The sequence below is a fragment of the Magnolia sinica genome, chromosome 19, assembly GCF_029962835.1.
Source record: "Magnolia sinica isolate HGM2019 chromosome 19, MsV1, whole genome shotgun sequence".
NCBI classification, from domain to species: Eukaryota; Viridiplantae; Streptophyta; class Magnoliopsida; order Magnoliales; family Magnoliaceae; genus Magnolia; species Magnolia sinica.
The window spans coordinates 31,759,016-31,831,104 of NC_080591.1; the positions used below are offsets into that span (position 1 = coordinate 31,759,016).

The following is a 72,089-nucleotide window of genomic DNA, read 5'->3' on the forward strand; positions in this document are numbered from 1 at the left end:
TTTTCAATCCCTATATTAATTTCATTATAGTATATATAGATGATGTTTTAGTATTTTCAGAATCTTTAGAACAACATTGGAAACATTTAAGAGTATTTTTAAACATCATCAAAACAAACGGAATGGTTGTTTCTGCAATAAAAATCAAATTGTTTCAAACCAAAATCAGATTTTTAGGACATCATATATCTCAGGGTACAATTATACCTATAGAAAGAAACCTAGAATTTGCAGATAAATTTCTCAAAGAAATTAAAAACAAGACACAATTACAAAGATTCTTAGAATGTCTAAACTATATAGGAGACTTTTATCAAGATCTACATAAAATATGTAAATCATTATATGATAGATTAAAAAAGAATCCTCCTCCATGGACCCAACATCACACAGATATAGTAAAATCAGTAAAACTTAAAATTAAACAATTATCATTACTACATATGGGTGACCCACTAGCCCCTAAAATCATAGAAACAGATGCATTAGATTTAGGTTACAGGGGAATTCTAAAACAAAAGAAGAATGATTTAGAATAATTAATAAGATTCACTTCTGGCTCATGGAATGAAACTCAAAAGAATTATAGTACTACCAAAAAAGAAATTTTATCTATTGTATTATGCATTTCAAAATTTCAAAGTAATCTTTTATACCAGTGTTTTCTTCTTCGAATAGATTGTAAAAGCGCAAAATATATCTTAGAAAATGATGTTAAAATTTTATCTCATAAACAGCTTTTTGCTAGATGGCAAGCTATTTTATCAAGTTTTGATTTTCAAATTGAATTTATGAAAGGAGACTCCAATTCTTTACTAGATTTCTAATCCAGAGAATATTTACAAGGCAACAATGGCTGAAAGACCGAAGCCTATTAGCAAACAAGATTATGTTATGCCCTCACCAATAAATTCAAGACCAGCTTCTCCTTCTCTAGTAACACCCTCTCCAGCAAGAACAAGCTTAGGAAGTCCTTTTAAAGGACAATTAGGATCTACAATAGGAACAAGATTAAGACCTAGTATTCTCTTCTCCCTAAATCCTTTTAATCCATTAACTTCTTTAACCACTTCTTCCTCCTCTACTCCTCAAAGCTTTGCAAGTAGATTACTTGATACTAATCCAGGATTACAAGATAGTCTCTCTTTCCAACTTATTCCTCACTCTCCTTCATCTCCCACAAACATCTTTACTTTAGAACCACAGTATTACTATCATAACAAAGTCTATCCAATCATCCCTATCAAAGCAGAATTCAAAAATAAGCCTATTCCTCTCATCATCCAGCACTGTTTTCCTCCAAATTGGCATTGGCCAACAACAATAGGAAGTAAAATACAAAAGTATTATGAATTTATTTTAGCAGATACCTACTCCTGTATTTTCACCCATATAAAAGATAGACAAGATATTACAAAAGTAGCTTATTCAAAATGTTAATTTTTAAAAGTAATTACCCTTTTTGAATGGGGGCCTAATCCAAACTCAGCATGACAATTTTCTTAAGAATTCAGCCCACCTAGTTTTACATATTATGATTATTAAAAAGCATGGTTATATGCAATTTTCTACCCAAATCAAAATCTTTCACATTCATGGTTTTTCCATTTTCATCAAAAAACAAACTTAAATTTTCCTTTATGGTTTCACCAATTCTGGAATTACTTTGGACCCAATTCAAAAATTTTACCTCCACCAATACAAGAAGAATTTTTTTCTTTTTTTTTTATATATAAAACTACAAATTTTTAGACCAACAAAAACAGTCTCCAAAACTGTTAAACTTTTTTTCACTCTTTTCTGTAGCATGGATTAGTACTTGGGAATACCATATTCAAGGCATTGCTTTATCTCAAGCACCGTATTTAGTAAGATGTTTTAAAAATAAGTAGTGGAAACAATTTAAATTAGATAGACTTTTAAAATCCAATCTTCAAAAAAAAAAAAATTCAAAATAATCCCCATCTGTCAAAATCTCAAACAATCTCTACGTAAGATCAACAATTCTTAGTTTTGAAGACCTCAATCCAAGCAAGATTAGCAGCAGCAAAGACAAAAGCTGAATATATGATAATATTAAATGAAGCAGCATCAGCTTTAGGACCAAAAGATGACTTTGAAGTTTCAAGTACCCATTATTTGCAAAAAAATGAAGATGATTGCTATAGAATAGATGGTATACCCAAATTATAACAAGTAACAGCACATTAGTAGTAAAATACAACAGTAATAGCATAACGGATCTTCCAAGAAGATTCTCGAGATGCCAGCTCCACAAGAAGATAAAACCGACAAGATTACTGTACTAGTCACTGTAGCATGCTGTAGTTGCCACTATTACAACATGGACTTACTGTAGCACCAGTAAAAGGACAAGCATAGCTCCTTCCACGAAGCTTCCGGACTTCACTCGCGTTCAAATCCACAACACTCAGCTTCCGGACTTCATTCATGTTTAAGTTTGAGGTAACTTCTGAGAAACTTCTGGATTTCATACAAGTTAGAATTCGTCGCCTATATAAGACTTGTTCCTGCATAAAAGAAGGCACGACCGAGTACCTAGAATCAGATAGTTCCTACTCATAAGCCTCTCTTACCCAATCCTTGTAAAATCAGTGTAACCTTGTAGCATGTATCTTCATCAGCTTGTAATTACCTTTTAAAGTGTGTAAGTACTTTGCAATTATTGTACTTCGCTTTGTAATTTTTAGTAAAAGAAGTTTTTAGTCAAACTTCATAAATGGCTCTTTATGTTCCTTTAAGTATTTTTCTTGTTATTTTCATGTGTTTAAGATATGGAATTTATTATTGTTATATACATTGTAAAAAATGATATTACAAAGTAAATTCAGTTAAGCCTTTCAAGCACTAACTGTGACATAAGGTTGCCCTGCTCGGGATTTTATCACCCAAGTGTTATAGTTGTCCTACAGTTGCTGTTTGATCACAAAGATTATCTACTGAATCTATTTTCTAAAAATAGTATAATTTAATGATATTTGGCTTAATAATCATTTTAATATTATTATTTACTATAATTTTACTAGTAGGAGTAATTGTTTTATTTACACTACTAGATATTTTACATGTAATTATATTTAATCTACTTAATCAATAACAGAAATGATCATTAGGGCCAAAATAGTATTAGAGCTTCCATCCATGTAATTATATAGACTTCCATCTATTAATTGATATCCAACCTTTCAAACTTCATCATCCACCCTTAAAGAGTTAGCTTAGGAGCCAAGGAGTATAAGGAACTAAAGAAGAAGACTATTGGTGGGTGATATTGGGATTTTCACCCTTGATTTCTATTTGAGGGCCCACTTGTGGTGGGACCCATTTGATGTATGTGTTGCAACACTTGGAGAGGAGCTCATAGTGGCGGAGCTCCTCCCTCACACACACGTCTCTCTCTCTCTCTCTCTCTCTCTCTCTCTCTCTCTTCCTATTGATGGCCCACCTTGATGATGAATGTATTCTATCCATGCCGTTCACCGAGTGGGCCCACCTGGCAATCCATTTGGACAGGTCTGATTGAAGGAAATCAGAAATATCAACTGATCTAAAGTTTTGGTGTGCCACCACGTGGGACGCATCATGATGCATGCATTGAATATCCAGGGATGTCTGATCGTTGGATGTCCAGCAGCCCTGGATGAAGTGAAAACACCAATATCAGCTTCATTCAATACTGTTGGGTGCCACACGTGTGGACCCACCTTGATGTCTGTTTATCCACACCATCCAATTGGACGGTGGAAGAGGATTGGCTGACGTACCTCACACCAGCCACACAGTTGCTGTAGTGACATTAGCAATACTATGGGTCTAATCATGAGGTATGTATTATATCCAACACCATCCGTCCATTGTGCACCCCCCCCCCCACACGTGTTGCACATGTGGAGGTGGGGCCCATTAAATGTCTGTGTTCTATATCACACTGTCCATTGGTGGACGGTGATAGATGGGAGCCCACCATGATGTATATCCAAGTCATTCGTCCATTTGGTGGGACGTGGGACCCACCCCACACGTGTTACACGTGCGGGGGGTGGGTCCCACCCTGATGCATGTATTCTATACCCACAGCCTCCATCTTTGGACGGTGTTGTGGGGCCAGCCGTGATGTATGTGAATATCTAGCCATTCATCCATCAGGGTGCTGCTAGACTGACGTCCAACAGCTGTGGGACCCACATGACATATGTCTTAATCCACACCATTCATCAAAGAGTGCTGCTGGACTGACCTCCAACAGCTGCGGGACGCAACAGTGATGTATGTATTATATCTACACCATCCATTTGTGGGGACCACAGTGATATATGTGTTTTATCTACATCGTCCATCTGATGGTGTGACCCACCTTTAATGCATGTATTGTTTATCAGCACCATCCATCTAAACGGTGCCATGTGGGGCCTACCTTGATGTATGGATCTTATCCTACACCATCTAGTAGCTGCTGGATGGTGGGACCCACCTCTGATGTATCTATTTTATCCAAACTGTCCATTCACTTTGTGAGCTCGTCTTATGGCTTAAGACGGAAAATAAGATAGATCTGCCTATTAGGTGGACCACACTACAAAAATTAGTGGAGGATCGAACGTCCACCATAGAACTGTTTGGGTTCACAGAGGTTCTGGATCAATATGAAATTTGTTTTTCCTCTTAATTTAGGCCTTTGTGACTTATGAACAGATAGGATGGAAAATAAATGTTATGGTGGCCCGGTGAATTGTTAACAGTGAAAATCATTATCTCCACTACTATTTATGGTATGGTCCAGATGATCTTTCGATATGATTCATTTTTTTCCTGGATAATGCTCTATAATAATCTCTAAAAACAAATAGATGTATGGTGTAGATATAATAGAATGAAAATATAGTGTGTAGGTCCCACCTTAATGTGATGTATATTGGGCCCGTATGAGAGGCCCATTGTGATATGTTTGAGGCCCATGGGTTGTAGCCCATTGTGATGTATTCGAGGCCCATGGGACATGGCCCATTATGATGTATTAGAGGCCTAGATATGAGGCTCATTGTGATGTGTTGGAGGCCCATGGGTTGTGGCCCAATGTGATGTATACGAGGCCTAATGTGACGCATGTGAGGCCCATGAGTGAGGCCCAATGGAATGTATGTGAGGCCTAAGTGATGTATATGAGGACCGATGTGATGCGTGATTCCACCATGATGTATGAAAGGATGTTTATGATGAGCCATGCCTTGAGAGCAATGATGGTTAAATGTCCACATTGTAACTCTCCTTAGGGCTCATTGTTAGGCCCATTCTCACCTCCCCTTAATGGGCTATCCCAAACAGTTTGGCACCCATGAGCGTTAGGCCCATTCTTGATATGAGTAGGCCGTCTAGGCCCACCCTTGATATGAGGAGAGTATCTCATCATCATATAACATGCTTAGTATAGCTTCACGATCCATGCCCATAAGCATCATATGTATGCTTGATATGAGTAATTGATCATAACACATGTCATTGGGTGGATTATTATGGGACTCCCTGATAGGAGGAGTTTCCCACATGAGCGCGCATATGCACAAGATTGCTGCATGACTAGACAGTACGATTCATGCATCTCGCATTTGTGTGATATGATTTCTTTACACCCTAGCGACATCAGGGCCATAGCCTCCACATGCATATCGTGAATGGTAAGATTGGACACCAGAAATACTGTTACTAGTATCAGGGTGCTATAGATATCCCTGGGTGAAAATTTCTAAACCCGATGGTACTAGAAGATGACTCCAACATCGAGATCGAGTGGATACATGAGCGCACAAAGGCCGTATACTAGTAGGCCACGTCTCTCACTATATCGTGGTCCATTGAAAAGGGGTGTGACCTTACCCGCCTAAGTGAGAGGGTAATATCTAGGTTGAGTTTGACCAACTTAAGGAATGGGTCCGCTATCAACGAACCGGGCCCGATATTGGCAAGCATATAATGAGGTTTCTTCCACTTACCCAGTTGTGCGCTTGGATATGGGTGGTAAGTTGGTGCAGAGTGTATTAGACCCCAGTGATTATCCAGAGTGAGATTTGTATTGATATTTAATACTCTAGTGATGAGCTGCATTGATATGTGGATTCAGATGAGGATTGGTGTGCTTGAGTTGCATCTCGCATCGCTCCGTGAGACCCCCAAGGTCCCCCTAAATGTATCCTTTTCGTCTCTATGTTGAGTGTGGTGCATATACTGTAGTCCAGGGGCTATTTTCTGCCTAAATGGGGAGTTTGTAAGCTGAGTACACTAGTCCAGGTGGTTTAGATTTGATATAGACACTTCCCTGATTCGTCTTAGCTGGGATCAGACTGATCTAGCATCAATTGGGTCTGTTAGATCCACAGACTGGACTATAGAAGTCCCTTGAGCTACTAAAGCGACTTATACTTACATTGTTTAACCTTAGTCAGCTTAGACCATCTAATTTCTAGTTAGAAGTGAATTAGATCACTTTGTACAACTTAAGTAGTCCTACTTATTTTCCTAGGCTAGTCTACAGGAGTCGACTCGCCGATTAGACAAAGTTTTGGGATCTTAGTACTGTCTTTAAATTTAGTCGCTCCCTCCTAAGTCAGAGTGTATCATGTTAAACTTATTATCCTAGGCCCAGTTTAATCTAAATCATGCTCTGATACCAAGTTATAGCGCCTCAAAATTTAAGGACTGAGTAGTTACTTGGCTCCCGAATTCCCAAGTGCCACGTGTGCAATGATGAGTCACAAATGCATACAGTTAATCAGGTATTAGCAAGTAATGACTGAGTATGCTTAATTTCTAATCAGATAATTAAGTTCTAAGTGCTACTAACCAAATAAAGTTCTATCATAAATTCATATCTAACATAGCAATTTAATAAAGTCGAATAACGGTCATCTAGGGATCCAATCCCTTACGCTTATCACACCCTAAAATGATCTGGGCTTTGGCCCAGTCCCGCCAACATCCACCATGCTAATATGCCCTGCCAAACTCCTGATAGTACAACTGCTCCTCATCGTCGTTGACACCAACATTGTCTAATGTGTTCTGCTCAATGGTACCTGTGTTTAAATCGGGTTCTGGTTGGTGCTAAACACATCCCAGAGTGGGAGTGAGTGATCAACTCAGTGGTACCATTAGCAATAGGCATATGAATTATAATGCATAGGATACATTTAATGAACAACAAGCAGCATGAAATCATAAACACTATTGTTAATGCAAATGCATGGTTATGATATGATGCATGCTCCTCACAAAGAAATCAACACTCCCTCAAACGACGATATTTGACGTTCGTGATGAAGCAATACTCCCTCAAAAGTGACCTTGACTGCATAATTGTCACAAATATAATGTAATGTTGTGAAATATGTTAGCCTGGTTGATTAGTTAAGTTCATTTGTCCAACAGGTTGGGAAAACCGGAATACCCTTAGTAGAGTTATTGCTCTAATCCGATCGCGCGGCTCAAGGGTCGTGGCCATGTGATTCTCTTGACCCTTAGTCCTATAATGGGTTCGTCAATCTCGAAAAGTAGTATAAACATAGATGAAATAGATTGGGACTTAAATGTCCTACTCGAGGTCACTGTAGGGAGGTCATCACCCCGCCACAGGCCGATAGCATGGGTACAGTGCCCCATACCACCGTTCCCAGCTCATGAGTTTATGTGCTCAATGGACACTACGGGGAGGCTCATCACCTCAGCGTAGGCTGACTGTCACGCCCCAAACCCGGGGACAGACAGCTTCCGTGATGCCCCGAATTCGGCACTCGACTTCCATAAACCAAGTCCCGAGTTCGGCGCACCACAAGGAAGATTTTTGACTGATTTTTTTTTATATACATAGTAATACCTGAGCACAAAGATCCATGATCAAACTACCAAGCAACACTCTCCATCATAAGTTCCGATGGTTATAAGTATAATGCTTTACAAAAGATACGTAACGTCAACATTGCCAAATCGAAGAATAGATGCAATGCATCGAGAAAGCTAAGTCTTCCAAGCTACTCCAACCCTTGATGAATTAGATGGATGGTTGAGATGTATGGAAGGGATGGAATTAATGGTTGAGATGGATGAAAGGTATGGGATTGATGGAGTTGATAGCCCACCAAGATCACTCCTCTCTCTCTCTCTCATGGAAAAAATGGTGAAATGCTAAGGGATGGAGGGGTATTTATAAAAAAAAATGGATAAAATTTTGGTTAAGTTAAGCTAATGTGATTAATATTATCTTAGGCTAGGATTATGGTACTTAATTCATGCTTTGCAATTAATGGTGGATTAAAGGAGCATGGGATGGCATGGTGTGGTGATGTCATGCATAGTGTATGGCATGGAGAAAGGTTGACTTTTATGCACATGAGAGAGAAGAGGTATGGGTATGTGACATCACACACATGGGTAGAGATTCTCTCACCCATGTGTGGCATGTACATGTGTGCTTGACATGTGTTGTGCACATGTGTGGAATAAAATACATGGTGCCATGCGCATATGATACACTTATTATTCTTCATAGCGTATCTCACTAACGGAGTATCATACCGACGCACGGGTGGTACCTCCACGATCGCGGCGATGGAGCGATCGATATGAGATAGGTTTTAAGGTCTTAGGGTTCCGGTCAGTTGGGTGTGTACCATGAATGATCAATCCATGTCTAGCTAAGGGCTTCAATCATCATAAGCATAGAAAATAGTACCGAATGGACCAGGTGTTACAATCTACCCCCCTAATAAAAATTTCATCCTCAAAATTTCTAGTTCTAAGCACACTATCAAACTCATAACATGAAATCCAAACATACATATCACAATATATATCAAACAATCATCCATCAAACTCTAAAGGGTATTGCTCACCGCTATCTCCCTTATGCCAAGGTACTAAGTATATTCTCTAGGGTTTCAAATAGAGGATCCTGTTTTGACTAGGTTCTCAAACCGGGAATCCTAGATTCATGTCTCTAGATTCATACAAATCAGGGGTACTAATAGCATCTAGGTCCTCGATCAACGACGCTGGGAGACATAGTTTAAGTTCCTTTATGTTTTCCACTTGCGGACTTTGCTCGTAATTGATCCCAAATCTTATGCTCTGATACCATCTTCTGTCACGCCCCAAACCCGGGGACGGACAGCTTCCGTGATGCCCCGAATTCGGCACTCGACTTCCATAAACCAAGTCCCGAGTTCGGCGCACCACAAGGAAGATTTTTGACTGAATTTTTTTTTACATACATAGTAATACCTGAGCACAAAGATCCATGATCAAACTACCAAGCAACACTCTCCATCATAAGTTTCGATGGTTATAAGTATAATGCTTTACAAAAGATACGTAACGTCAACATTGCCAAATCGAAGAATAGATGCAATGCATCGAGAAAGCTAAGTCTTCCAAGCTACTCCAACCCTTGATGAATTAGATGGATGGTTGAGATGTATGGAAGGGATGGAATTGATGGTTGAGATGGATGAAAGGTATGGGATTGATGGAGTTGATGGCCCACCAAGATCACTCCTCTCTCTCTCTCTCTTATGGAAAAAAATAGTGAAATGCTAAGGGATGGAGGGGTATTTATAAAAAAAAATGGATAAAATTTTGGTTAAGTTAAGCTAATGTGATTAATATTATCTTAGGCTAGGATTATGGTACTTAATTCATGCTTTGCAATTAATGGTGGATTAAAGGAGCATGGGATGGCATGGTGTGGTGATGTCATGCATAGTGTATGGCATGGAGAAAGGTTGACTTTTATGCACATGAGAGAGAAGAGGTATGGGTATGTGACATCACACACATGGATAGAGATTCTCTCACCCATGTGTGGCATGTACATGTGTGCTTGACATGTGTTGTGCACATGTGTGGAATAAAATACATGGTGCCATGCGCACATGATACACTTATTATTCTTCACAGCGTATCTCACTAACGGAGTATCATACCGACGCACGGGTGGTACCTCCACGATCGCGGCGATGGGGCGATCGATATGAGATAGGTTTTAAGGTCTTAGGGTTCCGGTCAGTTGGGTGTGTACCATGAATGATCAATCCATGTCTAGCTAAGGGCTTCAATCATCATAAGCATGGAAAATAGTACCGAATGGACCAGGTGTTACAATCTACCCCCCTAATAAAAATTTCATCCTCGAAATTTCTAGTTCTAAGCACATTATCAAACTCATAACATGAAATCCAAACATACATATCACCATATATATCAAACAATCATCCATCAAACTCTAAAGGGTATTGCTCACCGCTATCTCCCTTATGCCAAGGTACTAAGTATATTCTCTAGGGTCTCAAATAGAGGATCCTGTTTTGACTAGGTTCTCAAACCGGGAATCCTAGATTCATGTCTCTAGATTCATACAAATCAGGGGTACTAATAGCATCTAGGTTCTCGATCAACGAAGCTGGGAGACATAGTTTAAGTTCCTTTATGTTTTCCACTTGCGGACTTTGCTCGTAATTGATCCCAAATCTTATGCTCTGATACCATCTTCTGTCACGCCCCAAACCCGGGGATGGACAGCTTCCGTGATGCCCCGAATTCGGCACTCGACTTCCATAAACCAAGTCCCAAGTTCGGCGCACCACAAGGAAGATTTTTTATTAAATTTTTTTTTTATATATACATAGTAATACCTGAGCACAAAGATTCATGATCAAACTAGCAAGCAACACTCTCCATCATAAGTTCCGATGGTTATAAGTATAATGCTTTACAAAAGATACGTAACGTCAACATTGCCAAATCGAAGAATAGATGCAATGCATCGAGAAAGCTAAGTCTTCCAAGCTACTCCAACCCTTGATGAATTAGATGGATGGTTGAGATGTATGGAAGGGATGGAATTGATGGTTGAGATGGATGAAAGGTATGGGATTGATGGAGTTGATGGCCCACCAAGATCACTCCTCTCTCTCTCTCTCTTATGGAAAAAAATAGTGAAATGCTAAGGGATGGAGGGGTATTTATAAAAAAAAATGGATAAAATTTTGGTTAAGTTAAGCTAATGTGATTAATATTATCTTAGGCTAGAATTATGGTACTTAATTCATGCTTTGCAATTAATGGTGGATTAAAGGAGCATGGGATGGCATGGTGTGGTGATGTCATGCATAGTGTATGGCATGGAGAAAGGTTGACTTTTATGCACATGAGAGAGAAGAGGTATGGGTATGTGACATCACACACATGGGTAGAGATTCTCTCACCCATGTGTGGCATGTACATGTGTGCTTGACATGTGTTGTGCACATGTGTGGAATAAAATACATGGTGCCATGCGCACATGATACACTTATTATTCTTCACAGCGTATCTCACTAACGGAGTATCATACCGACGCATGGGTGCTACCTCCACGATCGCGGTAATGGGGCGATCGATATGAGATAGGTTTTAAGGTCTTAGGGTTCCGGTCAGTTGGGTGTGTACCATGAATGATCAATCCATGTCTAGCTAAGGGCTTCAATCATCATAAGCATGGAAAATAGTACCGAATGGACCAGGTGTTACACTGACAGCACAAGCATAGTGTCTCATACCACCATCCCCGGCTCATGAGACTTTGTGGGTCATACATAATGATTAGAAGTGGGTGCAATGGTCTTATAGTACTTCAGGTTCATACAAGCGTGATTAAACAATGTTAACGTGTAAGGATGGTCGACTATTAGTCAATGTGCCCCAACGGGCTGAACCATAACTAATTGGCCTGAGAACGTAGTCCCACGTAGTCCAACTATGGCTAATAAACTATAGTTCAACTATTCGGACCAGATTACTCGCGGGCAGGTCCAACGAAAAGGGGTCGCCCAAGTAATTCTAGGTAATTGGCCCATCCATAAGGGTTTATGCAATAATACACAGCATGTATTGTCAAATTCAGAGATAGTTCACTTATGATAGGCATAAATCAGCAATTTAAGTATATGGACAACAATATATCAAGTTTCGCCAACCCATACGGGTCATGTTCACCATATTCCAACATATATAACCATAAGGGAAGCCATGCACCAATATACAACAACTAGTCTTCTATGAGTTAATTTAAATCACATAATTCACCTATAAATCGAGGAAATCAAGCAAGTAGTTCAACAAATCAGCAATGTGACAACATTCCACGCCTTTACTCCTAGCACAATTGACATGTAGCAATAATTCAACCGACAATCAGTAATTTACAGTAATTCATGTCATTGTTTAAGCATAGTTAGCACCAAATCAGGAAATCAACAATCAACTAGCATAAATTTGGGAAAAGTTAGATATTTGCACCCTACATGAGCATACAAATGCATAAGTCACAGATTTGGGGTATTAGGGTCTAATCCCTTTCCATAATTTCAGCAATTTCTAGTCCATTATTCTAATTATGCAGCCCAAATGAAAATTTAGCAACATGCACTAACAATGCACTACACACATTCACTAAACCTATACTAGGCGCGATAATTGACTACCTAAAGGTAATGGTCCGTGGTGGCGGATGCCCTCAGCCGTCAGCCACGAGGCCTGGTGGCACATATGATAATTCAGGAGTGGAGGATGCTCGAGGATATAGCAGAGTATGACTTTGATTTTGGTCTGCAGTCTTCTATCGTTCAGCTTTCGAGCCTGTCGATTCAACCCTCTCTTGTCGCAAGGGTGATCGAGGCTCAGCAGACAGATGAGTCGTTACAGGATTATCGAGCAAAGGCCGCATCTGAGAGTCAAACAGATTGACATATTGATGCTGATGGTGGACTTCGCTTCAGAGGCCGATTATGTGTCCCAGATATTCCCGAGTTGCGCAGAGATCTTATGACTGAGCACATCGATCGCGGTTTTCTATCCACTCTGGCTCGATGAAGATGTACCGTGATATGAGGTGACAGTATTTTTGGAGAGAGATGAAGCGCTAGATTGCCAGTTTTGTAGCCAAGTGTGACACATGCCAGCGTATCAAGGCTGATCATCAGAGACCTCCTAGTCTATTGCAGCCGTTGAGCATCCCGACGTGGAAGTGGGAGCACGTATCTACCGATTTTATCATGGGTTAGCCGAGGACTTAGCGCAGTCATGACGCCATCTGGGTTGTCGTGGACCATCTAACGAAGTCGACACATTTTCTTGCTATTCGTGTGACTTGGCCTTTGGACCGACTTGCAAGGTTATTCATCGAGGAGATTGTGAGGCTACACGGTGTTCTAGTCTCGATCATTTCTGACCGAGACCCGAGGTTCACATCTCAGTTCTGGAGGAGCTTTCAGAGAACTATAGGCATTGATTTACAGCTCAGCACCGCGTATCATCCGCAGACCGATGGCCAAACCAAGAGGGTCAACCAGATCCTTGAGGATATGCTTCGGGCCTGCGTGATTGACTTTGGTGGTAGCTGGGATGAGCATTTGCGATTGGCTAAGTTCGCATACAACAACAGCTATCAGGCGACCATTGGCATGACTCCTTTTGAGGCACTGTATGACAAACCGTGTAGATCTCCGAGTTGTTGGACTGAGGTCGGAGAGCAGTGTCTCCTAGGTCCCGAACTTGTGCAGGAGACATCAGAGGTTATTAATATCATCAGGCAGAGGATGCGCACAGCTCAGAGCCGACAGAAGAGTTTTACTGATCGCAGGTGTCGTCCCTTGGAGTTTGATGTAGGGGACCGTGTATCTCAAGGTCTCGCCCATGAAGGGTGTAGTTCGATTTGGAGCGAAGGGAAAGCTTACCCTGAGATTCATTGAACCTTTCGAGATCACTGAGCACATTAGCGCCGTGGCCTATCGGCTTGCCTTACCATCTCAGTTGTCTAGCGTCTACGATGTTTTTCACGTCTCTATGTTAAGGAAGTGTGGGTCAGACATAGTTCCTGTTATTGATTAGCAGCCGTTAGAGGTTCGTGAGGACGCTTCTTACATTGAGCAGCCAGTTCGTATCCTTGATCGGAAGGAGCAGGTCCTCCGAACCAAGGTCATCCCCTTGGTGAAGGTTCAGTGGGGTCACCATTCTGTTGACGAGGCGTCTTGAGAGCGCGAGGTTGAGATTCGAGAGCGCTATCCCCACCTCTTTGATGATTGATTGCATGTTATATTATGTATGTTGTCTCCGATTTTATTGAGGATGCCTTGTTCCTCTTCTATCATGAGTTAAGTCTGGTTGCAATGATTATGTAAATTTCGAGGATGAAATTTTTATTTGGAGGGGAGAGTTGTAAGACCCGTATCCTAGTCCGTACCATTCTATAACCTACCGCGGTCCTACCGGTCGAATTTCGGCAATCCTCAACCCGTAACCGACGTTTGCTCGCAATCCTAAGCCGAGACCTGTATGCCAAAGTCAGCTCGAACCGAGACCTATATCTTGACAACCACGTCGTCGCCGCGGTTCCAATGCCTTGACTCACGTACCGACCCGATACCCAGGTTAGAAGATGTTGGTCTACGTTTATTTCGAAGAAACGCCGCGCATTATGAACTCGAGGGAATCTCTACAAAAAGTCTCATCAATCAACCATAAATGCATCCCTTATCCAAGTACAACCACCCCACTCCTCCTTTTCCCATAAGTCAAACCTCTCTCTCCCTCACCATTCCTTCTTTAAAAATTTCAAACTAAACCATCCCTCTTTTACCCATTTTTCAAACCACCCCATACCATCCATTCTTTTTCTTATTTTATTCCTTTATTCCATTTTCTTAAGCTCTCTCCCAAGCAACCAAAGACACTCCATACGTCCAAGCTTCCCTCTCTCTCCCACGTGTGGTCCACCTTCTCATCTTCCATCTACACCTTCTTATCTTCCATCTACACCTTCTAATCTTCCATCTCAACCATCCAAACCCTATCATCCACCGTCCAAGACGAAGGCAAGGAGTATTTGAGGCCAAGGGAGCAAGGAGGAGGCTTAGAGGTGGGCGATCCACCGTTAAATCTTTTTTTATGGTCCACATGTTGGTGGGACCCGTTGTGATGTATGTGATGTATCAATGAGGGCCCATAGTGGTGGGGTCCCTCTGTTACACCGTGGATTTCTCTCTCTTTCTCTTTTTCTCATCCTAGTATGTAGTGGGCCCACCAAATTACCTATTTCATCCATTAGATGGGGTGGCCCACCACATTTAGGAGATCCCATATTCCACACACACACACACACACACACACACACACACATATATCTGTGTGTGTGTACCAACATGGTGGGCCACGTCCACGTGGGACCCACCATGATGTCTGTGAGCATCCACGCCGTCCAGCGTCTCTGGACACTACACGCTGCAAGTAGTTAATGTGAAGTGTGAACTGATATGGATGTACTAGCAAGCTACCCATAATGGGTTTGGGGATGGGAGTTCAAGTAGGCCCCACCTTGATGTTTATGCATGATCTAAACCGTCCATCCCGACCCTTGCATCATCTTAGGCGTTGAGCCGAAAAATGAGACCGATCCAATCATTTGGCGAGCCGTGGCATTAAGAATGTTAGTATTTTCTGTTAAAACTTGGGAAAATGATTGCTGGGGTCCACAAGAAGCTTAGACCCACCTGAAAACTTGGTTTGGACCTCTAATTTTGTGGGACACATATAATGGACGGAGTAGATCTGGTTAATGTGGGTCCCACCTAGGATAAATAAATAAATAATAAATATATATATAGCATGCATTTGCCACCTTGACGTCCAGAGGAGTCTGGATGTCCAACGTTAAATAGGGAGCCCCCCCTGGCCCCATTTGTGGACCTTACCATGATGTATGTTCTACATCCATGCCGTTTATTTAATAGGTCCCCTTTAATGATGCGTTGGTTCCAAAAATCAGCCATAAACAGTTCTCAGATGGCTCACACCATCACCATTCATGCGGTGGTATGCCAAACCACATGGAATCAAATGTTGGGGTCCACATGCAGCTTGGATCCACCTGAAACTCGGTTTGGACCCTTAAATTGGTGGGACATACACAATGAATTGGGGTCCTTTTTTCACAATTTTGGCGTAGTGATTTGTGAACTACATCACGGTGGACCCTAGGACCATGTAACCGTACCAAAAGTTTGGCTGACAAATAAACGTTGCAGTGGCTCTGTCCACGTGACCTTTCAACAGGGTGGATGGAAAATAAATGTTACAGTGGGCCCTTGCTCATGTGACCCTATCAACAAGTTGGGTGGCAGATAAACATTACGGTGGGCCCCAGGTTGGATAGAAAATAAACATTTTAGTGGGCCCTAGGTCCTTGTGACCTCATTAACAGGTTGGGTGGAAAATAAACATTATGGTGGGCCCCACTTATGTATTATGTCCACACCTTTCATCAATGTGGACCTCCACCATGAAGTATATGAATTATCTATGCCGCCCATCCCTATGGGACCTATCGTGATGCATGAGATTCATCCAAACTGTCCAACCATTTTGGAGATTATTTTAAGGCCATGTGTTGAGGCCCATCTTAGTGTATTTGTGGGCCGTTCATTAAGGCCCACTTTGAGATATATAGGTCCATGGTTTGAGGCCCATTTGATGTATTGAAGGCCCATGGGTCGAGGCCCAATGGGTTGTACATGAGGTCCATTACAATGTGATTCTACCATGGTTCATGTGTTGACTATTGTAGTGGGCTACGCCTTGGGAGCAATGATGGTTTGACGTCCACATTGAATGGATAATGTTGGTTAAATGTCCGCATTATAACTCTCCCTAAGGCCCACTGATAGGCTCATACTTGTAGTAAGTAAGCCATGTAGGCCCATCTCCGTTATACACAGACCCCATCTCTTTATACATGTTTAATATAGATCCATGATTCATTATCATACGCATCATATGTATGCCTGATATGAGGAGTGACCGATCATAGCATATGCCTTTGGGCGGACTGTTTATAGGCTCTCTGATAGGCGGAGTTATCCCATATAAGTGCATGGTACATGCAGGACTGTTGCATGACTGGTAGTGTGACTCATGCACTTGCATTTGTGTGATTGTAGTTACTATATGCCCTAGCGACATCAGGGCCATAGCCTCCACAGACACATCGTAGATGGCAGGATTGGATACCGAAAATATTTGGTTCTAGCATACGGGCGCCATAGATGTCCCTGGGTGAAAATCCTTAAATCCGATGGTACTAGAGGATGACTCCAACGTCGAGATCGAGTGGATACATGAGCGCGCGAGGGCCGTATACCAATAGGCCGCGTCTCCCACTATGTCGTGGTAGGTTGGAAAGGGGTGTGACCTTACCCGCCTGAGTGAAGGGGCAATTTTTAGGTTAAGTTTAACCAGCTTGAGGAATCGGTTCGCTATCGACGAGCCAGGCCTGATATTGGCTAGCGGATAGTGAGGTCTCTTCCACCCTCCTAATTGTGCGTCCAGATAGGGGCGGCAAGCTGGCGTAGAGTGTACTTAACCCTGGTGATTATCCAGACTGACGCACTGATTTGATGCTCTAGTGAGGAGCTGCATTGATATATGGATGAGGATTGACATGCTTGACTTGCATTCTGCATCGCATGGCCTTAATGTGGCCGATCGCATTCATGTTTTGCACCGTATGGCCTTGGTACAGCTGATCGCATACATGTGTTTATCAGCATGATTCCACATTTCTCTGACCTTGCATCCTAAGCACGCTCATATTGTGCACACACTTACACCACCCTCTAAGCTTTCTATAAGCTTATGCACGATTGATGCGTGCAGGTGACGCCAGGACGCAGCCGTAGCTTTGCCGCCGTTGGAGTGTGCAGTCGAGCTTCTAGAGTTTTTGTTACTTTCAGTATATTGTATTTCCCTTACATACGCCTTGTATTCAAAGTTTTGATCATAGTGAATTTTGTGATGGTGTTCTTGTGGTTATTGTTCATGGTTTATGCTTTTTTATGCTCATTACGAATCAAATGATATTAGAAATCCTCCTTGTGGGATCCCATGATCGGAACCTGGTAAATGGGTATCGGGAACCGAGAATGGGGTTCTACGGAGGCTGTCGGCGCCGGATTCGGCGATCAAAAATTTTGTGAACCCAGTTTTCTAGTTCGAGGCGTGACAGCAATTAACTCATTCATTCATTCATTCATTATCCACTCAGGCAAGTGGTGCGCAATTAAGTCATCGTGTGTACCTTCGTAGTGGCCAGAATTTCAGTTGGGGCGCGTGACGAACTTGAGATCAGGAGTTTACCACATTGAGTCTGGCTATCCAAATTTAAGTATGAGACTGGTTTAGATAGAAGTCCTTTGTGATGAACCCCATAGCCTGTGATACTACGTGCTATCATCCTGACTTTACACTCTAGCTTGATCATTTCATTCGCACTGCATATTGCATTACAACCACGGCATATGGCATTTTGGGTTGCTATGTTTCTGCATTTATATGGCCTAGATACGGCTGACGTTATTCATAGATTCGTCAGGATTTGCATATTGTATTGCATTCTTAGTATATGATATTTGTGTTACTATGTCTCCGCGTTGCATAACTGATCTACATTGCTTCCTCAGTTTATGATATTGGCTTAATATGTATTTATATTACATAGCTTGGATAAGGCTGATGATATTTATGGACTTACCGGTATGTTTCCACATTGCTCTGATATTGCATACTTGTCACACTTGAAGCGTGCAACTGTCTAATGGAGCTTTGATTTTCGATATATGTATTTCCCTTTGAATACTACATTCAACTGTTTATATTAGTGGATATGTGATAATGATGTTATCTTTGTGATTTGGGTAAACTTTTGGTTATGATTTTTACGAGATAAATGTATGTTGGAAAATCCTTTTTATAAGATCTCAGGATCAGAATCTGACGTATGGGCAATAGGAGCCGAAAATGGGGTACTACAGAGGCTATCAGCACAAAATTCGGTGATTGAAAATTTTGTGAGCCCGGTTTCTAAGTTTGGGGCGTGATAGAGAATACTATCGATGTTGAAACTATCATCTCAATCCTTTAAGAGAAATAGTTGAGAAGGAAAGACAATTACGAGGGTAACTTTATAGATGCATTAATTACAAGGGGAACGAATTCTAAACAGGAGAAAGGAAATTCTTAATGTAGATCCAATTCGAAAGGGAATGGTAAAAGGGAGTATTGGAATTGTGGCATGATAGGACATATAAATAAGGATTGTCGGAATTTTAAGGCTCAAAAGAGAGAAAAATATGATAATATGTTGAAGGAAGCTAACACAATGGAATCCAACGAGGAAGTAAATGGTGTTGATGTTCTCACTGTATCCAGATTTAGATATCTCAATAATGAGTGAGTTTTAAATACATGGGCCTCATATCGCGTGACTTTTTAACGAGATTAGTTCACCAACTACACTGAGTGTGATGGTGGACATGTGTTTATGGGTAATAACATTGCCTATAAAGTTGTTGGAATCGATTCGATACATATCAGAATGTTCAATGGGGTGGAGTATATTTTGACGGATATGAGACACATTCTTGACCTCAGGAGGAATCTAATATCTCTTAGGGCATTAGAGGCACTTGGGTGCAAATTTACCAGTTTTAATTGAGTTCTTAAAGTTTTTAAAAGGGCACTCGTAGTGATGAAAGCACATCGGAATAACAATCTTTATAAGTTGATCAGGAATATCGTATTAGGTGGAGCTACAAGTCTGTAGCGAACTCCCTATAGACACATTCGTGGCTTACGCGTCTAGGCCATATGAGAGAGTTAGTATGAAAGTACTTTCTAATCGTAGTTTGATTCTTGGTTTTAAAAGCGTTGATTTTCATATATGTGAGTATTGTATATATGGTAAGCAATTATTGCTAACTTTTAAGACTAGAAAGCATGAATGTAAAGGAGTGCTTGAGTATGTGCATTTAAATGTTGAGCATGAATATAAACTAGTTTCTAAAAACATATTAAGAAAGTTTTTAAAAACAAATTAGGAAAGTTTTTATCTAGAATTAGAAAGTAAATTAGTTTTTTAAAAACAGAAAAGGAAAGTTTCTAAACCTGAAAATAGAAAGTTAAGTTAATTTTTAAAATAATTCAAAAAAAACCATAACCTAAAAATAGAAAGTAGAAAAACCATAATCTTAAACTAATTCCAAAACTAGTTAATCTCAAAAAAATACAACCGTTAGTCCTCGGTAATGGCGCCAAAAACTTGTTCACAACCCCAAGTGTAGGGTCGCGATGCAGTAATAATCTCGATGAGACCGAGGTCGAATCCACAGAGACTAATCTCGTATGTATTCCTAAAGTAACTAGAAGTAGAACTAGAAAAAGATATGAATCTAAATCTGGAATTAAAGGGAGTAATCGTGAAGTGTGTAATTAGAAACTTAAGAATTCAAGGTGGGAACTAGGGTTTCCAAGGATCCACCTGTATCAACTAGGGTGATTCCTTACTTGATTCAAGTAACACAATTTGAATTGGAGTCTTATCCTATCCAATTGGAAGATATAACAATTAAGATCAAATCTGAACTTCCTTTAACCTAATTTTTAAAAGCGGAGAATTATGATAATTGGCAGGGATTCCATCACCAAATCATGCCCATAAGATGATGGCAAACAATAGGATTTACTAATCCTATAATCTCAAAACAGGAAAATAAGATACTTAAAGCTATTATAGATCTACCATAATTTAAGTTAAAATAAATCATTAAAAACTAAAAGTATTCCTTAAATATCAAACTGGAATCAAAGTAAATTCAACATAAACATGAATCAAAGCAATAAAAATATCTCATCACGCTACAAGCTTCACCTCTTAGCCATAACTAAGAAGTTTAACTAACCATAGACATGATTGGACTAAAGTCTCTTAAGAAAAACATGAAAACAACTAAGGAAGAAGAAGAAAAACTCTTGGCGATGACTTCTTCACCCTTTTGCTCCACTCCTTAAACCCTCGAAGATGCCTAGGAACATCCTAAGGAGTCCTATTTATAGTTGTGGAACTCCAACTTTCGCACCTAGTTGGAAAACTCTAGAAACCGCCTCAAATTTATGCAGTTTATTAAAATAGACTTCACTCTTCGCAGTTTTTCAAAATAGACTTCACTTAGCGTAATTTTACGAAATGATTCAGAGTTTCAGAATATGCTTTTTCAGGATGATTTCAGGATTCATTTTCTTTACTTCAAATCTTTGATTCTCTTCATTCCTCACTTGATTTTCTTAGATCTTTGACATGTGAATTCTTTAATCTTGGTCCCCTAAGATCCATCCCTTGCCTTGGTGATTCTTGAGCATCAAATCCATACTTTTAGTACCCTTTTTAATTCAAGCTCTTAAATTTATCTTGCAACACAAACATGAGTATAATAGAACATTACGCATTATCATGTTCATAAAACCAAGATATAAATGGGGGATAATGTGCAATATTTGACCTTCAATAGGGCATGTCGGCTGTTGTTTCCACTGGGGTTCATCATTTTTTATTTTATTCATAAATGACTATTCTAGGAAAGTCCGATATATTCGACACATTCAAGGTGTAAAAGGCAATGGTTGAGAAGTAGGTATGGCAGAAACTAGAGGTAGGCAAACAATGAAAGTGAATTCACTTCAAAGGAATTCAATAAGTTTTTTAAAGATGAGGGGATTATAAGGCATAATATAGTAAGGAACACACCTGAATAGAATGGTGTAACGGAACGGATGAATCAAACTCTCTTTGTAGAGAGCCCGAAGCATGTTGAGTAATGTTGGATTGTGCAATAAACTATGGATTGAGGACGTGAATATGACTTGTTATTAGGTGAATAGGTCCCCGTTTATGCTGATAAACTGTAAAATTCTTAAAGAAGTGTGGAGTGGTCATGATGTTTACTACTCAAGGTTGCATGCATTTGATTGCAACACTTACTCTCACGTACCGTCAACTAAGAGAGATAAGCTAGACCAAATAGCGAAGAAACTTACCTTTTGTGGGCTATGGTGATGGCATGAAAGGGTATATGTTGTACGATCTAGTCACTCGGAAAAACACTTTGAGCCACGATGTCAGATTTGATGAAGATTCTTTATTCCGCAAGGAACTGAAAAAATCAGCAGCGATTGACGTTGAAATAGAAGGGGTGAGATATAATTTGAAGTTGGGTTAAAGATAGAGGTATATGAACAGGTGGAGCAACCACCTTTGAGAAGAATTGTCACACCCCAAACTCGGAAACCGGGCTTACAAAATTTTCGATTGCCAAATCCGGTGGTGACAGCCTCCGTAGTACCCTATTCTCGGCTCCCGGCATCTATACACCAGGTTCCGATCCTGGGATCCTATAAGGAGGATTTCAAGCATGATTTTGATTCAATATAAGCATAACCATAAGCATAACCCACAAACAGTAACCACAAGAACACCATTACAAAATTCACTATGATTAAAAACTTTTGAGTACAATGCGTATAAAAGGAAAATACAAGGTGATGATAATAATAGGAACTCCAAAAGCTCGACTGCACACTCCAACTCTGACAAGGCTACGGCTGCTTCCTAGCATCACCTGCATGCATCGATTGTGCATAAGCTTATAGAAAGCTTAGAGGGTAGTGTAAGTGTGTGAGCAATATAAGCGTGCTCAGAATGCAAGGTCAGAGTAATGCGGAATCATGCTGATGAGTACATGAATGCAATCAGCCGTACCAAGGCTATGTGGTGCAAGATATGAATGCTATCGGCCATAACACGGCCATGCGATGCAAGATGCAACTCAAACATGCCAATCCTCATCATAAATCAGTACAATTCTCATTCTGGATAATCACCGGGGTTTAGTACACTCCAAATGGCACTGCCGCTCTCCAAGCCGCACAGTCCAAGTGAGCGTAAAAAACATCACTATCCGCCTGACCAATAGTCTGTCAATACTTATCCGGCACGTCGATAGCGAACCCATTCACGAGCTGGTCAAACTCAGCTAGTATTGCGCCCTAGTCTCGGGCGAGGAAGGCCACACCACTTTCCAACCGACCACGACACAGTAGGAGACGCGGCCTCCTGGTATTCGGCCCTTGTGCGCTCATATATCCACTCAGTCTCAACGTTGGAGTCATCCTCTAGTACCATCGGGTTTAGGAATTTTCACCCAGGGACATCTATGACGCTCTGATGCTTAGTAACAATATTTTCAGTATCCAATCCAGCCACCCACAATGTGTCTGTGGAGGCTATGGCCTTGATGTTGCTAGGGCATACAATATCACAATCACACAAATGCAAGTGCATGAATCATACTATCAGAGATGCAACATTCCTGCGCGTACCGAGCGCTCATGTGGGGCAACTTCGCATATCAGGGGGCCCATAAACAATCTGCCTGGAGGCATATGCTATAATCAGTCACTCCTCACATCAGGCATACATATGATGCGTATGATCATGAATCATGGATCTATACTAAATATGTTATATGATGATGGGCTCTGATTATAACGAAGATGGACCTAGACTGCCTATACACTACAAGTATGGGCTTATCAATGGGCCTTAGGGAGAGTGACAATGCGGACATTTAACCAACAATATTCATACAATGTAGACGTCAAACCATCATTGCTCCCAAGGCGTAGCCTGCTATAAAGGTCAACCCATAAACCCTGGGGAATCACACTACAATGGGCCTTATATACATCCTATTGGGCCTTGACCCATGGGCCTTATATATATTAAAGTGGGCCTCGACAACGGGCCACAATTACATCAAGATGGGCCTAGTCACATGGGCCTCATATATATAATGAATCATATCAAAAGATTAACTGGACCACGCTCCAAATAACAGTGGTGATAATGATTTCCACCATAAAAATTCTTAAGGCCCACATAGCATTTATTTTCTATCCAATCTGGTCATGGGGCCACACAAACTTGGACTAAGGGAAAAACAATTTCCTAACAATCCAAACTTTTGTGACTACAAAAGTATTTCAATGGTAAAAGCTCAATCCCCACTACCTTTGTACTGGGTGGTCCACTTGATCCTATATCTGTCTCATTTTTAGTCTCAAGCCATGAAACGGGCTTTCAAATGGTTGGATGGTTGGGATGCAACACATGCATCATGGTAGGGCCCATAAAGGCCCACCATCATATATATATATATATGTGTGTGTGTGTGTGTGTGTGTGTGTGTGTGTGTGTGTGTGTGTATATAAAATATAATATATACAATAATATATATATATATATATATATATATATATATATATATATATATATATATATATATATATAATATATATATATATATACACACACACATGCACAAACACGAGGTGCAGCCCCCACACGTGGGGTGGGTCCCATATGGATGGACGGCATGGATGAAACATATACCTCATGGTGGGGTTCCCCTGCCATCCAACAGCCACCTAAGATGGTTGGACAGCATAGATAAAACACATACATCTAGGTGGGCTCCACCGTCTGTGGACGGTGTGAATAAAACACGCACATCACTGTTGGCTCCATGTGGGGCCCACCATAATGTTTACAAGCCATCCAATCCGTTCATAAGGTCACACAGACCTGGATGAAGAGTAAAAACAAATTTCATATTGATTCAAAACCTCTGCTAACCCAAAAAGGGTTCAAATGGCAGACGTTAAATCTCCACTGTTTCCTATGATGTGGGCCACCTGAGCGTCAGATCGGCCTGATCTTTGGAGGGATCACAGCCCTAAGGGGCCCCATCAAAATGTACGGTGTGGATGTGTGGTACGCATCATGGTGGGGCCCACAGCTGGGACCCAATGGTCCCTGCTGTCCGTCCGCCCAGACGCCGCAGGCGCTGCCTGCGCGTCTCTGGTGTGTCAACGGTAGCAGCGTTGCCTGTTGTTTTTTTAAAAAAATTTTAAAATTCTATGGTTTTTCCCATGTGGGGCCCGCATCAGATGAATCCACTCCAGCCATTGGATTCCGCGATCCAAGACCTACCAAATGAGTCCAATATGCGGCCTATTTTTAGTGAGTAAAAAAATCCAGGTGGTTTTCAATGGTAAACACCACTATTTTCTATGGTATGGCCCGCCAAAAAAATGGGATCAGCTTCATTTTTTTGGCTCAACACCTAAAATGAACTGGGCAACGGAATGGACAACTTGGATTATATACATACATCGAGGTGGGGCCTGCATGAGTGGCCCACCATTTCTTTCCCTTCCTTTTTTTTTTTTGGTTAGCTCGTTAGTACACTCCCATGTCAGTACACGCACTCCATATTAGCCACCCTTATCACATCCAGCATCCAGAGACGCTGGACGGTAAGGATAAACAGGGACATCATGGTGGGTCCCACATGCACGTGGCCCACCGGTTTGGACCACCTGATATTTATGTTTTCCTTCCATCTGGGCCCGCTAATGGGCTAGATGGTATAGATCCAACACATTCATTCGATGAGTCCCACATGAAATATGTGATTCATGGTGGGCCACACTCACCCCTTCATCACCATCATCATTCAAAGAGAGAGAGAGAGAGACGGTGATAGAGGGGGCCCTGCCATTATGGGCCCCTCATGAACACAATACATACATCATAATGGGTCCCACCAACAAGTGGGCCCAAAAGTTAAAATCAATGGTGGATCACCCACCTCTAGGCCTTCTCCTTGCTCCCCTAGCTTCCTTAGCTCCTTGCCTTCAAGTTTGATGGTGATAGATAATGAATGAACGATTGAGATGTGAGATGAGAGGGTAGGGAAAGTGGGCCACACTTGTTGTTTGGGAGGGGAAGAGCTTGGACGTGGGATGGTGTGTTGCTTGGGAAGTAAAGAGATGAAATGAGAGAGAGAAAGAAAAGTAGTGGCTTAAGGGATGGGGTGATGAGGTGGTTGTAAGGAAAGGGTGATGGGAGGTATGGTTATGGTTGAAAATGGAGAAAAAGAGGAATGATGAGGAGAGAGAGAGAGAGAGAGTGGACTTTTGAAAAGGTAGGGATGGGTTGTTGTACTTGGGATATGGCTTGTATTTGACATTGATTAATGAGACATATCGTAGAGATTCCCTCGATATTCGCAACACGCGGCGTTTCTTCAGAATGAACGTAGGCCCACATCTTCTGGCCTGGGTATCGATTCGGTGCGCGAGTCGCGGCGTCAGAACCGCGACGACGACGCGGTCGCTAAGATACAAGTTTCGGTTCAAACCGACTTCGGTATGTGGGATCCAGTTTAGGATCGCGTGCAAACGTCGGATACAGGTCGAGGATTATTGGAATTCGACTGGAAGGACCGCAGAAGCCAACGGAACGGTATGGACTAGGACACGGGCCTTACAAGAATTTCGCCAAGAGATCGTAAATTATCAGCCAGATATAGAGATGATCGAATGTTGCATTCACCCTCATTATGATGAGGATGATCCGACTACCTTTCAAGAAGCATGGGATGACCTAGATGCTAAGAAGTGGATGTCAGTTATACATGATAAGATGAACTCTCTATATTAGAATGAAACATTGGATTCGGTGGAACTTTCAATGGGACGTAAAGTGATCGACTGTAAGTGAATTTACAAGAAAAAATGTAATAGACATAAGGCGAGATTGGTCATGAAATGGTATGCGCAAAAAAAGAGTGTTGACTTCAGCAAGATTTTCGTGCTCGTAGTAAAGCATGTATCTATTAGATTTGTATTGGTGTTGGTTGCTCAATATAACATGAAATTAGAACAGATGGATGTAAAGACTACTTTTCTACATAAGGAGTTGGGAGAGCATATTTACATGAAGTAACCAAAATGGTTCAAAGTAAAAGGAGTTGAGAATAAAGTTTGCAGGTTGAGGAGGTCGTTATGCAGCTTGAAACAGTCATTTAGGCAGTTGTACAAAATGTTTGATACTTTCATGATGTGTCAACGATTTAACAATAACATGATCATTGTGTATATTATAAGATACTAGATGATGGACAATTCATTGTACCGGTATCATATATAAATGACATGCTTATTATTAGCCATAACATGTCTGAAATCGATATGTTAAAGACTTAGTTATTAGGGACATTCGAAATGAAAGATCTGAGAGTTGCAAAGAAGATTCTCGTTATAGACATTCACATAAACAAACAGGAGCACACTACAATTATCCTAGTCAAAGTAACTTCAGAAGGTATTGGTTAATTTTGGCATGGACAAGGTGAAACTGATTAGCACACCCTATGTTGCTCACTTTAGGCCTTCTTCAAAACAATATCCTACTACGAATGAAGAAAAAGAATTGATATCTCGTGTACCCAATTCGAGCATCGTTGTCAATTTAATGTATATTATGGTTTCTATGAGACTAGATATTTCACACGCAATGGGTGTTGTGAGTAGATATATGGCTAACTCTGACAATAAACATTGGGAGGCAGTAAAATGGTTACTTCGGTATAGACAATGTACAGTGGAATACGTCTTAACATTTGGAAAGTTAGATGACAAGTTGATAAGCTATGTGGAAGCTGATAACGCGAGTAATGTGAATAATAAAAGGTTGACTTCCAGCTACTTGTTTGTTCTATCGGGTGGTACAATCAGTTGGATGTTGAAGCTTTAGTTTGTAGTGGTTCTATTTACAATCAAAGCTGAGTATATATCGATGATGGAGGCATTCATTGAAGTTGTTTGGTTGAGATGAATGATAAATAAGCTTGGGCTTTAGCAGGAGGTCGTACCGGTTAATTTGGACAATGAAAACGCGATTAATTTGGCTAAAAAGTCAGTTTTACCACTCACGTACTAAACATATTGATGTTTGTCATCATTTTATCCATCAAGTCCTTGAAGAAGGTGGCGTGACTCTAGAGAAGATCCATACAAACATGAACCCTGGTCAACATGCTTAGGAATGTGATTCCTAAAGAGAAGTTTAAGTTTTGTATGACTTATTTGGGCTTAACGAAGGCTTAATGGAGATAGAGCGTGTGCGAGAAGTAATGGTGAAGCTATGATGGAAGACAATTAGAGATGACGTTGACAGTGAAGTAATGGAGCATGAAGATCGAATCGATGGTGGAGATTGTTAAATGTATGTCTTCAATCTATGAAGAATAAGGAGATATCAATCAATCAACAACCTTGCTTGATCGATCAAACCTCCCTGAAATTAGATAAATTGCTCTAGACAATTTTAGACCATGCTCGATTGATCAAACCTTTATTTACTCTCTGGACATTTTTGGGACTAGTTTGATTGGCTCAAGCTTTGGTATGCTCGATCGATCAAAGGTGCTCGATTAGTGTTGATCAATTGATATTGAGATCGACGATGTGCACGAAATTGCATAAGTGCGTGACTCGTTTCCTATTCCAGTTGTAATAGTATATATATTTGGTGTAATTGAGATTAGGGCATAACAAGGATTTGTTAAGATATTTCTAAGGGCTTTAGAGAAAAAAAATTAGGGTTTTGAGAGATTTAAAGAGGGTTATTATCATTGTAAGTGCATGGGGATTGTTTGTCGCTTTATGGTGTGATTTTTTTAGTTAGGGTTTTCTAAATAAAATTTATGTATCTTATGCATATTTTGTTTATGCCTGATTTTATTTTATTTGATTGACTTTGGATTTGCTTCATGGATCCTCAACCGTATTGCTTGTCTCATCTCACTTCTAACCTGCTAGGCCAAGCACACCTAGAGTCTGTCATATCATTTCATTTCTTATAACTTTATTTTAATTTTTCTCTTTCGCATTCTCAACCATTTAAACAGGGAGATTGATTAGATACTGCTTTTCTCTCCCGCAAATGTGCCACACATATATAATAACTGGTTCGTTGAAACAGTGGACCGCACGCTGATGATCACATGTTTGATCCTCACGCGAATTGCATTACAACGCAAGTAGCCACATTGCTGCTGAACGGTGTTCTGTGGACCCCACAATGATGAATGTGTTATATCCACACTGTAGATCCATTTTGGCTAGTTACGTTATGGCGTGAGCCAAAAAAGGAGGAGTACCAAATCTCAGGTGGATCACACGAACGGGAAAAGAGCGGTCATTAAACGCCCACCATCCAAAATTGCCTACGGCCCACTGTAATATTTGTTTGCCATTAATCTGTCGATCTTGTCACAAAAACCGGACGAAGGGAAAATATAAATATCATCTTGATTCAAAACTTTTGCAGCCTTCGAAAGTTTTCACCGGTGAGCATTCAATCACCACTGTTTCTTATGGTGTGGTCCATCTGAGATTTTGATTTGTTTCAATTTAAGGCTTGTACAATAAAAATGAGCTAGTAAAATGGATGAACGGCGTGGATAAAACACATAATCATGACAGTGTCAGTAGACGATCAGCGTCCAGTTGAGCCACTCATTCAAAATCAATGCACGGCTGATGGTACGGTGTCCCCATCCAACGGTAGATTAGCCTTATTTTCAATATCAGATGATCTTAACCTACCTTGCTACGGATTCGATAGTATACCCAAGAAATATTGGCTTGGATCGATGGATGGATGTGACAGCTCACCGTTGTATGTGCTCATTTCAAGAAGGACACGTGCTTTCCTTTTCTGCCCCTCTCTGTCTCGCGAAATTACCTGCAACTAGAAAATCTCGTAATTTAAAACCCCTTCTTAATACCGAATCCCTCACCAAGATGTTAAACCCTAGCTTCTGTGAAATCCCATCCGGCATGATGGGCGAGAAATGCCGAAATTCTATCAAAATGGCGAGAGATTTCCAAGATTCTGAAATATAGGGTGTTGCAGAGAGAGAGAGAGAGAGAGAGAGAGAGAGAGAGAGAGAGAGAGAGAGAGAGAGAGAGAGAGAGATGGTGTTGATGAGTAATCTGTGTGGAATGTGAAGGTTTATTTTAGGGAATTTGGGAACGATGTTCGGGAAGGAGAACAATATGGCGCTGATGGTGGTCGGGTTTGCCGCGAGCATGTTGTTCATTGTGTTCGTCTGCACGAGGCTCCTCTGCGCCCGCATCGTCCAATTCACTGATTCGCGGCGCTCAATTCCAATGGCCCGTCCCAGATCTGATCTCAGTATTGTAAGTTCCCATTTTCATCTATTTTGATTTTTTTTAATTATTATTATGATAATGCTTCTGTTTATAGTAGCCTTTGCTTATGCATTTTGTATTAGTTGTGGTGGAATTCTTGTTTTCATCGACTTTTTTTCTCTCTTGATTCGTCTGTAATTTTTTGGAATTTTAAGTTTGTTGCTGTTGTTTGATTAAAGAGAATGGAATTTAAAAAAAGGAGTGTTTTTCATTGAATTCCTTAGTTGCCATTTGATATATGATCTTCCACCAGACAATGCTGATAGAATTATTTGTTTCATTGGTATAAGTGTGGCCCATGGTTTGGTGTTTGAGTCATTCATCTGATGATGGGGCCATGTTATGGATGAATTACAGTCAAAAAGCTCGTCAATGGGACAATGTGGACTTGCCAATTGGTGGCTTGCAAATGGACGGTTAAGAAAGGAAATGTAGTGATGGTTCACATTCAATTGAAATATTGCCGAAGTTTTGATGGCAATGGTATTCTGATCAGGTTTTATTTTTTTCCTGCATATTTCATCCACATTGTCGTTGATGGTTAAGATTGTTTGAATCCTCAATCTGGACTTTTCACATGGCTGGATCATCTCATCTCAGATCAACCTATGGTAAGCCTTCAACTGTGGATGAAGCTGTGGGACCTCAGGCAACCAGTCCGAACTCCACACCACTCCATTGGTTGATCCAACAGTTTCATGTGCACCAAGGACCACACCATGACAAGAGTAAACTCCAAAGGAAAGTTTGGATGGTGGATGTTCTCTGGGCATGGCAAAACCATGCCTCTAGGAGCAAGCACGGGTTTTGAGCAACTAAGCCATCTCCAGAGCACTAAAACCGCCTCCCATAGATAGATGATTCTCAGCTTCTAGATACCCCACGGCTTCTAGGAATTGAAAAACATAACCCTAAAATTAATCCAAGCGATAACAGCCTGTAGCTGAACTCTAGTTGTGTGGCCAGGGCCCTGGCTGCTAGATTGTGGCTGCCTAGCAGAGCCGTTGGCAGCCAAACCAAGACCCATTTTTGGAGACGGTTATAAGTTGTAATCAGTGTGAAAGTTGTGATCATACTTCCCTTGCCCCTTGCTTCTTAGCCAAATTCATTACCCCTTGTTAAAAATACCCTCATTGACCACGTGAAATGGGATTGGAAAAACGACAAAATGGCCAATACTCTGCCAGATCGTGCAGACAACCTCAAAATTCCACAACAAGGAAAAATCTCTGCTGCTGTACAATTTTTTTTTTTTTTTTGGTTTTTCTTTAGCTCTTTCGTCTTTTATTGAGTTGTAAGGAAGGTTTGGAGTTCCAGGAGAGTCCAAGGTACAAATGCAACCTTGATTTGCTGGTAAATCAAGTATTATGATTTGTACTTGAGCCACTTTGAATCCACTTTGTTAGAAGGGTTTCTCATTCTTGTCATGTTCTCTTTTGTTGTGTTTTATAACACATCAAGAGGAATCAGGAAACCCAATACGAGTTGAGCAACTTAATCCCGAACGATGGTGTGTACAGGTCTGGATCATTGAACCATGGGTCCTGCTTGTACAAACTGAAAGATGAAGGATGCTATGCATATCCTCATATTGAGGACTGATTGTTTAAGTGACCATTCAGAGCCGATGGTCATCCTTTGTACTGAACATCGGAGTGCAGCTGAAAACTGAAACTGGACTGAATGGGATGCTGTCTTTCCATCTTTTCCACCCATGCCAATTTGGCATAAAAAGCATCCATCTGCCCTAGTGCCCAAGAAACATCAAAACAGAGTCTAAATTTTGATACAAGGGCACATTGGATCTCTCCTGAAACGAGATGTATCAACATGTAAGCACACAACATATTATTCCTATGGGTGTGAGATGTTACTGATTTAGTGTCATACCAGTGATGCGTACAAATATTATACTGCATCAAATACATATTTTATGGGTATTTACGGTAGCCACAACACGGTATTCGTTTCCTTTTTTTTTTTTTTTTTGGTGAATTTGGACTGATTTAGCGCAGCACGAGAAAGACATTGCATCACATTTCGTGTGTCATGATTCTGATGAGCAACAAGTGGTACATTTATATTGGTTTAGATTTTATACCATGATGTGATTAGAAGTCTGTAAGGGTAGTTGATGCTTTTCTATGACCATTTGGAAAAGAAAAGAAACAGAAGTGATGATTTTCTCTGGGTGCTTTCTTGGGCTTCGTTCCTTTTTTTTTTTTTTGTTATCTTTTTAGTTGTGTTATTAATTCTGATATCCTGCACGTAGGATGTCTCTTTGTCATGCTCTCCTCTTCTTTGTAATTATAGAGCGAATATTCCAATTTCATTTTTGTGGGTTTTCATGGGGTTATGATTGTTTTTCACGATTAGTAATTCGTAGAACTGGGTTATTATTGCCATCTAAAGGCGATAGTCCCGTGCTAGTTGTTGTGGTGCTTGACTTCATCATAGTCTCTTAGAACTTGGTCTTCTACTAGTCTTTATGGTTCTTCATAGTATGACTGAAATCAGTTTTTACTCATTAGAAGTTGTTATTTGCAAGGTATTCTGTAATGGTAACAGTGGCTGTAACGACCACCATTGTTACCTTTACAATATGGGCTGTAATGGCCATTAAGATCTCCTTTTTTATTAAAAAAAATAAAATAAAATGAAAAACCTATATCTGCCCTGTAACAGACGGGGGCGTAATGGCGGTTACGGATCATTTTTCCATAATGGCCATTACCACCCCGTAACGTGTTGCGGTTGCCACCCTTTCTTGTGGTTGGCATGTCAAAATCCTAAATGAACATCTTCTTCAACTTGATTTCTGTGCATTAGATTCACATTTACCTGTTATAGTTTGGCAGATGCTGAACCATCTTCCATTATTTACATGAAACAGCTAGAACGTGGGCTTCATGGACTGGAACCTCTGGTGGTAGCAACATTTCCTACTAAAAAGTTCAGTGACGAGTTCTTCTCTTCTGGTGAAGACACTCAGTAAGTTCATTTTTTCTTAGTCCAACTTCCTATTGCTGATTGTTTTCTTGTATTTTCTGGTCCTCTGTGTCACTGAGGACACATTCCATTGTGCCATTTTATCTGATTCAAATTCTAAATGTTCCTGCTTTTTAGGTGCAATTTTAATCCATTTGGTGAAATTGGCTAGTTAGTTTGGAAGCACATGACTGTCAATCATTTTATTTATCATAGAATATTAATTTGAGTTTTTTTTTTTTTTTTTTAGCATTCTCTCTGGATATGACTAAAAGAGGATATTTTAAGAAAGGAAAAAAGAATGCCTGTCAAAGAAATGTTCTCTACTGGCGTCACTACTTGAGCCCAAGATGCTTTCAATTGGTATTGCAGAGAGATGATCATTATCTGACAATAGGGGGTATGGCATGTGGCCCACACTTGAGAGAAAGAGAAAGTGAGTGAGGGGGGTGGGGGTGGATTAGTACCCTTTCTTCACGGTGTCTTCATTCTTGAGAGGGAGGGATTAGTACCCTTTCTTCATGGTGTCTTCATTCTAGAGAGGGAGGGATTAGTCCCCTTTCTTAACGTTGTCTTCATTCTTTGATGAGTGAAATGGTTTTCTTCATGGTGTCGTCATTCTTGAGAGGGAGGGAGGTAGTACCCTTTCTTAACGGTGTCTTCATTCTTGGATGAATGAAATGGTTTCATTTGTTCTCGAAGCATGATTTTTTCAGATTGATTTCCAGTTGCTAGGCAAACAAAGAGTGTTGGAGCTCACTGCTCACATGATGTACGTCTTGTTATACTTCTTTCTTTATCAGTGCCTTTCCTTTAGTGATTTAGAGAGCCAAACATCTGCTTACAATGCTAGTTTCTATTGTCATGCTTTATGTAGATACCAGTTTCCAATGCTACCCAGCAGATGAGCTTGTGGAACAACACTGTCAGTTGATTCTTACTTTTCCGGTGAATAAGATTGCTCCCCTTGTTCACCATGTGGATTTTCCCTGTAGTTAATTCATAGAAGGTAGTCGACACCATGTAACTGATTTTGCATGTTGAATTTTCCAACATCAACTTCTTTTATTGATTTATTTATTTATTTTTATTTTTTTATATCTCTTATAACCACACCTTCTGGTCTGATGCCCTTAGAACGCTTTCCTCGTGAGAACCTCGACATTCACTGGAGGGAAGTAGGACTCTCTTTTATACCAATCCTTTTGTAGCCTCTATAAGCCTTCATTTAACACCTCCTATCCTTGCCCTCCTATCCCTTTTTATCCTTGAATGTTATTCAACTTATGGGCGTTGTCCTTAAAGCTAAACCCCACTAACACAAAGTTCCTCTGCTTGTGATGACTCTATCTTGTCGTATAATCACCTCTCTATGTAAGATTTATTTGCAGACAACTTGATGAGGACATCACTTCACGTGCACCTTTGTGTATGTATCAGAGGAGGAAGCAGACCGCATCGATTTTCCTATGGCTAGGCAACTACCCTTGATCTTGTTGAAGACCCCATGTGCATATGCGAGCATCTGAATGACCCCACACTAGGAAGATGCACATGGGCTGCTTTAGGGAGTGATTTGGACCATCGGATTCGAGGGACTTGATGATCAAGCAGTTGGATTGCATGGATCACATGATCGGGCCATTGATCATGGATCATGTTCATCAGTTTTTAGACTTTATTATTCTTTAGGATTTAGTTTATGATTACTGTATGTTTGGACACCTCATGAGTGATTTTAGTTGATTTTTCTTTAGACTAGGGTCATTTTCATCAAATTGCATAAGACAGGGTTGAATTTGTAATTTTGAAAGTTTTAAAGCTGAGCGAGCGTGTGACCTCTCTTCATTGGTTTTTGGAGAAAAAAGAAAAGAAAAGCTTCTTGCTTCTTCCATCTTCGTGTGATTTGAAGGTGACTTCAATGCAATTTGGAAGAAAGATTGGTGCGAATCTAATCTTTATTAATGGAGGTGCGATGTCTCCATCTATCACTCTCATTATCATCCCTTTATTAACCATTGATATATTCTTCCACGTCCTTCGATTTTCGTTCTCCTTCATCCCAAGCTCTCAACATCCACCTAATCTTCATACCTTATACATCCGAACCCTAAGGGGGCGTTTGACGCATGGGTTTAAATGGGATTTGGTGGTAGTGGGTTTTAAGATCCCATGGATCATTGCAAGGTGTGTTTGGGAATCACACAAGATATGGGTTGTGAAGCCCTTCTTGAATCAACGCAGGGGCAAGGATTTCTACAATCTTACTTTGGGTTCATGTAGCTAGTGGTCGGTGCTATATGGACCCCACCATGATGTATGTGTTTTATCCATGCCGTCCATCCATTTTGAAATATAATTTGTGGGCTTCATCCCAAAAATGAGGTAGATGTAAATCTAAGGTGGACCATACCATGGGAAAACAATAGTGATTGAATAACACCATTAAAAACCTCCTAGGGCCAACCGTGTGGTCCACTTGAGATTTGGATCAAACTCATTTTTGAGCTCATACCATAAAATGACATGGAAGAATGGGTGGACGGCATGGATGAAACACATACATCATGGTGGGGCCCACGAAGAACCGACAGGTAGTAGCAAGATGAGTAGCCAATTCGTTTCCCAAACATGGAGTGGGATGGCTTCAATCCATGGGATCAGGAGACAATCCCTTACACAGTGTAATCGTTACATTTTGGTAATTCCATCCCACTTAAACCCATCTAATCCTATGCTCCAAACACCCCCTAACCTTAAACCTGGAAATACCTAATTTTCCTATTTCCCCAAATTACCAAACCTAATTCTTCACATTCTTCCATTAAGCCCAAATCCTTACATTCCCCCCATCCAAAACCCTAATTCCCTTATTCTAGTACCTAAACCCTTTAACTCCTCTACCTACTTTATCCCATTAACCCTAATTCCAAGTTTTCCTAAACCTTAATTTCACCCTAAATAGTATTAGATCTTTTCCTTTTAAATAGGCTTTACTCTATGCTATTTGGATGCTCCTACATCCATTAGATCCTAGTTTCTTTTATTCAATGGTCTTGTAGGATGATGTTTGATAACCTAGGCTAGAATTATGCATGATCTTGTCTTGGGATTTTGATATTTGTGATGACGATAGCAAGTTTTGTGTTTTTTTATTTTTATTTTAAATAATTAAGTTAATTTTGCTAATCGATCTCGTCAATATTTGAGTTCATGCATTGATCATACATCAAATTTGGTATCAAAGCCCATAGGTTTAGCATTGGATTTTTGTGTTGCATCTAGGTTAGAGTCACATCTAGGGTTAGTAGATCATACATTGCATATAGAATTATATTGCTTGAATTTTTTATTTTTTGTCATAGTTGGGAATATCTCATTGCTGTATTTTCAGCTAGTGTTTCCACTTATACCATTGCTGAATTTTCAGCATGGTAATCTCAGGTTGTCATATTGCTGAATTTTCAATTTGTAATTTTCAGATTACATTCTTGCTGAATTTTCAGTTTGGTACCCTCGGATTACCATCCTACTGAATTTTCAAGATAATATTTGAGGGTAGCGGCTTGCTGAACTTTCAGATTAGTGTTACTAGCGTGTCCGGTTTGCTCTCTAGGTTGGTTTCATCATTATCATAAATTGTCCTAGGACCTAGGGTTTCCTTTTGGAGTTTCCTTGTGTATGCCCACTCGTTCGGGACATGGTTTTGGTCTACAACCCATAGGCGAGCGAGCGTGTGACCTCTCTTCATTGGTTTTTGGAGAAAAAAAGAAAAGAAAAGCTTCTTGCTTCTTCTTCCATCTTCATGTGATTTGAAGGTGACTTCAATGTGATTTAGAAGAAAGATTGGTGCGAAGCTAATCTTTATTAATGGAGGTGCGATGTCTCCATCTATCACTTTCATTATCATCCCTTCATCAACCATTGATATATTCTTCCACGTTCTTCGATTTTCGTTCTCCTTCATCCCAAGTTATTAACATCCACCTAATCTTCATACCTTATACATCCAAACCCTAACCTTAAACCTGGAAATACCAAATTTTCCTATTTCCCCAAATTGTCAAACCTAATTCTTCACAGTCTTCCATTATGCCCAAATCCTTACATTCCCCCCATCCAAAACCCTAATTCCCTTATCCTAGTACCTAAACCATTTAACTCTTCTACCTACTTTATCCCATTAACCCTAATTCCAAGTTTTCCTAAACTCTAATTTCACCCTAGATAGTATCAGATCTTTTCCTTTGAAATAGGCTTTACTCTATGCTATTTGGATGCTCCTACATCCATTAGATCCTAGTTTCTTTTATTCAATGGTCTTGTAAGATGATGTTTGATAACCTAGGCTAGAATTATGCATGATCTTCTCTTGGGATTTTGATATTTGTGATGATGATAGCAAGTTTTGTGTTTTTTTATTTTTATTTTAAATAATTAAGTTAATTTTGCTAATTGAACTCATCAATATTTGAGTTCATGCATTGGATTTTTGTGTTGCATCTAGGTTAGAGTCACATCTAGGGTTAGTAGATCATACATTGCATATAGGATCATATTGTTGAATTTTTTATTTTATTTTTATTTTTATTTTTATTTTTGTCATAGTTGGGAATATCTCATTGTTGTATTTTCAGCTAGTGTTTCCACTTATACCATTGCTGAATTTTCAGCATGGTAATCTCAGGGTGTCATATTGCTGAATTTTCAGATTGCATTCTTGCTGAATTTTCAGTTTGGTACCCTCAGATTACCATCCTACTAAATTTTCAACATAATATTTGAGGGTAACAGCTTGCTGAACTTTCAAATTAGTGTTACTAGCCTGTCCAGTTTGCTCTCTAGGTTGGTTTCATCATTGTCATAAATTGTCCTAGGACCTAGGGTTTCTTTTTGGAGTTTCCTTGTGTATGCCCACTCGTTTGGGATGTGGTTTTGGTCTACAACCCATAATGAATCTAGAGCAGATTGCTGAGGCCCTTAATGCTATCAATAACCGTCTGATGACCATTAAAGTGCACAATAGAACTACTACTACTCAATTAATTGCGACCAATGTGCGCATCAATCAACTTGAGGCCTCCCTACAGGCAAACCCCAATACTGAGGAAGATGTTCAATCTCAAGTTGGAGATCAAGTTGATAGGCGAGGGCGTGGTCGTGGCCAAGGCGTTGGCCGTGGTCGAGCACAAGTGCCACTACAACGTGAGGAACTTTATGACCATCATGATCCAGATACACAAGTCATGAAGGGTGTAAAAGTTGAGGCTCCTCGTTTTGATGGTCGCTTAGACCCCAAAGCATTCCTTGATTGGGTGGCAGACATGGACCACTATTTTGAGTGGGATGATATGTCTGATACCCGTCGAGCGAGATTTGCCAAGATGAAGTTGGTGGGCTAGGCTAAACTTTTTTGAACCAATATGTAGAGTAAAATTGAAAGGAGAGGAGAATCCTCAGTTGCGCACCAGGTTGAAATGAAAGAGGTCCATAAAGAAAAGTATCTCTTTTTTATTGCCAGATGCTCTTAGACTAGTGACAGGCCTTGCGCTAGGGACTCATGATTGTGTCAGATTACATCGCTAGGTTCTAGGAATACATGATGCGATGTGACATTAAGGACCCAATGATTACATTGTCCAGATTCAGGATGGGCCTCCAATTTGAGATCCAATGAGAACTTTATTCTTGTGACGTTGGCTCATTAGAGCACATATACCAAGTAGTGCAAGACATCGAACAATATCTCAAAGCACCAATTGGGAAGAGTTATGACTCTTGGGAGCCAAGTGTCAAGACTTACACTTAAGGGACCAAGCCTAACATGGGGAGTCAATCCAATCCCCAAATTGTTCTTAATCCAACCTTAGAGATGTCAAAGGAAAAATGATAGCAAGTGCTAGCTCTAGGGGAGGTGAACAAACGCGATGCTTTAATTGCCAAGGATTTGGTCACTTTGCGCATTAATGTCCCTTGAAAGATAGGAACAAGGCCCTGGTGATTGACGATGGTGAGGAAGAAGGAGTTGAACAAGGCGATTTTGAAGAAGTCTATTAGCCCAATATCACTGGTGCTAGTGATGAGGATGTAGAAGAAGAAGAGATCACACCACTTTCAGTAGTCAGGTGTGCCTTGACTAATGCTAAGGAGAATGATGATTAGCGTCGGGCTAAGATATTTTACACCTATGCAAAATGTGGAGAGAAGAATTGGGCAGGTGATGCAGGACAATTAACCACTTGCTCTAAAAGCTCGAACTGTTAGAGTATGGCGAATTAATCCATTTATCTCATAGCCTAGGCCCCACATCTCATGGGTTTTAGGACCTCGGCCGAACCCCCTTCATGGGCCCCAAATTACATGGACCGCCCACCCCAAGTGTGTCCCCGCATCCCACGGGCTACCTCACTTGAGCCCGATGTGAAATGCGCATTAATCACCCCTGGTGAGGAGTCTCGAACACGAGACCTCCTCCGTGGGCCGCACCCACCTCGAGTGTGCCCCTGCATCCCACAAGCGACCCCACTCGAGCCTAGTGTGAAAATGCCCCTGCATTAATCACCCCCGGTGAGGAGTCTCGAACCTGAGACCTCCCGCTCTGATACTAATTTGATGCAGGACAATTAACCACTTGCTCTAAAAGCTCGAACTGTTAGAGTATGGCGAATTAATTCATTTATCTCATAGCCCAGGCCCCACATCTCATGGGTTTTAGGACCTCAGCCAAACCCCCTTCGTGGGCCCCAAATCACATGGGCCGCCCACCCCAAGTGTGTCCCCCATCCCACGGGCTACCCCACTTGAGCCCGATGTGAAATGCGCATTAATCACCCCTGGTGAGGAGTCTCGAACACGAGACCTCCTCCGTGGACCGTACCCACCTCGAGTGTGCTCCTGCATCCCACAAGCGACCCCACTCGAGCCCAGTGTGAAAATGCCCCTGCATTAGCAGGTGATACCTATGCAAAATGTGGATAGAAGAATTGCAAGGTGATTGTCGATAATGGTAGTTGTACCAATGTGGTCTCCACTAACACTTTGTCCTGTTTGGGTTTGAAACTTGAACCGTACCCTCAGCCCTATGGAGTGTCATGGGTGGATGCATCTTCCATGCCTATTACCCACCGATGTCTCATGCCTGTTAACTTTGGATCCTATTCAGATTCGCTGTGGTGTGACGTTTTACCCATGGATGTTGGATAAATCATTTTGGGACGACCTTGGTTATTTGACTGCTATGTGACGATATATGGCCGCTCAAATGCATGTTCATTCATACATCAAGGCAAGAAGATCACTCTAGTTCCTCTCCCATCAAAAAGCAACGCGGAGAAGAAAGTTAAGGGGAAGTCGAGTAACCCTTAACGCTTCGAACGTTTGGAAGGCGATTGCATCAACGGGGCAAATGTTTGTAGAGGAATTTATTTTTCGATTGGAAAGGGGAACCACATTTATTTTTGGGTGGATGTTTGTTGTGGAGACTAGCCATTGCTAGAGCTCTTCCATAGAATTGCTAGTATTTCTTTATACCGGTTCATTCTTATGGATTGTTGCTATTCTATTTTTGGTGGGGTAGTAGTTTGGTTTCCTCCATGTCGGAGGAACTTGTTGGATGAGGAGCTTGAGGAATTAGTTAGCTTGCTTAATTATCTGTAAATTCTCATCCCTTTGCCTCAAGATGAATTGAGGGTTTGGAGGGCGCACAACTTGGGTAATTTTTCGACACGTTCGTTCTACAAATTGATTTCCAAGCCTCCTAGTTTGACCTCCCATCCATTCCCTCAATGGTCTTATGGAGCTCATCTTAGGGTTGTGCCTTTTGTTTTGCTTGTGGCAAGAAAAATAGTATTAACCGTTGATAACTTTGAAAAAAGATTCCTATTCCTTTCTAACATCTGTTTGATGTGTATGGGGGACGTGGAGCTGATTGTCTACCTTTTCATTCATTGCCCTTTCATTGGTAGGGTTTGGGAGCATTTTCGTGTTTTCTTCCATGTTTCATGGGCAATGTCGAAGTTAGTTGACGATTTCTTGTCGGCTTGGCATGGAGGCGGAGTGGGTAAATCTTGGAGAGTAGTTTGGAGACAGACTCATTGCGATGGGAATGTTTTGGTTCACGTGGAAGGATTAGAACAATAGGCGTTTTCAGAACAAGGGATCCTCTATGGAAGAGGTCATTTGTAAAGTGAAGATTGCTGTTTTCAAATGGGCTTCTTACTTGTGTTAAAGCAACAAAGTTTGCTGATCTTTCTTTTTTATGTAGCGGCATCGGGTTATATTCTTTTCCTACCTTTTTGGTGTGCTTTACAACTTGAAAAAGTCCAAACTACCTCACAAATCGAAATGGATGATACAAACCCTCAGAAGTCCACAATCAATAACGGGGTTCGATTGTGTGTGCAAACGATTGGGGTAGCATGCAACCAAGAACAATGCCATACAATTTCATCATGGAACAAGTGCGATAGCATGGACTCATAGATTACCTCAAAAGCCTTAACCGCATCCTTTTGGGACTCATAGATTACCTCAAAAGCCTTAACCGCATCCTTTTGGAACCTTGGCAACATGGAAACTATGTGAGGGCATCATGCTAGAGATGGGTGAAGTGGTTGGAGAAAGGCCAAATGACACTGCAACCATATTTGAGAAGCATGAAGAGATAATGAGTGTTCGAAGAAATGAAAATGAGGGAGGAAAAGCATTTAGTGGAAGATGCGTTACTTGGAGTGTTAGTCAAGCTACTTGGAGTGTTAGCTCAAGATGGCATCTACGACAACAACAAGGATATGGTCAAGGTATTCCAAGCTCCCCAAAGAAGATCTCACCGAAATGCAAAGGATAGGGGTGTTCCTACAGTTGATGAAGCATCTAAACTCTATGGGCAGTTGATCAGTAGAGAAACCCTCATACAAGTATTCAGTCGAATAAACGGTGATGCTTTCATGGTAGGTGTATTGTTTTGAACAAATTTTCATCCCAAAGAGCCGCATCATGTCCATGTAATTGCCACTTTTCACATTGATGATAGCTAGAGGGCTATAGAGCGAAAGTCCTGTTAGTCAAGCTACTTCTTCAATTGACATAGAGAGTTCATTCCTGCTAAAATGGAATGGTAATGCTCGAGGTTCCCAAAAGATGATGACCGCTTCGAGCTGGCCAATTAAGAATCATGTGAAAAGCCTATCCACTCAAACTCATCCTTCTCTAAGAGGGTTAAGTCATCAATCCAATGATAAAGGCAATTGGAATTTTTTTTTCCGTTGATTCAAGCTACATCCATATTTTATCAAGTCTGATGATGAGGGATCTATGACCATCAAAGAAAGAGGGTTATCCATTTGGTGGTGTGAGACCCAAGAAAGATTCAGGCACTAGGGTTGATGCAGAAAGATTGCAAATGATCCGAGGGTGATGCAAGATATGGGGGCACTGTTTTATATTATGAATAGGAACTACTACCGTGTGTGGAAATATTTTCTCCACGTCCCAATTCTACACCCTAGCTTAGTGCCGTTCCGTCTACTAAATACCTTGAGCTACAATGTTAGACTTGCATTGGTTGTCCGAATCACCCATGTGTCCTTTACAAAAATTTCGTCCACCCAATCAGTTCATACATTAAATCCAATTTCCAAAGCTAACTGTCCATATCATGCATTTCTTCCCCATACAACACCCCTATTCAAATATCCACATTCCACCATTCTAATTCACACAAACTTCCTATATTTGCATTCCATTCATGTACCACTCCCACTCTCATACCATTCATACATGCACTCATAATCAAATATGCAGTCATTAAAATATTCCATCGACACGCATTCATCTCATCCACATGCATTCAAACAATCCATACACATCCATGCATTTGAATCACTAATACATTAAAGCCAATTTTGTCCATACAAGTCATACAGAAAAAAAGTGAAACAAAAAAGAAAAAAAGAGCAAAAAGAGTCAGTTTGAGAACACCAGAAGATTCTAAAATAGGAAGTAGACATTATCCTGAGATCAATGTTGATGGTGGTGTAGGGAGCTCTATCCAAATCCTGTGTATAGCCGCCCCACTCGTGAGAAGATGTCTCAAAGGCTTCAAATAAATCTAGGAGGATGACGGTCATGCCATGGGTAATGATGCCATTCAGTGTAGTCTTTCCTAGTCAACCAACGTCATCTCCTACTTATCAATAGGAATCTTATTGATCCTCTCGGTGATGTCTTCGCTGCTTTGACCCTTCAAACTGAGGATGGTTGCTAGGGGGCACATTGCATTGCAGGGAGCCCCTCAAGTTGCTAGAGAAGGTGCTTTCCTCACAAGTACCGAGCTATGTTTGTCTTATTGTAAAAAATGAGGCAATAATGCCGGAGTCAAAGCGCCTCAGCCACCAAAGCAAATTGGAGGTAAGCAATGTATGGACAAGTGAGAAACTACAGGGTAAACAGAAGAACGAAGAAATGGAAAGAGTCATAAAATGAAGAAGCGTGCGCATGAGAACTTAAATTCTCCTGGTGAAGCAGATTAAGTTGTGCATGGAACTAGTTTGTGGAGTGATGTAGGCGGTCGAGCCTATTCCCTCGACTCCAACAATCCATTTGTAGCAAAGCAGCATCATCATAGGTAAGGCGAGGACGACAGACTTGAAAGTGCTATTGCACAAACCTGATAAGTGGAAAACACACGAGTCTCACGGAGAATAGGGAATTGAAATTTGAAGCGCTAAAAGAAATAACCTCCGGTAATTGATAAAAGCCACAAATCAAAATTGTAGAACTCATAGAAATGCTATCCAGATAGTGGTATAAATGTGCGAGCATTGTTCCTACCCAATTATACTCAATTAGAAAAGATAGGTTGGTGGACCATTTAAGCAACCAAAGGATGAAATGCTTGTATCCCTAGGAAAAGATAGATCCCCTAATGAAGAGGAGGAATGCGCATGCTTGATGCTCAGTTGTTACTGGGGTTTGCAATATCGATGATATCAACTGATATATCATGCATCACACTTGTGTGATACGAAACACACATGTAGTTTTTGAAATTTTTGGTATCGCAGTGTATATCGCAATGTATCACATGGTATTGTAGATATCGCGAAATATCGTGCGATATCACGACCACTCCTTTATGGAAAATACTTGGTATTGACGATATCTGTTGATATCGACAAATATCGCATGAATGCGTGGGAAGCCTAGTTTGACGGCAGAAAAATTGCAAAGAACCCATCCAAACTTGTTTTTCTTTATTTCTCTCCACTTCTAAATTAATCTATTGTGGATTTTGACACATCTTTTTGAATCCCTATGAAGAAAAACACAAATTTCGAGCTGGAATCAAAGATTGAAGCCAATTTGTTGCAGTTTTTTATCCGATGAGCATTTTCGATTTTTGATCCCCCCCCCCCCCCCCTTTTTTTTTTGCTGTAAATCATGTTAAATGGTTAGTTATTAATCATGGACTTGAGTTTTGATTTTGAGGTTTGATTAGCTAGGGCGAGTTGTGGATAATTGGGGAAGGATCGAAATTTCCCCAATTTCTCCCAAATCGTTTGCAATCTTAGTGGCCAACACAAAATTAGACATGAATGTAACCTGATCTAGTGATTCTTGGTAATTATTTTTTAATGAAAAATTAATTAAAAATTGTTAAAAAATATTCTTCTTTTTGAAATTACATTTCGATCAGTGATTAGTTGGCCCCAGTTTTAGAGTATTTAGGAGTGTTTGATAAAATCATCATCACATACACTCAAATTTTGGGATTTGGGGGAAGATGGGTTGATTTGTAGAAATTTGGGAAAAAATTGAAATTTGGTTGATGACGCATAAATTAGAATCCTATACAAAGGAACATACTATGCGTACTTTTTTTTTTTTTGGTGATGTTTTAATTTTTAAGTGTCTATTGATGTCTTTTTTTAACAATCCCTAAAGTTTCATTGAAAACATTGACTAATTTTCCATGTTTCCCCACAACAGAGATACATTACGCGATACAAGTGATGTATCCTATTGCGATACATTGCGTGATAGCGATATATTCCATTGTGATATGTATTTGTATCCCAAGGGTGCAATACATTACGGGATAATGATACAGCAAACATTGGCTTATCACCCACCAAGTTGGGGGACCCATCTCTTGGTTGTTTGCTTTCAGCCATTTTTATGTAACATTCTTCCAAGGTATTCTGTAACGTTAACGGTGGCTGTAACGGCCACCACTGTTACCTTTACAATACAGGCGGTAACGGTTGTTACGGTCTCTCTCTCTCTCTCTCTTAAATTAAAAAGAAATCCGAAAAACCCATATCGACCCCGCAACAGTCCATTACGGGGCCATTTTGCCCTTTATGGGGGGCGTAACAGGACGTTACGGGGGTTGTAATGGCTGTTATGAGTCATTTTTTCGTAATTGCCGTTACTACCTTTACCGGTCATTTTTTTTTTTTTTTTCCATAATGGCCGTTACGACCTTTACAACCCCCTAATGTGTAATGGTGGCCACCATTACCTTTACGTAATGGCCTTCACGGCCCCATAACAGCCTTTACGCCCCCATAACTGCCATTACAGTACACCATGCATTGTTCCCATCCATGTCACGAGGGATCGAAACTTGGCCCAAAATCTTCGTCACTTAGTCTACCAGATGAACCTCATGGAGAAGAAGGGTTTTCTAGATAGGGGCAACTCTATTTGAACATGGATGTCCAGAGGAGTGATTTTCCACTTAAAATAAGGGGAGTGGGAAGGTATGCATCTCCCCCACCAATGTTTAACAAGTGCAAACATGAGATAATTGCTATATGCACTAGGATTGGTCTCAAGGAACTGATGGAAGGGATCATTTGACAATACAATGCGGGTGGGGTCGTTATCTGGTTTAAGAGGCACCAGTCGTAAGGCACTCCTGGAAGATTGTTTGGGGGCCTTTTGTTATCGGAATGACGAAGAGGCTTTTGGTAGCCTCACCCCTTAAAGGAATGATCGTAAGGCTCCTCTAGCTTGGGCCGACAACAATGGCCCCCCGAACAATCTTCTTGTAGTGCCTGATGAGCGGTGATTCCTAAACTAGACAACGACCCCACATGGTTGTATTGCTAAATGATCTACATCTGTATGACCTAGGGCACTCTAACAAGTAGTTTCTCTTTCTTTTTCGAGCCATCACTTTTTATTTTTCAATTTCACATGCTTCTTTATTGCAACCTTTACTCAATGTTTGATGAAAATTTTCTTGGAACCGGGCTTTCTCCATATTCGAGGGCGTAGATGCTACCTAGGGGTGTACACGAACTGAGCTAGCTCACCTCGACTTGAAAAAGGTCGATTCGACTCGGTTCGAAGCTGAGTTCGAGCCAAGTCGAGCTGATTTTTTGAGCTTGAAAATGAGTTCGAGCTGAGTTCGAGCAAGCCCCAGCTCGACTCGACTCGGATTGAATCCAGCTCGAATCGAACTCGGATCGATCCAGTTCGGTGACTCGGTTACTTTGCCTTTGATGTTGCTCACCAACAGTTTGATAAAATGACTCAATGAAATGTGGCTGGTGGCAAGGAAGGTACGTACGTGAAACAAATACCCTTTTTCTCTTTGTTTTTCTTAGTTTTTATGTTGCTTAGAAGGTGTTTGATAAAATACCCGTAAAATCATTGCCTCTGTTTGTAAAACACTGGGATTTTGAAGTTGCAGTTCAGGTGTTTGTGGAAATGCCTCAATGGCGAACTCAGCTCGATCTTGGCTCGAACTCGTCCCGATCTGGCCTGAGCTGCTGACTGAACCGAGCTGAGCTGGCTAGTCAGGCTCGAGGAACAAGCCGAGCTGAGGTCAGCCAGTGGCCGAGCCGAGTCGAGCTGAGGCCAGCTCGACTCGGTTCGGCTTGATGTACACCCTAATGCTACCATGTGGAAACTTTTAGGATTCTCTCCTTTTCCTCATTTCTTCAAGATCGGTCCTAGTACCTATTGCAATTATCTCGTGTTTGCACTTGTTGAATGACTGCAGAGGGAGTTAACACCTGCTACTACTCTTATTTCGAGTGGGGATCATCCCTATGGACATCCATGTTCAAATAGGGTTGCCCCTATCTAGACAACTCTTCCTTTTCATGTGATTTATTCAATAGATCTAGTGACAAAGCTTTTGGGTCAATGTTCCGAGCCCTTGTTTGTCGTGACATGGTTGGGCACAATGTTGCATGTGTACAAGCATTCCACTTTAGGAGGGTGACAACTGAGCATCAAGCACATGCATTCCACTTCTTCGTCAGGGGATCTATCTTTTCAAAGGAATATGAGCTCGTTTGCTCCCATTACTAGATTGAATCATGTTGGCCATTGACTATGTGACTATCCAGGACACATAATCATGTTTGCATTGAATCTCGTGATCTTTCCTCACAGCACGTTTCTCACCTCTAACTAAATGAAAGCCTGGAGGGTTGTGGTGTGTACTCAAGAGCTGTTGCCTAACACTCAAAATGAGAAAATAAGGGTCCTACCTTCTCAGTTCTCCTGACGATCTTGAGTATGTGCCTTTGATGGGGACATCACGCACACTCACGCCGTCCCCCATACGCACGTACGTGCGTAGAAGGACCCCACCATCGATTTGGCTCGATGACGACATCCAGGGAGGGCCTCCTAGCTAAAAGTCAAGTTTTGGTTCAGAAAAGTGGCCCGATAGTCAAGAAAAGCCCACCATAGGATCTCATGATCGTGGCCCACTCGTCGAATTGATTTTATATTTTAGATTTTGCTTATTGTTATTATTTAGAATATCATGAACGCTTTAGATTTCCTTGTTTGGTTTTTATTTTAGTTTACTTCATCGCTAAGTAATAGGTGTCTGCGAGTTTTTGGGTATAGTGTTCTCCCTATAAATAGGCACCCCTTGTAATTCTTTTCATTCATTGAAGTTAATAAAAAATTCCTGCTTTATTTTTCTGCTCTCTTCGTGAGTTGTGGAAGAATTCAAAAGTGGGTGCGAAGCCCTCCCTTTTCGAATGGCTAACTACCGTGGTGCGAAGCCACATCGATCCCAATTCACCCCCATCTTCCATCATCTTTTTTTTCCATCTTCCCCCACCATCCGTACTTCGAATTTGTCCTTTTGTTGCATCAGATTTCTTTATTACAGCAGGTTTTCAGATTTCGGCCCGCAGGCGAGCTGAAACTTCGGCGGAGCACCACGCACAAACCGTACATCGGATCAAGCTAAGATTTGGGAGTTTTGGAGTCCATCCTTGGCCGACCAGGGCCAAGGTGGCCTTTTTCTGAATAGTGGGCCCCACACACGTGCGGCCGGGATCACACGCACGTTCGTCTGGGCCATTGTTGCTGTCCACACGCGGGATCATCTTTTGGCTTAGGTTTTTATCCTCTCTTAGCCGTTTTTCATGAATCCTAACACTAGATTACATGATCCCTAATTGATTTGCCCCTTTTTATCACCTTAGGGTTCCTTGAATTGAAATTAGGGAATCCCTTGGATTAAGGACTGATTTTTATACATGAGTAGTTGATTTTATTTCCCTTTGACATCGTTTGGTTTATAATTTTTATTGGTCCAGTCCTAGCCTGTATTGGCTTGGACCCGCATAGATTCCCCTTTTTAATTGAATGTTTGGATTTTCATGTGGGACGTGGAATTTGTGTGATTGTTTCTGAATTGGTAGGATCTAAGCCTGAAATCTTGCATATCATATTTAATTTTCCATGTCCTGCATCAAATTTGGTATCAGAGCCTAGGGTTCTTGTAGAGGAATTCATTACATGTTTAGGGTTTGGTTGTTTTATGTCCATTACGCATCAATTCTCATCATATATGGCTGTTTAGAGGTCCATAAACCCTGAAATAAGCTGCTGAAATTTTCTGTTATCCCCTTATTTGAATTATTTTAGAAATTAACTTAGTTTTCTATTTCTAGGTTTAAAAACTTTACTTTTCTGTTTTTTTTTTTTTTTTTTTTTTTTTTTTTAAATTTTTATAAACTAATTTTTTAGAAACTTTCTTAATCTGTTTTTAGAAACTAATTTCCTTTCCTTTTTCTTTTTTCGAAACTAATTTACTTTCCTTTTTCTTTTTTAGAAACTAACTTACTTTCTATTTTTAGCAACTTTCCTTTTTTCTTTTTCTTTAGAAACTAGGTTGTTTTTTTTTAGAAACTTTTCTAATTTGTTTTTTTTTTTTTTTAGAAGCTTGCCTAATTTGTTTCTTTAGAAACTTTACTTTTTCGGTTTTTAGAAACTAGGTCGATTCTAAAAAAAAAAGGAAAAAAAAAAAAAAAAAAAAAAAAAAAACACTTATATTTTGACAACTATATTGCTGAATTTTGATTGGCACCCTACACTAAACATGGAACAATTGCAAGAGTCACTAAACAAGTTGTCCCAGAAGTTGAAGTTTATGATTAAGCGCTTGGAAATGGACCAATGCTTTGAGCAACTTGATGAACGCATTGCCCGACTAAAGACCATCGCCAGGACAAACCCCACCATTGGGGTAGATGTCCAATCTCAGGCAGGTGGCCTGAAGGATAGACCAATGAATGGAGTTGGCCAAGGAATCAGTTATGGGCGTGCACCCGTGTACCCACCCCATGAGGGACATCAAGACCACTATTTTGAGGGGTACAACATGTGCAGCCTTGTGACTGGAGAGAGTGCACTAGATGTTAGTGTAAAGTTACCCACTGAGGTCATTCCGATAGTGGATGAGTTACGTGATGTTTGTCCTGATGATCTACTGGATGAGTCCCCTATGAGGGATATAGAGCACACCAGAACATGGGACACTGTAATACCTACAACCGAATTTATGTTGAATAATTTTGTCGATAGGTCCACAAGTCTAAGTCCTCGTGAAGTCGTTACTGATTATAAACCTAGGAAACTTATTGATCTTGTCCCTATGTCATTGTCCTATAGGCCGTCAGAGTCTGCAGAGTCTGTTGTGCATCACATTTATTCATGGCATCAAGAAATCAGGCAGAAGATCATGACTAATAATGAACATTGCACATTTTCTACAGACCAGTATAAATGTTTCAAAAGATTCAATATTGGGGACTCTGTGAGGGTCTGCATCAGGCCCGAGCAGTATCCTTCGAGGGCCGTTCGTAAGTTACACGCGTATAGTGCTGGACCCGTCAAAATTATAAAACGAAACGGTCTCAATGTGTATGAGGTAGATCTTCCACCTTCCATGGGAATTAGTTTCATATCCGATGTGGAGGATTTAGTTACTTTTCAGGGGACCACTGATACTTTGTCTGGCCCTTCGCCCACCCATCCTGATTCCCCATATTTATCCCTTGAACCATGGCCCCTTCCCAACCCATTTTTCCAACTTCTACCTCCCATATCTACTTTTCCTAACCTTTCTTCCCAGCCTCTACCTCCCATACTTACCCTTCCCGACCCATTTTTTCAGCCTCTAAGTCCCATACCTACCCGTCCCGACCCATTTTCCCAGCCTCTACCTCCTATATCTATCCTTCCCAACCCATTTTTTCAGCCTCTACGTCCCATACCTACCCGTCCCGACCCATGTTCCCAGCCTCTACCTCCCATACCTACCCGTCCCGACCCATGTTCCCAGCCTTTACCACCCATACCTATCCTTCTCGACTCATTTTTCCAGCCTCTATCTCCCATACTTAACCTTCACACACCCAAAAAGGAAATAGAAGGTATCCTAGACCATCAGATAGTTTCAACGTCGGATGGCGAGTTTCAGAAGTACATGGTTAAATGGAAGTCACGTCCAGCTTCAGACACCACGTGGCTCACTGAGGAGAAGCTTCAGAGACTTGATCCTGACATCCTGGAGCAATTCAGGAGTTTTTTTTCGCCAGTGGCGAAATCTTTGCAGCCGGGGAGAATTGATGGGGACATCACGCGCACTCATGCTGTCCCCCATACGCACGTACGTACATAGAAGGAGGACCCCACCATCGATCTGGCTTGATGACGACGTCCAGGGAGGGCCTCCTAGCTAGAAGTCAAGTTTTGGTTCAGAAAAGTGGCCCGATAGTCAAGAAAAGCCCACCATAGGATCTCATGATCGTGGCCCACTCGTCGGATTGGTTTTATATTTTAGATTTTGCTTATTGTTATTATTTAGAACATCATGAACGCTTTAGATTTCCTTGTTTGGTTTTTATTTTAGTTTACTTCATCGCTAAGTAATAGGTGTCTGCAAGTTTTTGGGTATAGGGTTCTCCCTATAAATAGGCACCCCTTGTAGTTCTTTTCATTCATTGAAGTTAATAAAAAATTCCTGCTTTATTTTTCTGCTCTCTTCGTGAGTTGTGGAAGAATTCAAAAGTGGGTGCGAAGCCCTCCCTTTTCGAAGGGCTAACTACCGTGATGCGAAGCCACATCGATCCCAATTCACCCCCATCTTCCATCATCTTTTTTTCCATCTTCCCCCACCATCCGTACTTCGAATTTGTCCTTTTGTTGCATCAGATTTCTTTATTACAGCAGGTTTTCAGATTTCGGCCCGCAGGCGAGCTGAAACTTCGGCGGAGCACCACGCACAAACCGTACATCGGATCAAGCTAAGATTTGGGAGTTTTGGAGTCCATCCTTGGCCGACCAGGGCCAAGGTGGCCTTTTTCTGAATAGTGGGCCCCACACACGTGCGGCCGGGATCACACGCATGTGCGGCCGAGATCACAACCACGTCCGTCTGGGCCATTGTTGAGGTTTTTATCCTCTTTTATCCTTTCATAGCCGTTTTTCATGAATCCTAACCCTAGATTACATGATCCTTAATTGATTTGCCCATTTTTATCACCTTAGGGTTCCTTGAATTGAAATTAGGGAATCCCTTGGATTAAGGACTGATTTTTATACATGAGTAGTTGATTTTATTTCCCTTTGACATCGTTTGGTTTATAATTTTTATTGGTCCAGTCCTAGCCTGTGTTGGCTTGGACCCGCATAGATTCCCCTTTTTAATTGAATGTTTGGATTTTCATGTGGGACGTGGAATTTGTGTGATTGTTTCTGAATTGGTAGGATCTAAGCCTGAAATCTTGCATATCATATTTAATTTTCCATGTCCTGCATCAACCTTCCACTGTCAAGAGTAGGGAGGTGCTCCCTATTTACGCACTATGTTCCTAGGCTCTCAAACAAAGAAGAAATATCTCGCTCTGATGATGCTATTGGTGTGATTTCCACTAACTCGCTCCTCCGGCTTGCAACATTTCAAGACAAATGATGCAAAAGATAAGTAAAACAAAAACTAGGAAAGGCAACGAGAGTAATGTGAAGGGTGCCCACTACAAAAAAGACAAGAAAGCCAACACAACAAACTAAAGTGAATTAAAGAGTGAAAGAGGGAGCCAATTTGCCAATGTGTTTGTCAAAATTCCTTTAACTCAATTCTCCTCCGTTGAGTTTGGTCTACATTAAAATGGTGAGTTCCCAGTGGAGTCATCATTTTGTTGACATAACGATAAAGGCCTACTACCGGGTATGGTAGAGCTTATGGGGGTTGATTTTGGAATCACCACTAGCCTTCTCTTTGTATGGTTTGAGGATAGCTAGAATCTTCTCAATATCAAAGAGAAATCTCCTGATTCTGAAGAATTGATCTCCATGCCATTCTTCAGAGTAAGGACCACAGTTATGGAGTAGAAAGGGGTCACATACCACCTGCAAAGATATAGTCTCAAGTTGAGGAAAAGGAAATTCCAATGATTGGAATTTAGACAAACGGTTGGCTTCCCAAAGCTAAAAGAAAAGCAGCTAAAAAAACGAAGGAGAGAATTCGAAGGGAGAAGAGAATGAAGAGGGAAAGCTTGGGTATGTGGCAATTTGATCGCTTTTTGTCTTCTTGTGGCTTGGATGAAACTTTCTTAAAAAAAATCTTATGCTTGTGAGCTTGAGCTCCTTGGATTGAAATTGGGCTGTTTCTTGGAGGGTCTTGACTTATGTAGCAAGGTATGCAAAATTGGTTATGTATCGACCGTAACGGCTGATACGTAATGGTAACAGCTTCGTAACGGTGACCCCCTCTTTTCTTTTTTTTTGACTCGTAACTGCTGTTATGGCCCATAACGGCCATTACTACCCCGTAATGGTCACTTTTTTTTTTTTTGTTTTCCTTTTTTAAGTTGCGATTTTTCTCATTTTTTAGTACTTTTTCTCTTCCAAAATTCTTCCTACTGCAAATTCCGACCACTCTTAGCTTGAATTTGAGGATCAAAACAAGTTATTTCAAGGATTTTGTTGAATTGAAGCTTCGTGGGCCATTTTCCGAAAAATCTTCAAAAATAGGTATTAATATGTTTTTTTTCAATGTATTTCTGTTTTAATGGTTGGATATGATATGTTAATCATAGTAGAACATACCAATGTGCATTTAACAGATTATGCGAATATGTAGTGTTCTAAGAGAAGTGAGGAGGGAAAAGAACAAGCGAAACCTCTACCCCCTAAGGTTGCCAAAGCCTTGGCTGAGTTGGCTCACTACCAAGTGTAGATCTGTGTCACAAGCTCTTAGCGCTTCGCTCATGTTCTGTTGTTTCTCCATAAGATTTGCAGAAATTTTTAAGTATTAGGACTAAGCTCTTAGAGAAAAGCTATGGGTACTTAAGGAATTTTTTTGGCAAAGGCCCCTCTTGTAGCAAAGAGGCCTCTATTTATGGAGGAGAGGAGTGGCAAGGTTGTGATTTGAAGAAAGGTTAGGGGTATTCTAAAGGGTGCATAATGAGTGAGCTGGGAAATGGGAACTGCAGGCTGAATTCTCATCATTTGATTGAATATTCAATCAATCAATTTGCCTTCACTTCTGGAATTTTGCTAGCCTCTAATAGTGATTACGCACTATATGATATATTCTTGTTTTGGGGGTAGGGGGTCACTCTCCTCCTCTTCTTCCATTTTCATATAGTGGAATTTGGAATAAGCCTTTCTTTCGCTTCAGAAGCTTTTTTCAACTGAAAAACTTTCGTGTGCGAGAAAATGAATAAAGAACTTTCTCACTCGAGAAGCCCCTTTGGATTGGTTGACTTTCAGTTTCTTATAGCGAGAAAATGAAAAAAAAGGAGCGTACGGATGATTAACAAGTGGCATGATCTTGGATGGTAATTGGGTGGTTTAGGTGTAAATTGAGGAAGCTCTAATGGTGGTTAGGATACAGGGAAGTTTCTAAGAGGCTTCTAGAGGCTTTGGAGCTGTGTGGCTAAGATTCAGACACTTGGAAGCATGTCATGCCTTGAGCTTGAGCATGGGTTTAGACTTCTATGCTTGGCAAAAAACTCTGCAAACCTTTCACCTTGATAAAATGTAAGATTGTCTCCATGATGAATAGCGGAAGAACTCTGTGGAGTGGGTTGTCTACACATTGCATAAGCTAATCTGGATAAAAAGTTGAAGGTACACTTGGGAGTATCGATTTTTTTTCTATACATGTGGCTCATGCTGGATTTACCATTGTCATATGTGAAACCACCCATCTTCACTTACCACGTGTCACATTCAACCTTCAAGTGCCCCACGTGCCACAAGTACATAGGCCACATGTGCCATTGTACGTCTTCACTCACCACGTGTCACATTCGATCTTCAAGTGCTGCACATGTGCCATTGTACGTCTTCACTCACCATGTGTCGCATTCGATCTTCAAGTGCCGCACATGTGCCATAAGTACATAGGCCACATGTGCCATTCATTGTACATCTTCGGGCAGCCCACATTTACTACATGTGCCACCATCAACCTACACGCACCCCTCATGTCCACATTTGCCAATATGCCAATGTGCCAAATGTACAAGAAAAACATGTCCTTGTCTATCCATCTATAATCTATAGTGTGTCTGAAAAAAAAAAGTTCGGATAACAGAATAGCCTATACAGATAGGCCGTAGCTTTAGTGGTACCAAACGGGCCTGTCTTTGGAAGTCAGTAAATTTGCATGTAGTGGAATGGCTGTTGGCCCCTAGTAGAATGGCCTTTGGCCCCTAATGGCAAGTGAACTCATTTGTCCAAATTGAAGAAACAAGCTCACCTGTTTCCATAATAGCCTCTTCAGGCAAAACTTTAGTGGTACCAAACGGGCCTGTGTTTGGAAGTCAGTAAATTTGCATGTAGTGGAATGGCTGTCGGCCCCTAGTAGAATGGCGTTTGGCCCCTAATGGCAAGTGAACTCATTTGTCCAAATTGAAGAAACAAGCTCACTTGCCATTTGGAGCTTGATTATGGACCTTCTCCTTTCCATTCGATGTGGAAATGTTAAGTGTTCCCGTATTTCAAATGAAGCACTGTTTTGGAATTTAAAGTGGGTGCCATTTGAAAAAGGGCACAAATTGAAGAAACAAGCTCACTTGCCATTTGGAGCTTGATTATGGACTTTCTCCTTTCAACTCGATGAGGAATTGGTAGGTGTTCGTGTACTTTTCAAATGAAGCACTGTTTTGGAATTTAAAGTGGGTGCCATTTGAAAAAGGGCACAATTGCATTTGCGCCCATTTTTCTGCATTCTAAGTTGGGCTTTCACTCATTTTGAAAAATAAAATAAAAATAAGTAGGTTTTCATAAAGAGCCAGTTCTGAGGCTGAAAGCATAGCTTCTGAAAATCTGATCCAGGGCTTTGTAATGGTGCAAATGGAAATCATATTTAAACAAAATCTAATTCCAAAAAATCATGGAAAAAAATTGATTTGATGGTTCTTCCAAACGGCCCCTAATAATGGGACTCAGAAGAGTGTCATATATTGGGCCTCTTATCTAAATGTTTGATTGCGTGGAGGTTCTCTTTCATCATCAGAAAAACTTGAGTTTAATGGAATGGTAACCCTTTTCATTTTCTTTCGTTGGTAGAGAGGCATATGAAATTACCAATACATCTTGCTAAATAGGGTGTGGTGCTGTGCTGCCTAGACTTTGCAACATTTTCCCCTCATGTAATGTACTCTTCTTTTGGAATTGTCCACCGTCCATAACCCAGCTAAAAAGCAGAGAATGTTTCTCATATTTAGTTTTTATTTTCAACATGTTATCATGATTTAAGCTTTTTCCCAGCTAATTGGGGTCAGCTACATAATCCCGTTTCACTGTTTTCCCCTATTGAAGGACCATATCCTCACTTAAACCTCAGGTCAAGTCTTTCGTTATTACCTCCATCCACATCTTTTGGGCCTTCCCTTGCCCTTTGCCTTGAATTGAACCAACTTACTCCTAACCGGTGCAGTTCTCGGTCCCCATTGCAACATGTATGTTTTAAATTTCTGTTTTGCTTGGGACACCTGTTAAATAAATTCTGCCATCTCATGATTTGATGGAATAACTTGTACAAAGAATGATTTGGGGTGGCCTCTATTACTATAGAATGTAATATAGTATATTCTCCGTTTGGGCAGGAAAACTCTCAAAATCAGGATTCACCATTACTCCAGATTTTGGCAGGCCCATGCCCTCCATGCTATCCGTGCCATATTAGTGTGTGTTAAGCAATATTTCCCTTCGGAACATGTTAAATAAAAATGTACCATAAATCACAACCAAGCGTGTGAATATGCTCCTTAACTCGCTAATTTGAGGTGAAGTTTGTTGTCTGTGGGAATTCCCTGCTAGGCGCATGCCATTGCTACGTTCCCTCCTCTATTTTTAGGCACCATTGATCAAAGGGTCAAGATCTTCTAATGTGGGAGCTTTTCAGGGCAATCCCAAATCCATGGGGGAGGACAAGCTACAGATTTTGCTCGCCTGCAAAATCTTCCATTGTGGGAGATTTTCAGGGCAATCCCAAATCCATGGGGGAGAACAAGCTATGGATTTTGCTCGCTTGCATGGATGCTCTAAATCCGATCAGAAGTGAGAAACAACAATGCTAGGATCATGTTTCGGACACTCTTTATGAATGTAATAAAGTGTTCTCGTTCCGTTTTTGGCAGGTGTACAGTGTGCCTTGCCGAATACCAAGAGAAGGATACATTGCGCATTCTGCCTTACTGCGGTCACTTCTTCCATGTTGCTTGCATCGATTTATGGCTGCAGCAGAATTCTACATGCCCTGTTTGTCGGATTTCACTTCGAGATTCTTCTGATAGGAAACAGATCATGCCACCCATGTTCAGTGTGCCCGTCCGATCATCCCCTCATGCCCCAGGTATCTTTGACTCGTTATGGTATTCGTCCCGGATGGTTGGTGCTCCACAAACTGAACTGGTTCAGGAGGATCAGTTGCCGTTGCATCTCAATGCAGTGGAAGATGGAGAGGTGAATTCTACAGTAACCACGGTGGGAAATAATGTCCCGAAAAACATTGGCCATCATTGTTTAGAAGGCAAGCATGTGGAGAGCCCTTCCAATACATAGCAATGTTTGGTTGATAGCTTGAGATCGCTCCCAATGCGGCCCACCAGAGAGGTAGAAATGATTGAATTTTCATGGACCAGCATGAAAATGTCTGATCGTCTTTGGGAAGTTAGATGTTCTTGTGGCTGTGTAGATACAGGTTACAATTTCAGTTATTCTTTTGGTTCTTTTTTTTTTTTTTTTTTTTTTGAAATAAAAAATTTCAGCTCCAAAATCAGAATTAGTTGAATTCCAAGGTTGGCCTGGGCTGCCTTGACTCACCAGGCCCAACTGACCTATCAGCGTTGGTTCTAATTTATGGATTTGGTTGTTCGTCAATTCCAGCCCAAATATCTTGCCAGGATCCATGCCTGAGCCTGAGCTGCAACCTAAGATGAGATGACCAGGCTTGACTGGAACCTGTCCCGACCCGCCTGACCCACTTGTAAAAAAGTGTTAGCAGGGTTCAACGCAAAGGCCAAAACATTTACAAGGTTAAATTTCTACCACCAGGTTAACCGTACGGTAAAGATGGTGTGGAAGTAGCATGGATGGGATGGGCTAGTTGGATTAGAGTCCAACCCCATTGCCTAGATGGCTCATGTTTTCTGACCCAAAACCCAGTGGGCCATGATTTCCGAATCTAAACTGTAATTCAGCCAGTTTGGGTTGCTTGGTCTAAACCGTTCACAAGACTACTTGACGTTGTGCTCCTAAATGCTTGGTTTTAAGATTTTGTCTGTTGTCCAAGTAACCATGAGTGGATGGCCTAAACTGTACATCAATCCACTTTGTTGATGTCCTAACGTGAGTGGATGTCACGTAGTCATTATGGTGGGCCTCAACAAGCCTTTTTTGGGTTGTTTTCCTTTGGCATAAATGAATATTTGAAGTGGATGTTACAGTCATCAAGGTGGGGTTCAAAAAGCCTAGGATCTCACACACGGTGATGATGAGAGGTAAGCATGGGTTGTAGGCATTAAATAAAGTAGGTTTTTATAGTTTCCTTTGGCCCACTTGAGTCTCACATGCCTAAATTTTGGATTGATGTCCTAAACATGAGAAGTGACACAATAAATGAAATAAATAGATCCAGTGAATGTTACCCAGTAATCAGGGTGGGTTTTAATTTTTTTTAATTTTTTTTAAATTTTTTGAATTGTCTCGTATGACACAATAGATATATGGAGTGGACATCATTCATTAGCAAGGGTGGGCTACTAGATATATGGAGTGGATGTCACGCAATCATTAGGTTGAGCTACTAGATATATGGAGTGTATGTTACACAGTCATTAAGCTGTGCTACACGCATGGGTGGTCGGATCATTAGTTACTTGTGCTTTAAGCAGCTTGTCTTGGTTTTTCCTTGTGCAGCCTATATGTTTGGTAGAAAAGCATGTTTAGTTTCCACCATCGTGAGTAAAGGTAGGGCTGAAAGTCGGGCGGGTTGGGTCAGGTTGGTGCTCGACTTCAGCCCAACCCAAGGTTCCTATACCTCAACACTAACCCAACCCAACCCAACCCAACCTCGGGTTAGAAATTCTCAACCCAAGCCCAACCCAAGTGGGCTCGGTTGGGTTGGGTGGGTTGGTCGGGTGGATACATGCTAATATTTTCATTGTTACATTAGTCTATTATATTTCAATACACTTCTTATTTTTTGTATCTATGATTTTATTAACTATATATGTAGTTATTTATGGTAAAGAACTTTATTTTTTTTTCTAAACAAACAAGCTAAAATTTAGGATGACTTCTTTAAAGGTCGTGTTATGTAGTACGTAGTCTATTTGAGAGAGAGAAGTCTGGCATATCTTGTTAGCTTGAATCATTGGAAATGGCGTGGACCAATGAGACCCGATGGCACTGGAATTTCCTATGCCTTCAACACAAATGATTCACACTCAATTACAATTTAGAACTTACATATTGATCGGGTTCGGGTTGGGTCAGGTAACCCGAGACCTCAACCCAAGCCTGACCCAACCTTTATCGGGTTGGTGTTTATATAGCCCAAGCTCGAGAGCAAACCTGGTACATCCTGCCCGAGCCCAACCCAATGTTGGGTCAGTCACGGGTCGGTCGGGTTGAACCTGCTCGACTTTTAGCCCTAAGTAAAGGTCCCACCCACATCCCCCATCCATTGGCCCAACCTTTGATGTGGACCATTCATTGTATGGGTCCCACCTTTGATGTGGCTGGGCTCTCCTTCATATGGGGCCCACCTTGGATATGGGCCATTCATCATTATAGCTTGACCTTTAATATACTCCATTCATTATGTAGGGCCCACCTTTGATGTTGGCCATCATCCAACAAGTATGGCCCATCATCAATGCTATTTATTGTCCATCATGTGAGGCTCACCTTCGATATCCACTGCACATCATGTAGATCCCACCTTTGACGTGGACCGTCCATCATTTGGGCCCCGCCTTTAATGTGGGTCGTCCATTATGTAGGGCCTACCTTAGATATGGGTCACTCATCATTAGAGTTGACCTTTCATGTGGATCATCCATCATGTGGGACCCACCTTGATGTGATCATCCATCATATGTGGCCCACCATTATTAATAGCCCATCCTTTGGAGCCCACCTTGATGTGGACTCCATCATGCATGCCCCACCTTCAATGTGGGTTACCTATTGTGCAGGGCTCACCTTAGATATGGGTCATGTTGGGGATTTGTGCTGTGGAATCACACAAATTTAGATCTAGAATAGCAATCCGAGAGTACCAAGCAAACCCAAGAGAACACAAAGATTTAACGTGGAAAACCTTTACGGGAAAAAAAACATAACATAAAACGACAGAATTCTACTATAAAAATAGAAATTACAAAGAGAGAGGACTTATCCAATTCGAATAACCTCGAATCTCACCCTTGCTACACTCTTTGATAACCCTAAAACCCTTTTAGGAACCCTTGAAAAACTTTTAGAAAGCCTTAGAATTTTTTATATTAGCCCTGGGGATCCCTATTTATAATTTAGGAAACTCCACTTACGACCTTTTTTGGAAAATTTCAGAAATTGTGTCAAATTTACGCAGTCCGCGCAAAATCTGCGTAACCCTCGACTAGTCGAAGAAGGGCTTCAACCCATCGAAGGGACCCTCGACTGGTCGAGCTAGTCCTTCGACTGGTCAAGCAGCGCGGAAGAATAAAAACAATAGCCACTAGACTTCGAGTCGAGCGAGCCTCGACCGGTCAAGTAGACCCTCGACCCGTCGAGCCATGCTCTCGACTGGTCAAGCAGCGCAAAAGCTTGAAGACATTAGTTCTGACAACAATCTCCAAAATGTCTTCAATCTTCAACCGTGTAGCTTCTTGACCTCTTCTCTTATCTCTGCATCGCATCATAACTTCAATTAATGCTTTTCGTGCACACTTCGTCTTTCTTTAACGCCATCGCTAAGTCCAGAGAAATTGTACAGAACTTGAACTTCTCTGTAGAAATGACCTTGGTGAGCATGTCTGTTGGATTCATGCCGGTGTGAATCTTTTCCAGTGTTACGCCTCCTTCCTCAAGCACCTATTGGATAAAGTGGTGACGAACATCAATGTGTTTAGTATGTGAGTGATAAACAAAATTTTTAGCCAAATTGATAGCGCTCTCGCTATCACAGTTAACCGGCACGGCCTCCTACTGAAGTCCCAACTGATTTATCATGCTTCTAAGCCAAACACCTTTTTTAAATGCTTCCATCATTGCCATATATTTTACTTCGGTCGTGGAAAGAGCCACCATGGACTGAAGCTTCGACATCCAACTGATTGCTCCACTCGCTAGTACAAACGAGTATCGTAAAGTAGACTTCTTAGAATTCATACTGCCTGCGTAGTCGGAATCCACATACCCTATCAACTTTGTCCCTGTCTTCTTAAAAGTTAAGACGTAGTCTTTTGTACCTCGAATGTATCGAAGTAGCCATTTCACTGCTTCCCGATGTTGCTTGCCGGGATTTGACATGTATCTACTCACAACATCGACTGCCTATGAAATATCTGGCCTCGCACAGACCATGACATACATTAAACTGCTAACCGCGTTCGAATAAGGTACATGAAACGTAACCTACTTTTCTTCATTTGATTTAGGACATTGTTCTGAGGAAAGCTTGAAGTGAGCCGCGTGGGGAACACTCACCGGCTTTGCTTGGTTCATCCCATACTTGATCAATATCTTTTCAAGGTATTCTGCCTGTGATAACCAAAACATGTTCTTCTTCTTGTCTCTATGAATATCTATGTCAAGAACCCGTTTTACAGTCCCCAGATCTTTCATCTCGAATGTCCCTGATAACTTAGTCTTCAGTACGTTGATTTCAGACATATCATGCCAGGCGATCAACATATCATCAACATACAGTAGTAGGATGATGAATTTTTCATCACTCAGTGTCTTGTAATAGACATAATGATCATATTCACTCCGAGTAAATTTCTGACTCACCATGAAAGAATTAATTTTTTTATACCATTGCCTAAGCGACTGTTTCAGGCCGTACAATGACCTCATTAACCTGCAAACCTTTTTTTCTACCCCTTTAACTTCGCAGCCCTCTGGTTGCTTCATATAGATTTTCTCTTCCAATTCCCCGTGCAGGAATACAGTCTTAACATCCATCTGTTCCAACTCGAGATCATATTAGGCAGTCGGCGCCAATACGAATCTGATAAACACTTGCTTAACCACCGGCGCGAATATCTCTGTGAAGTCGATTCATTCTCTCTGAGCATAACCCTTCACTACCAACCTTGCTTTGTATCTATCATGTTTTCTTTTTAATAACCACTTGCATCCGATCGCTTTTTGACCTATTGGAAGCTCCACCAGCTCCCATGTATGATTTTTGTGCAATGAGTCCATCTCATCGTCCATAGCCGCCTTTCAATTTTTTGCATCAGGCTCATTAAGAGCCTCCTGAATAGTAGACGGGTCCCCCTCATCTGTAATGAAGGCATATGCAATATTAGAGTCGTCCTTGTATCTTGCCGGTAACTTGCGATCACGCGGTGGATTCCTTCTCACAGGTGGCATCTCCACTTGATCTTGTACCTCTGTCTACGCATCTGTCTCTGCCTGAGTATCATCTGTGTCAATCTAGACATATACGATTAACCTTTTTAGTTCCTCTTGCTCATCTTGATCATTCTTGCGGAATAGAGAGCTTTCATCGAATCTGACGTCACAGGTAATGATGACCTTGCATGTGACCTTGTTGAATAACCTGTAACCCTTCATACCAATACCATAACCAACAAAGGTATATTTCTTGGCTCTATGTTCTAGCTTATCTCTCTCAACTAACGGTACATGAGAGTAAGCCTCACAACCAAATATGCGCAGATATGAGTAGTCAATTTTCTGACTACTCCATACTTCCTCTGGAATTTTACATTTAATTATTGTTAAAGAAGACCGGTTTACTAAATAACAAGCCGTGTTAACGACATTTGTTCATAGGTATTTGCCCAACGCAGCATTACTTAACATACATCTAGCTCTCTCCAAGAGAGTTCGATTCATTCGCTCAGTCACACCGTTTTGCTTGAGCATGTTGTGCACCATGTTGTGCCTGATGATCCCTTCATCCTTTCAATAATCATTAAACTCAATGGAAGTAAATTCTCTACCATTGTCAGTCATTAAAACCTTTATTTTTTGCCCTAACTATTTTTTTACCATTGTCTTCCATTGTTTGAATATGATAAAAACTTCGTATTGAAGTTTCATGAAGTAAACCCAAACTTTTATGGAGTAGTTTTTAATGAATGAAACAAACCATGACGACCCTCCAAAAGAAATTTTTGGTGACGACCCCCATACGTTAGAGTGCATATAATCAAGCACTCCCTTACATACATGTTTTCCAGATTTAAAAGACAATTGAGATTATTTACCATGTAACAATGCTCGTATATATTTAAATCAGAATTTTTAAAAGCTGGAATCAAACACCGATCAGAAATTACCTTTATGCCCTGCTCGCTCATGTGGCCTAAACGAGCATGCCACATGCGTAGAGACGTGGAGTCTGCAATAGCTGTTGTCGCTTCACCTGTTGAAGTGCTCCTAATCCACCTGGGTTTCCATACCTTTGCGCTCTTATAACAACGAGTGTCCATTTTGAAACTTTAAGGACACCATCAATACCAGTGAACTTGCACCATATAGCCTCGAGTGCACCGAGAGAAATCAGACTTTTCTTCATATTAGGAACGTGCTTGACATTAGTCAAGGTACGCTCCATCCCATCAAACATTTTGATACTCACCGTACTAATAGGCACAACATTACAGGCATTGTCATTGCCTATAAAAACTTGCCTACCATCGCATTCCTTATAACTAGCGAACCAACTCTGATGAGGAGTCATGTGATATGATGCCCCTGCGTCAAGTATCCACTCGTCTTTATGATTGTCATGTATGTGACCAATCATAGAAACAGACAGAACATCACCATCACTTATTTCTTTATCAAATGTGACAACATTGGCCTCCTTGAAAGAAGCTGCTGATTTTTTTTTTCTTCGCTTTATGATTTCTACAATCCTTTTTCATATGTCCAGACAATCCACAGTTCGAACAATTTAATTTTTCTTTTCCCTTGCCTTTAGATTTGGATCTATGCCTCGAAGATCTTGTATCTCGCTCAGAATCTCCGCCTCTTGTAATCAGTGCATCGGAAGATACCCCCATGTCACCGTTTAGCTTTCTCATAACCTTCCCTTGAAGGGCTGATATAATAGTGTCGACACTTAGAGTTTTATTTACGGTACATATCGTGTCCCTGAATGACTCATATGATATAGAGAGAGAATTCAACAAAATACATGCTTGTTCCTCATCTTTGACCACTTCCTCCATATCTAGCAATTTGCACACAATTTATTAAAGTTGCTGATGTGGGCTTCTAGATCTCCACCCTTTACCATCTTGAAGGTATAACACTGTATCTTCAAGTGTATGTGATTTTTTGAGGACTTCTTGGCATAGATGTTCTCTAACTTCGCCCATAAACTAACTGCGGTTTTCTCCTTTGAAACATTATAAAGAACTTCATCTGTAAGACATAAATGAATAGAGGCTAAAGTATTACTATCAAGGTTTTTTAATTCACCATCTTTCATGGTAGATTTCTACTTCTCAAGAGCCTTAATCTTGCCTTGCTTGGTTAACAGACTAATCATCTTAACATTCCATAACTCAAAATTATTTTTGACTGAGTACTTCTCAATATCAAACTTGCCGTTTCCCATTATTACTAATCCTGCAGATTCAGATCTGTGCCCCAACAATTTCTCTGATAACACTTGTTGGGGATTTGTGTTGCAGAATCACACAGATCTAGATCTAGAATAGTAATCCAAGAGTACCAAGCAAACACAAGAGAACATAAAGATTTAACATGGAAAACCCTTACAGGAAAAAATCACAGCACAAAGCGACAGAATTCCACTATGAAAATAGAAATTACAAAGAGAGAGGACTTACCCGATTCAAATAACCTCGAATCTCACTCTTGCTATACCCTTTGATAACCCTTAAACCCTTGGAAAACTTTTAGAAAGCCTTAAAATTCTTTAGAATAGCCTTAGGGACCCCTATTTATAGTTTAGGAAACTCCACTTACACACCTCTTTAAAAAATTTCAGAAATCGCATCAAATTTATGCAGTTCGCACAAAATCCACGTAACCCTCAACTGGTCGATCAGCGCGGAAGAATAAAAACAATGGCCGCTGGATTTTGAGTCGAGCTAGCCTCGATCGGTCGAGTGGACTCTCGACCCATCGAGCCATGCTCTCGACCGGTCGAGCAGCGCAGAAGCTTGAAGACATTACTTCTGACAACAAGTCATTCATCATTAGGGGCCGACCTTTGATGTGGACTGTCCATCATGTGGGGTTGCCTCAATATGGGTCATCCATTATGTGGGGCCTAGTTTCAATGTCCATTGTCCATCATGTGGAGCCTACCTTTGATGTGGATCGTCCATCATGTAGGCCCCACCTTTTAAATAGGTCATCTATCATATAAACCCACTTTGGATTTGGGTTGTGGGCTTTTTATCATTGTGGGCCATCCTTTGATATGGACCATGCATATGTGGGCTCATATTAATATAGGGTCATCCATCATGTGGAGCCCACCTTTTATGTGGACCATCCACTGTGTGAGCCTTACCTTCAATCTGGAAAGTCCACTGCATGAGGCTTCCTTTAACAGGCATTGTCAGATAGAAGTAGAAAAGTCATTTGCTAGAAAGCTAAAAAAATAACTTATCAAAATAAATAGCTTTTGACATATAAATTACTTTTACAATAATACTTACCAAATTAACTTAAGTGAATAAAGTAACTCAATTTTTTAACCCAAGTTAAAAAGTAACTAATTTGGTGGTATCCAACGGGTCGTAATTGTGAGGGCAAAAAAGTCCAAAACTAGTCTAGTCATACATTGCATAGATAACAAATACTGATAGACAGATATAGATAGGGACACTAATTTTGAGGACAAAATGTCCAAAGCTTCTAACACTATACATAGTATAGATATAAATATTGATGGACAGATGTAGATAGAGCTTGGGACGCTAATTTTGAGGGCTAAAGTTTCCAAAACTAATAAGCAATATACTTAGTACAGATAAAAAATATTGATAGATATGGATGTAGATATAGATTGAGACTAAACGAATCCACCGCACATGGTCTGCTGGTGGTCTGACCTTTGAGTTTCTTTTGACTTGTCAATCCAAAGCAGGTACACGTGCAATATGGAGCACGTACACGTGCAATATGGAGCACGTGTTCAAGATATGAGCTTTCCATCTGGTTGGAAATCAGCCCGTACCCCTTGTCAGATGGGCCTCAATGCCTAATGGAAACTGACGGTCATTCAACAATTTTTTTCTAGCCATCCATTTGTCCTATATGCTGTGGCCCACCTGAGGTGTGAAATAGCCTCCCTTTTCGCTAGAAGATCTAAAATGTATCCTACCTAATGGACAGTTCAGATCCAGCATGCGTGTCTTGTGTATTGGCACGTGTGCATGCGTGTCCATGGGCAGGAGTCCCACACGCATGTGGGTTACCAAATCTCAATCTGCTGATATTCTTTTAAGAAAGCTACATGGAGAGAGAACCATCACAGTCCATCTAACTAAAAAAGGCCATGAAAAGAAGTATGGAGTATCTGCACTGTGTGTCTGTCTCTCGTTTCTGGAGATGATCATGTGGGTGGGCCACGTTGTATGTGCCAATGAGGAGCAACCTTCTTTTTACTGCACTTTCATAGTCTTTGAACATGCTATCAGTAGCTGTCATTGTTCAAAACCCTATGGGAATATTGGTACTAACAAAAGAGAACTGACCCACTGGAATGGAATGTATGATACAACCCATTTTCTTGTGCCTTGGAATTTTGGTTTCTGATTTTACTCTTGAAAATAGAGTACTAATCGCCTACAGCTGTAGGCTAACCTACCATGCGGCCCCACCTCTGTGTGCCACTTATGCAGTATATGAGATCAATGCAAAAGGTAAAACGGTGGGCCCCATCATCAATATTAGCCAGCACGAAAAGTCAGTCCGAACAACTCATCAGCCAGCTCACACCACTGAAATCAAATAATGGTATTGGTGGACGGTCAGTCTCAGCGTCCATGTGCGACTGACCCAACTAGCCGAGCAGCTTGCTCTTTTTAATTAAATTTTTTTTTTTTATTTTTTTTAATTTTAACTTTAATATACTTATATTAATCAATAGAGAATAGGGCTGTACACGAACCGAGTTAGCTCGTTGGACTTGACTCGAAAAAGCTCGGTTCGACTCCGAGCCGAGTGGAGCTGATTTTTTGAGCTCGAAAAAATTTCAAACCAAGTTTGAGTTTGCCCGAGCTCGACTCGACTCGGATCGAACCCCAACTCGAATTGAACTTGGATCGAACCAGTTCGGTGACTTGGTTACTTTGATATTGATGTTGCTCACCAAGTGTTTGATGAAATGACTCAATGGAGTGTCGGCTGGTGGCAAGGAAGGTATGTATATGAAACAAATACCCCCCCTTTTTTTTTTTTTGATTTTGATTTGCCTACAAGGTGTTTGATGAAATACTTGTAAAATTGCTACTGCTGTTTTACATACAATGAGAATTTAAAAGTGTAGTCCATGTGATTGTGAAAATGCTGCACAGACGAACTCGGCTCAAATTGGCTCGAGCCGCTGACCGAATTGAGCTGAGCTGGCCAGTTAGGCTTGAGGACTGATCCGAGCCGAGTTTGAGCTGTGGTCAGCTAGTGGCCGAGCCGAGTTGAGCTGTGCCAAGCTTGACTCACTTCAACTCGTGTACACCTCCAGTAGAGAGTTGTCACAGACACTCCATGTCTATAGGATCCCAAAGTAATTTCCAAAAATACAGGTATTGTGCGTACTTCATATTTTGATCCAGGTCTTGTTGGCCCAAATGCCAGCTGCAAAATTCGCTTCTCAGAAAATGTGTGGAGCCTTCTTAGTAGCTAGACTCTTGAGAATCCTTGAGGCATTGTCTACTAGAGTTTTGACGTTCAATATTGGTTCCACCAGATCATTCATAATAGCAGATCATCAAGGCACCTTCAATCTCTATGTTTTTTAGCATTTAGTTCTTCAACAACCTGGAAATCTAAGAAGAGCCAAAAGGCTTCATCTTGAGTAATCATTCGCTTGTTAATTAGGGCATGTTTGGATACCAGGATTTAAGAGTATTGTAGCGCAAGAGAGCCTTCATCACAATTTTACCGTGTTTGTTTAAAGATGTAATTCAGTGTTCAAATGCCGATATAATACGAGAGTCAGTCGTAAAGGGATTTGCAATTACTACAAATTTATAATAGATTTTAGTAGAAATCACTGAAAACAGGAATCATGATAATATATATATATATTTTTTTGTTTTGTTGATTTGACATTCTAATAATGTGAAGGAATCATGACAAATTTTTTATTGATTTGACATTCTAATAATGTGAACGTGTTGTTGTTACACTTTTATCATGCATAACTGAACATGAGAAATCTTAGTAAAATTACTTGTTGATCATGAGACCAATATGGCAATTTGTAACCATTACACTTTTATAATTCATTACAGTTGTTGCCTTTTGGTTTCAAATTCAGTCACGTGCTTTGTGCAGGTGTACCACGATTGAATGTGCAACTCAATTCAAACCAAAAAACTAAGACCCCAAGAGCCAAGATAGACAGATATGTTGAAATCGACCGTATGCGACTGAGATTGAATAAGATTGGTCGCCTATTCAGCCACTTACATAGTGTTGTTTAAGATGATTAGGTGATTATAAGATGCTGGGGTTTGTCCTCTGAAGATGGGTTGCACCTTTCCCTTTCATATGAAAGGACTTTTTCAATACAGATAAAATAAAAACAAAATTCTTATAATCGGCCACGAGGAACAACTGCAGGACGCCTTTCTGAATGGAGAATTTGCTTGATATTCGAATTGAATCCAACGTACGAGCGTAGATCCGAATTACAACTAAAGTTAACAACGACTTGATTACTGCTACCGATTACACCGAGGAATGTAAACGACTGATAATGCTAAGGTGCATAAAGTAGTTGAAAGATAGATTTAATTTGATTTGGTTGGCATGAGATGCCCTCTTCTACTGAAGTCCCTTGCTATTTATAGCCTTAAATCGATTATTTACATGCTTCCCACGTTCTGATAGTTACTATAACTGCTCAACACTACTGACCTTTCGAAGCCTTCCTTTTAAGCTTGCCACTTGTACTGTAATCACTCTAGGCTTCCTTATTGACTCGACCATGATCCACTCAGCCACTCTTTCTTTTTGGATGATGTGGCACCGCTCGATAGGCGCCAACTATATTACTGTAAAATCCTAATTGGGTATCTCCATAGATCTTAAATACACCATGCAACTCTTGTAAAATTACACATGCCCCTTTCTAATTGGCTCTCGTAGGAACGAATGGAAATATGGTAGAACGTTGCCCCCCACGCCGCTTCTCCTTTGGGTAAAAGGTGAGAGCGACGTTGACCCCTCATAAATGCAACTGTCCTTTAACCCACATGGCGATGTTTAATTTACCATGCCTAACCGAGACAATTTCGAATGACGATCATGATTTTCTTTTTTAAATAAAGAGATACTCCCATGGAAATGCATGTATAAGTGTCGTTCCATACGAGATCATGATTACAACCTAATTAATGCACCCAATTCCAGCCAATATAAAACCTATTTCAATACGTTTACCAATTCCTAACACTCTTTCCAATTTTCTTCTTCTTTGAAACCCTAACCTTCTCATTCCTACGATGGTTGCTTCCTCATCCTTTGTCTCCCTAACTTTCCACCAAGATGATCTAATATATACATTAAAAAGCCTTTTCAAAAAGTTTATAATTGAGATTATCTTTAAATCTCTAATCGAAGATTACTACTGCCTTGGCCAACTTTCTTTGTTAAAATCGAAGCTTATGAGAACCGTTCATTGGATCGTTTCTTTCCAAATTGTCCTGATGAGACCATGCTAATTCAACCTCAATCGATTCAAGATCATTCCAATGCCCTAAAAACCTCGCGATCCTAGCTAAAACCCTTATTAGGATGATGTGATGGTTTGATCGCATGATTACATAATATGAAGTTTCTTAGAGAGAGATTGACATCTATGAATGCATTAATTGTCATTATTTGATTATGCACTAGATACCCATCTTCTCACTACAGTATCGACGTTATGGAATCCGTCAACCAATACTTTCTTCTTCGGATGCGGTCTCATGAGTCTAACAATTCTGGATGTTTGTGCTCTTACCCAACTTATACCTTTTGGCGATGCTGTTTTTCTAAGTTTCGCTCATGATGAAGAAAGAAATTTTAGTATTAAGGTTGACAAGGCCTATTCCCATTTTATGCTTGTGTACTGTAAATATGAGGGTCGAGTTGAGTATGAAGAACACACGACCTTCTTACTGTAGTGGATCTACCGTCACTTTCTCTGTGTTAACGCTCTCTAGATTGCCAACAAGTACATTCAACTGGCCGAGGCACTCGCATAGGGTAAAAAATTAGCCCTTGTGCCCTTTGTACTTGTCACCTGTACAGAGGCATGTATGTGTTAGCTACCAAAGGTTTATTTCACAGTGGAGGACCATTGTGGCTTCTCTAAATGTGGCTCTATGAATACTTCCATTCTTTTCTTGTATATTCTCTTCTGCCTTTCAATATCGTTTACACTTCTTATAGTCATCGCAACATTCATTTTCTTCAAGGCGTCCATACATTTCCCACATATATGAACTTCCTTTTCTTTCCTCTCAACTCCGATAAGAGTTATTGCACTTTTACCCCTTTTTACTTAAAAGTATTCGGTCTAGCTTGGTTCATAAGCGATTTTGAAGAAAATGATGAACAAACAACCTCACTGATGCTTAATGCTTGGGAAAGTTATCTCATCCACAGGTATCTCCCTTACATTGGCACTGTAGAAATTGGTAAAAATGCCAAGGCTGGAATCGAGCAATACTGTCCAAATTTACTTGCTCGACAATTCGGCCTTGTCTAATTATCTCCTGTCCATTTACCCAGAAAACTTGTAACCAACCCCCTTACTCTTGACCGATTTTCCTCTAATATGTCTTTTGAACTTCTTACATTTCCAAATCATCCCTGGTTGATGGAAACCTTTTCTGAATGGTGGGGGAACCATTACAAGCAACTGGTTGCTAAACTTATTGAGCTCATCACTGATCAACTTTACTCCTCGTTGGATTTGTGAGAAAAGAAGAAAGCGGCATCCAAATCGGTCACGACTTTTGACCGAAGGACAACCAGGTCGAAGAATATATCTACGAACACTACACCAGCGGCAGTAGCTCAAGTAGTCGATACTGCTTCTAAGCTAAAATGCCAAAAACTCAAAGTGAATGGGTCTATTTTTCAAAAAACTATAGCCCAATTTTCTCCATCCGTTCCCATGAGGATCACAGGCCTGGGACCTCCTCTAAGTCCAACTCTCAAACCTTCTACCATAGTTATTGTTCGAGTTGACACATCAACGAGTCAACCAACATCAACTGTAACACGCAGGTGAGTAGGATCACAGAAATCTAGTACTTCTTCGAGCAACGCTGTTTTCTTTTGAAAAATATTTCCAAACTAAGTACTAGCCAAGGCTCTCCATTAAAGATTATGCCATGAAAATTGAGGAAGGCCTCAAACATTAAAGAGACACTCATTATAATCAGTGTTATACCAGATGGTGGCAAGATAGGGAGAAATTGAATAACCTAATTCTTCCTATGACAAATGTCTTACCCCATATAAACCCAATCCACTATCATTCCCAACTTCTACTCGACTAATGACAACGATCCTTATAAATCCTTGGTCAGTGAATAGTCGATTCACCACCATTGCTATCCGTTTCGACTTAGGTGGATGTCACTTCGCTCCCACCTGTTCACGTTCTTTTTCATTATTTTCTTTCTAACCTCGCTATCTTTACTTGTAGTCACTTGGGAGTTATCGGACATGGAAATGCAAGCTGTTCGAGAACCAATACTTCAACAGATCGAACAAGATGCCGAAGCCATAGAGGTAGCAGAGTTGCAGGCTACCAATTTCAAAGGGACTTTAAGCAACGAATTTCTTCATTTTCCCCAATTTTCAGA

At 40.8% G+C, this 72,089-nt stretch overlaps 1 protein-coding gene across 1 annotated transcript; it reads left to right on the plus strand.

Moving 5' to 3' along the window:
* Positions 1 to 29,586: 29,586 nt before the first annotated feature.
* On the plus strand, positions 29,587 to 57,559 carry LOC131234999 (RING-H2 finger protein ATL80-like). Its single transcript, XM_058232048.1, has 3 exons — positions 29,587 to 30,039; positions 32,945 to 33,042; positions 56,964 to 57,559. Exons 1-3 carry the CDS (start codon positions 29,875 to 29,877, stop codon positions 57,385 to 57,387), a joined length of 687 nt encoding a protein of 228 aa, XP_058088031.1. The 5' UTR covers positions 29,587 to 29,874; the 3' UTR covers positions 57,388 to 57,559.
* The last annotated feature ends 14,530 nt before the right edge of the window (positions 57,560 to 72,089 follow it).

Excerpts from the sequence above, each read along its gene's own strand:
- LOC131234999 (XM_058232048.1), top strand. The coding sequence starts at position 29,875 with ATGTTCGGGAAGGAGAACAATATGGCGCTGATGGTGGTCGGGTTTGCC. Across the intron at positions 30,040-32,944 it reads CCAGATCTGATCTCAGTATT|CTAGAACGTGGGCTTCATGG; the intron begins GTAAGTTCCCAT and ends TACATGAAACAG. Across the intron at positions 33,043-56,963 it reads TCTTCTGGTGAAGACACTCA|GTGTACAGTGTGCCTTGCCG; the intron begins GTAAGTTCATTT and ends CGTTTTTGGCAG.